The sequence below is a fragment of the Scomber scombrus genome, chromosome 15 (assembly GCF_963691925.1).
Source record: "Scomber scombrus chromosome 15, fScoSco1.1, whole genome shotgun sequence".
Taxonomy (NCBI): domain Eukaryota; kingdom Metazoa; phylum Chordata; class Actinopteri; order Scombriformes; family Scombridae; genus Scomber; species Scomber scombrus.
Window position 1 is genome coordinate 23,881,442 of NC_084984.1, and position 65,426 is coordinate 23,946,867.

The window sequence follows — 65,426 nt, forward strand, 5'->3', positions numbered from 1 at the left end:
CCTAAATTTCCCAAATAAACATCATACTGCATTGAAGAAGGCTTTAAACTAGCGATTGAGACCATAAACACATTTTGAAAACGTTTACTGAGGTTAGAAATCAAGTGAGAAGTTGGTGAATTCTCCATTGACTTGTATAGAGACGGAAGTCCTTTTGACACCAAAACGGTTGCCCCCTGGTGGCCTTTTGATAGAATGCAGTTTTAAGTTACTTCCGCGTTGGCCTCATTTCAGAGGACCGGAACTCCCCGCCTGGTTTCCACTTTACAACACCGCTCACTGTTTTGACAAGCATGCATACACTAACATTACTGATTTACTGACTGCCACACCTCATACAATTCCCTGATATGTTGGTTTTGGATTAGTTAAAATAAATTATGATTTCCTTGCTTCTTGTGTCATCTCCCATTATTTGTTGTGGTTTTGAGCCGGCCATGACAAATTGGGGGGCTCGTCGAAGTTTGGGTTAGATGTTTTGTTTGTGAGCATTTAATCAGCTGTTTTCTTTTGTGTTGAAGGCCTCCAGGTGCAATTGATTGTTGGGGTTTCCCAGGCCGTTTGCAGGGCTTGAGAGGTAACACCTGAGTGAGTTTGTCTTTGTCTCTTTGAACATGCAGAAGAGCAATCATTTATTTTTACTATCATTTTTCCTTTCCTTTATTTCCAGTACTATAATTTGTATTAACACAGGTACACAATATACTGACTTTTTTCGATGTTTGGTTTTGTAAATTCTTTATGATAAAACATCTAAAACTCTTATGAGATGCGGGTCTGTGTCAGTTTATCCATGATATGAAAAAGTTTGAGAACTTCTAAAACATCAGATTTTTTTATCTCATAACATCAAAACAGGTTCAAGGTTGAGAATGAAACAGAAAACTGAGTGAAGGTTTAAGAGAAAAAAACATGTAGAAATCTTTATTTTATTTGATTTTATTGCTAAATAAATCCAACATTATTGAAGTCATGACTGCAGCCTTGCTCATGTGTACACATATTTTTTCTGCTCATGGTTTGGTTGTAACTTCATGGTCAAGATTTGAATTGTTTGTTTTTAAGTATCCAGTTACAGAGAGGTGTGTTGAAGCCTAATGTGCTCAGCTTCCCAATCAGCTGTTGTGGAATGATGAAAGCTGAAGTCAATGAATGTCAATGTCCTTTTATCCAGGTATGTTAATGCTGGGTGCAGGGCGGTAGATACAGCATCCTCTGTGGATCGGTTCAATATGCATATTGGTGGAGGTCCATGGTGGGGGGCAGAATGCTGCTGAATGCATGTCTCTCAAAACACTTCATTATGACGTTGATTAGATGGAGCCGGGCATCGGTACTCGATACCTTTAAGGTATCGACTGATGTAAATTGATAACAAGTAGTATAGAAACGTCTCCTGTCAAACGATACGTGCAATCGATCCTTTTTTCACCTACAGCGAGAACAGAGTGGGCTCATTGGGAGTTTGTTTGGGTTTCATCAAGAGCAGATAGAATATGCTACATATAGACAAAGACAAAATGCATTTGTGTAAAAATCAAATCATTTAGATGTGGAGGAGTGGTGACATTTCGTTCAGTTTAATGCTTCTAATCACATGATGGGTATCTAATGAAGTAATCAGTTGGTATCAGTGTCACTTTTAGGGTACATGGATTAGTGATGAATGATACAGGAGATTTCTTTGGCACAGATATGAAGGTGGCAGACTTGTGGCACTTTCGATTGACTGTTGCCTTTTGCAGAGAAATGTTAAAGATGTCTCTGAAGACATTTTTCAGCTGCTCTGCACAGTCCCTAAGCACCCGTCCAGGTATATCTGGCCCTGCAGCTTTATGGGGGTTGATCTGGGACAGAACTCTCTTCACACTGGTTGGGGTGAGACATAGCCCATAGTGTTTGTGGCCTCAAACCATCAAACAGCTGGTTGGGGAGGAAAGCTGTGCATCCTCCAATATTTCACTGCTAAATTCCTCTTCATTCTTCTTTCTGTGGCAAACGACTGCAATGATAATGATGATAATAATGACCACAAACACGCTGACAGCTGCTGCTACTGTATGTATCTGTAGTTCATGGTCAGTGGTGATGTGAAGTATAAGCTCACATTTCTCTACACTAACAAGACCACAATCATTCTCTGTGGTCTCATCTAAATACAAGTCACCTCCTATAGTGTAACCAAATGCATTACGAGGCACCATCTGGTTTCCTCTTGTCTTTGACCATCTGTAATCCAAAGAAAGGAGGAGGGACCTTATGAGGATCTACATATCAGCCTCAGATCTTTTCCTGCCAAAGCTTCACCTCCGATCTAACATACTGGTTTGCTTGGTCTCTCCATTACTGACAGGATAATGTTTTAGATCCTGAGTTGAGGCAAAGTTTTTCACCTTGCATTGGTGATCCAGTATCTGTAAGCTTCAGGTCAGTGATACTTACTGAAGCAATGCCATTTTTGGGGATCATGAGATGCACACTGGACCCTACCCTTTAAAGGGTCATAAATGATGGTGCATCATGCCTCCAGTGGACCAGATAATGAGCTTGTCATCCTGCTCTTGTTTAATTTTGAGGCACGATGTTCCACTCGTTCTCTGCCACTCATCAGAAGCAGGAACAAACTCACATCTAAGGGTCACACTTCAATCTCTAACCACATCATAGTTACTTTATATGTGAGATTATTTCTAGAGCGCAAAATGGTCCTGTGGTGAAAAGGTGAAATATTTGCCATGATGAGAAAAAAGCCACAGCCCAAACTTTGTTGTTTGATATCTTGAGCTCATGGGGGTATGCAGGAGACAGAGTTGTTGTTTCACATCATAGTGAGGTACTTGGATTATTGGGGATGGGCTGCAGTATCACTGTCTGGGCTGCTCTGTAAAATAAAAGCCCAACATCATCAGGTTTGGGTATAGCAAATAACAAAATGTTTAAAAAATGAACTCTGTTTAACAGGGTTTGTTGAAGCTCATTGGTTGCGTCAGCTTAACTCGTGTACATTTAGTTACTTTAGAAATGTAAAAGGTTACAGATTACTATTTACTCTATTTAAAATGTAATAAATTATGCAACTATTTCAATGACTTCATCAAAGTAATGTAACTAATTACTTTTTGATGACTTTTCTAATGTTTTCAGCTGTTAGGGTAAACGTTCCCTCCATCTGTCCTTCCTTCCTTCCTTCCTTCCTTCCTAAGATCTAAGATCAGCTGTTAGGGTAAATGTTCCCATTAAGCACCAAAATCTAAATTAAGATGTTTTTCATGGATACTGACATGATTTATAAGGGAGATCATTTCTTATAAAGCAACATTTATCTCTCATTAACTTGAGTTCTGTCTTCTCTGTTACTGCAGTGAGAAGACTATTGTTGATGGTGTTAGACTGACATCTGGTGGCCGTGGCTGGAATAACATGTAACCTGTAAAATCTGAACATAACCATAACTGATTCCAGACGCTTCGGGCAAAACATTTGCTCTTTTTGACCTTTGACCCAGAGATTCATGTAGAAATATGAATCATGCAGGGACATAATTATTTCAGTTAATCAGAGGATGAGTGTTGAGATCTCCTGTATTTTATTATTATTATTATTATTATTATTATTAATAATAAGTCCCATTAAAAGACAAAAAAACAACATTGATTAACTGGTAAATTTTATGTGTGTATCAAAGTCTGATTTATCTTATTGCGTTGTGGCTTTTTTGGTTTGTTTTAGAATTAATGGAAATTTAGAACAACTTTTAAACAATAATGATTTAAATGTTATTTACAATGTTTACAGGATATGTTCATGCATTGTGTATTATTGTGTGTTAAAATGAATTGCCAAAAGGTAAATGTTATCAACTTAAATGTGTAACACAAAGTGTACAAAAAGTGAAGCGGCCTGAATACAAACTGAAACCTCTGTAGTCTGAAAAACAGTCCAACACACACACACACACACAAAAGTTTGTTTTTATATCCTTATGGGGACCCTCATTGATATATGGGTCAGTAACAAATAAGGGTTGGCAAGATGAGCAATTCAAAAATATGTTAAAACTAGTTTTAAAAGTCCCTTTATCCTACCCTCATAACTAAATGTAACTATAACTTTCACCTTAAAACTAAGTCTTAAACCTGAAATTGCCCTTTAAAGTAATGAGGATTGACCAAAATGTCCTCACAAAAACCGGTCCTCTTGAAGATAGAAATTAAACAATTTATAGTCATAATATAGAACAACTTGACTCATTATATGACGTTATTTCATTTTTATACCATTTTTTACAATATGTTTAGAATGTGGTTTGTTATAAATTTTAATATATTTTTAATTAACTAATGTATATGATGTGGAAAAAAGTGAAGCAGCTGATAAATCAGAGACGAGACATCCGAGCAGCAGCCATTAACTTATTTATTATATTGAATTTTACGAAAAAGTAAAAGCAAACACTTGAATAAACAGTATTGTACATTTTTAGTCTGTTATCCTATGGTTTCTGGTTCTGTGGTGTTGGTTTTTGAAAAGCATCCCACTGTACACAAGGCTGATGACATTTTACAACCTTTTTTTTTCTTTCCTTTTTTGTTTTTTTAAACCTTTTTTTCTTCCACTTTTTAAAAACACCCAAAAGCAGACGACGTGGACGCTCCGGCGCTTGGAAACGCTCTGGAGTAAGGCAGACACAGGAAGTGTGGACACGACCCCTTCACTTGCCTTTGCTGATGCAGGGAAATCATAAGACCCAGACTTTTTGTTTTTTTTACTAGTACGCAGAGATGGAGGGATAAAGGGGAAGGGAGAAGGGAGAGAGAGGAGAAGAAGGAGAAGAAGAAGAAGAAGAAGAAGAAGAAGAAGAATACAAAAACTGATCATCAGCCATGTTTGCTTTCTGTGGATTCTCAGTGTTTCACCGTCCAGACTCCAGAGCCTGGCGTCGTGTCTCTGAATTCATCTGTACACTATTAAACCGACATGCAACTCAGTAAAGCAAAGAGCTTCGAACAGACAGGAGGGCTAACTCGGACAGCTATTTTGAACTTTTATCGTATCTGCTGAATTTTACACCTGAAAGAAAGAAAGGGAAAAAAAAACCTATTAAGGAGGAAATTCTGGTATTTTTCTCATAATCGAGTCCCATTCTGTCGTGCCGATTTTTACACTTGTCAGCTCTGTTTGGGAAATTCGTGAAAATGTGACGTTAGCATACAGCTTTCGGAATAAACTTCAGCTTGACAGAAATCCTTTTAAACGCTTGTGTCCGATGCCTCGTTCACATCTCGCGGGATGGACCGCCATGTTTACGACTTTTATTTAACGTCACATAACAACTCAAGACGTTTGTACGAAGTTTAAAATACTGTAGTGTTTAACGTGTTCAGTAAATGTGGGTTTAATCCACGTAAATGACATTTTCGGTTAACATTAGTTGTCAACTTTTGCTTTTTTCCCCCAGACACTTACGAATGTTGTACGAACTGACAAACGCTAGGATTTGGATGTTAATGCAAATTTTAAGTCAGAATGTCGTAATTATGACCAGACACAAACTTGCCGGCTAACTCAACGAACCTCACACTGTTTTCTTTTTTTTTTTTTACGTTATTGTCTTAAAAGTGCAGCGGCTGATTATCCGCAGAATTAAATACGAGGATGATTGTGAATTATTTCACTTTGATGGTCAACGTATGAATTCTAACTGTAGCTCACTGATAAGTTAAATTAAGCATCAGCCAGAACTTTTATAAACCGAGTGGAAGAAGAAAAGACAGTTTTGGTCCAAAAGTAACAACATTAACCATCTCTACAAAGCTGTCGCAGCCTTTTACGACATTTCTGTAATAATTGTTGAATCATGTTATAAGCGAGATAATTGATATTTACTTCGGTTAGCCGGCAGGTTTTTACATTTATTTAGATTTTAAGACAAAAGTTCTCAATAGTTTCTGTAAAATTAAAGTTTATTAGTGCTGTTCGTCTTTTAAATAATGCTTTACCTTAAGTCACGTTTCCCAAATCTACCAAATCTAGACTTCAAGTGTAAAAATCGGCCACTTTATAAATGAGACATATAGAAAAATCCCAGATTCCTCCTTTAACTGTGCATCTCGGCCGCTTGTAAATGTGGAAACCAAGTCGATTGGATTTTCTTAAAAATCAAGGCATCTCCTAAACTTTTTGTTTTAATCCCGTCAGCTGAGACAAAAAAAAAGCCGACGGCGACACAAATGTGATGTAAAAACATTTAATCGATAATAATAATAATGACGACAGATTAAATGAGGTGATTGGAGAGAGACAGATTTTAGTTTTTTAAACCGCTTTAACTTTGCACCAAAAGATGAAACCTGTGCAGTTTTAGGCCAGATATCATAAATATAATACAGTGGTTATCTTTAACCTTCACTGACACTAGCACTACATATTATTATTATAATTATAGTACTTGAAAACCTTTGTTCTGGATGAACTAATCCATGTCAGCAAAAACTTCAAAAGAAAAAAGTAGAAGCCTACAAAATGGACATCAAATAAAAATCTATATCTTCGGTTTTGGAATGGAAATTTCAACAGTAGCAAAGAAAAAAAAAACATTCACGTTTATTGACATTTCATGATATTCTACACCTTGCAGGGTTCTTGTTTGTACGCAAGAGAGCAAATATCAATACTTCAATGTGGACTAAATGATAGAATAGCATGAACTGTAATAAGTGAGGAGTCCACAGTGCTAATCATCACCCTCTGAGATACCCTGACGGCCCTCTGTATGTATGTATGTATGTGTGTGTGTATGAGTAGGAGTGAATGGAAGATGGAGAGGGGAGGAAGAGGAAGAGGAGCAGGAAGGGGGGAGGAAGTATGGAAAAGGAGGGAAATACGGAGACGACCACACATGAACGTTTGTGTGCGTCGGGTAAAGCGGGAGGCCGACAGTGGTTTTAAAGAAGCGGCTGGGTTTGATAAAGGATGATGCAGAGATGCCTGCAGGTGACTGGTGCAGGAGAAGGGAGGTGGGAGGAGGAGGAAGGGGGAGGTTTGAGGGCAGTTCTTGGGTTTGAGGGGGAGATTTGGAGGAAGAGGAGGAGGAGGGGAAATCGCAAGATGTTTTGGATCCCTCTCTCCCAAAATTAGAAGGTCTTCCTGTGGATGGCACGTGCTCTGTCTTCTTCATATTCACGCTTCGACACCCACATCTTTTTAAAGGTGTCCAACGACGCCAAGATGGAGCCGCTGTTGGGAGGGAAGGAAGGTTCAGATTTACAGGTTTTTATTTTATTAAAAAAAGGTCACACAGAGACGGAGAGAAATTAGTTTCAGTTGTATTGAAAAACACTTTTTTTGATGATATTAAAAAATGTACAAATGTGATTTTCCTGTCAACAAATACCACAAAGCTTGATTAATAAGTGTTGGTATTCTACAAAGATACTGCATATGTCTAAAATGAAAAGAAGCTTTATTTATATAAGGCTAAATTTGACTTTGTGTTTTATCTCTTATAGGTGAGGTTTTATAATAAGCCCATAGTGGGTTTCTACCTCACCTGCATGTGTATTATTTTGTTATTTTACTATTTTTCTGACTTATTTTACAAATGTGCAAATAAACCAATAAATGCAATACATTTCTATATTATATATTTTAGATATTTTATATATATATTTTAGTAAATGTGATGCATGTACTCAAATGTCTTGCAAACCTGGACTGTGAATGATTTCTCTAATAAAAATAAATCAAAACAATATATGTGTCAATCTTCATATAAGATTTGCTTTTGAAATACTTCCTGTTCATTTAAATGTCTAAAAATATTTGGCATGTTTAATTAAAGGTTTCATATCACATCATGTACATTAAGTTATAATTCTGAGGCCCTTTTAATGCCCTTAAATCTGAGGTGCATTCAGGTGCTGGTGAAAAACCCTTTAAGCACATTCATGAGGGAAAGTATTTCATCAGCATCTGGTCAGACACACATATGTTTAACATGTTAAAGTCTGGATCAATATTAATAATTTTGGTAAATTCAGCTTTAGCACATCCTGGAGCTTCTGATTTCCTACATCACTTAAATGCAACACCTAAATCTCTTGAATAAGCTCAACAACACTCCACAAATAAATTCTGACATTTAAATACACAGGAAGCATTTCGAAAGCAGATGTAATTAATTAGAAATATATATCTATATGTAGAAAACAGACATTTTAATTGACAATTATTAAAGTTGGGTGGTATTTATATGCAAAGGATGCATTTATGAGCAGCAAAAAACATCATAAGCTACATATTAACAAACTTTTCCAATAAAAAGCAACTTAATATTTGTTTGCATCCTCTCCTGTTTGTGTGAATATCAGCAGATAAACTAATTCTCCAGTCAGCGTTATTAAACCATCGCAGAAGAAGAAACATAACGAGATGACGTCATTAGCAGAGCGTCAGTCGAAGCTCAAACGATGGAAAAAAACATGATGGAAATATGACTTTTCTGTTACTTTGATGTGTTGATGTGAGGAAGGTTACAGTCTCCTCATCATCACTCCAACCACTGAGACTCATTTCTCTCGATTCATAAATATCTGAACATTAAACAGAGTCAATATTAAACTCTGAACTCTGGAAACTGAATTCTTACCCGATCCATGTTGAGTACAGCCTTTCCTGTGGAGCAGAGATCTGAAAAGAAACAAACCATTGGTCACAAAAAACAAGAAAAACACACATAACAGTGATCAGAGTTTAACAGCAGAGTAAAACTGAATAAAGTCTAAACTCACCTTGATCTTCACGTCTTTGGGTGCGAGCTTCTTGACTTCAGTTAGTAGTCTTTCTCCAAAACCTGAGAGGAGGAAGAAAGAGGATTCAGTGAGTATGTTGGGTTGTTTCTGATAGTCGGTCACATTTTAGATCTAGTTTCAGGTTTGTAATACAATAAAAGCTCAATATAAATAGATAAGGGATTCAATATTGTGTTCAGACTCAATACAATTATATCAAACCACAAACCTGCTCATCTTTTCACTGTCTGATTTGTTTTTAGTGAAGCTCTGATTCGATTCAAAAAGTCCAGGACTTAAATATAAATATGAATATTTCTTTACAAGCTTCTCAAATCAACCTGGACAATTTATTCTACACTAAAAAACTGAGCAACACTGAATGTAAAGCTGTAAAGTTTGAAGATGGAGATAAACTATGTTATGTAATGTTTGAAAGGCTTTGCAAAGAACTTAATATGCATTAAAGGCTGAATTATAAAAACACTTTTCTTGGTTATAAAACAGCTGAAAAAAGGCTGAAACCTACATGTGAGAAACAGTTCAGAAGAAAAGACCTGCATCACCTTCATCATTATTCATATATAAAAGAAAATAAATAGAAACAGAAACTAAAAAAGTCTGCTCAATAATTCATCTGCACTGTTTGTATCTATGTCAGTTTAATATTTGTGCAAAGCTATTAGCTGCAGAGTATGTAGAGACGCTGTTCAGTCGATTTCCACGGGTTCAACTCTCGTAAACAGCGATAATTTATCGTTAATAAACAGAGAAACAGAAACAAATCAGTCTTTTTTTAGTTGAGTCAGAACGGTCGGCTAAACTGCGGAGAATCCACAAACTGAAAATATTCATGTTTCTGTTTACAGGACTCAAAACGGCAGAGCAAATATAATTTACGTCACTTAACTTATTTAAAATAAACCGTTTGTAGCTGATAGCGTAATAAGTTCTTTCATTATTGGCCTGGTAAAAAAAAAAGTCCTTTATAAATGTAACAACTGGAGCCGATAACGTAATAATATACTATATATATATATATATATATATCTCACTTTTAAGTTTTATTTATTGGATATGAAGTTTCACACTTCCATTATTATTATTATCATTATGTTATCGGCTTATTACATTAAAAAAAGGCAAAATTATTACGTTATTGGCTGCTCACACTGAGAAAAGCTGAAATATATAGATGTCTTCATATATTCCAATTTTCCAGCCCCGGTAGTTCCAGTAAACAACCTCAGTGTAGTACGGACATTAGTTCTTCCATGAACACCAACCTTTGATCAGTGTCGACCCTCCACACAGCACTATAGTGGAGAAAAGCGTGCGTCGCAGGTCCATGTCAGACTTCTGGATAGCGTAGGCCAAAACCTCGTGGATCCCCGAGCTCTCGTCTCCGATCAGGTCGGGTCTGAACAGCAGCTCTGGAGCGCGGAACCTCGCCGGACCGATCTGTAAAAAACAAAGACGAGGAGGCGGATTTAACGGAGGAACATGAGGAAAGATTTAACCTGGTTTAAAATTACATTGTTTTTCTGGACTCACATTCAAAGCGCTTCCATCGGGGAGAACATACTGAGCCTTCTCTGTTTCTAAAGTCTCATCTTTTTGGGGGTTGAGGGAGAGATAACAAGCTCTCTGCGGAGATAGAAACACATTTGATTAGATAAAAGTTATTAAAAAGGTTCACGTAGGGCTGGGCGATATAGACAAAATCAAATATCACAATATTTTAGACCAAATACTTCGAAATCAATATTGCAACAATATTGTAGAGATGACTGTTGATGCTTTCACAAAATATTTACACTATAAAATCTCTGATAAATAATCAGTATTTTGGATATAATGACAAAGTGGGTAAAAGGTAAATAACAGAACAGCTACAAAAGTTTGGTAGGTTTAGAAAATATGTATTTAACTGTATTGCAGCCTTTAAAACCAGGAAAAGACAACTCTGATGACATATCGCAATATTACGATATCTTGTCTCATATCACAATATCGATATAATATCAATATATTGCCCAGTCCTAGGTTCACATCTTAAACTCATTCCCGCTCATCCTCTCACCTCTTTGATGGTGCGAACCACCTCGAACTCTGCGGAGGTGTTGAAGTTGTAGCCTTCCTTGCGTAGCAGCAGCCGAAGGTACCGCGAGACATCTCTACCGGCGATGTCCACCCGCATGATGGAGTGAGGGATGGCGAAGCCTTCGTAGATCGGCACCACGTGGGTTACGCCATCTCCGGAGTCCAACACGACACCGGTGGTACGACCTGTAGCGTACCTGTGAGAAACAAGATCAGATTTACAGAACGTAGAAACAGATTCATGAAGTTGCAGGTTCGAGCGATTAAAGAGACTTTTCTTGTTAAAACCAGGCGGGGAGTTCCGGTCCTCTGAAATGAGGCCAACACGGAAGTAACTTAGAACTGCATTCTATCAAAAGGCCACCAGGGGACGGCCGTTTTGGTGTCAAAAGGACTTCCGTCTCTATACAAGTCAATGGAGAATTCACCAACTTCTCACTTGATTTCTAACCTCAGTAAACGTTTTCAAAATGTGTTTATGGTTTCAATCGCTAGTTTAAGGCCTTCTTCAATGCAGTATGATGTTCATTTGTGAAATTTTGGCCTCCCTGATTTTATATTTGACGATAAAGCAGGGTATGCATTAGGGCGTGGCTACGTCGTGATTGACAGGTTGATTGGTTCACAGGTTCAGGAGGGCGCCTCATGCCCCTCCTGATGCCCATATAAGTAGAATCCGTGTTTTTATTTTTCCCGGCATGCACCTGAAATTTTCAAGATGGCGCTGCTCAGATCCAAAACTATTGGCCTCCGAGCAGCAGTCCACAAACCAATGGGTGACGTCACGGATGTTACGTCCATTTCTTATATACAGTCTATGGTTAGAATGAAGAGTTTTTCAAAGTGATGAGTTTCATGTCAATCGCAGTAGTCCAACATCTCTCTCTTAGGCCCGGTCCCCATTCCCTTCCCTTGGTCCACCTACTTGTTTTTGACTACCCTCCATTGGTTGTGGTCCATCAAAACGGAGACACAAGGGGTTGAAATCTTTAACTAGGAAATGAGACGCCACTCGTTTCATCATCAGTAGCCGACAATTGAAGATACGCAACACACCAGCGATGAGGATGTACCTGACAAAGGATTCCGGTATTTCCCAACATATTCCAACAGATGTTCAAGTTTTTAGATGATTATTTATGAAGATATACTGACATTTAAGGCCCAGTTGCCTCGTACATATTGTGTGGACTCAGTTTGCAATGGTTTGTAGGAAAGTCCGTCTACCACTGTGTTTGGAGGGCCGTCTGAAGGGTTGGATGCCCACTACCCCTCGATCCACACAGGTATGGGACACCCTTGCCTACAGGGACGCTTGCAAAAATGTAGGTGTAAGCCTAAGTGAGTGAATTGGGACTGGACCTTAATCATGGAGCACTTTGTTTCAAAGAGACAATTTAAACGTTTAACTTCATATCACAGTACAGCTTCTCTACGGCTGTTTTTTGAATCTTCTGTTCACTCTAGAAACATGTTGTGAATAAAACTTGTTCACAAACTGAGAGAAACAGGAACAGGTCGCCATATATGGACATTTTGTTGCTAAGGCTGAAATCTTGATTGATTTACCTTAAGTTTGGGACATAAAGCATCGATTATCCACTGAGTCACGTACATTCGCTAACACTTTGAACACTTGTCTTGTATCTGTGACCACTATCTGTTTGACAAAGGCCACGCTGCAGTCTTTAAGTGATGCAAAAGGTCAAGATCAATGTTTAGTTTCTCTTGAGTCCACAGATTTTTACTCAGGAACATTTTGTGCCACCTTAAACAGGCACCGACAACACCGAGCAGGACAGATGTTTGAGTTTCTGCTGTTTGTAGTAACAGCAACACCATCAGCTGATTCATCTTGTACTTTCACAGATTGGTTTGTGTGTCTTGTATCTTTGTTCTCTTGTTGTTCTTCTGCTGTTTCACTGTTTGCTTTATTCTCCTCTGATCTGGCTGACTGGATGATTTTTTGTTTACAATTCTCATTAAAATCTGGACTTGGTAGCAAACTCTCAGAGAGAAGCCAGCAGCGGGTGAGTCTGCCAGCTGCTGGGTGTCAGGGTAGTGAAGGAGCGAATAACAGCTGGAGGAATACATACATAAATAAATAAATAAATAAACCATGCAGTGATGTGAGAACACTGCTGAGGCAAAAGAAACTTCTATTCTGACCCCAATATGTCCTGACTGTGTTCAAGAAGTCAGAAAACCAGTTCTAGCCAGGTCAGCCGTTGATATCAATACCAGCACATCCACAAACAGAAGTTGGACAGTGTTGTGTGTACGACTGATATAATGAGACACAAATAAGACGGGTTCAGGAAGTCCTTTGTACCTGCAGCCATCAGGCTTAACAACAATAACATACTACAATACTGGACAATGTAGTAATGTCCTCTTTACTGTCTCACATCGTAATTTTCTTACATATTTATTGAGTTTATAGGTTGCTTTTTAATCTGCTCTAACCTTTGTTTTCAACTTTGACTCTTTATATGTATGTTTGAGGTTGGGGCTGGTGAGGTTCTTCCGATCTTTCTCAAGTCAGAAATCCAACTTCAGGGGGACGGGAACTGAGAAGTCCGACTCCCGAGTAAAAATGGGACGCAACATAACTTACATTTAGGAAGTCTATTTTTATCTATCTGTGAATTGATTCAGAATCGTAGGAGGTAAAAAAAGTACGATTTTTTCCACCCACCTCCTGTCACAACTTACTGTTTTCTGAAGTCAAACCACTAAAAAAAGATGCAAAATTTTAACATTATAACCATTAAAGAGTCTTAAAAGTTCTTACAAACTGAGTACAGCCTGCATGGAAATGAAGAGAGCGGGAACGTTGAAGGTCTCAAAGAAAACCTCTGCGGCCTTCTCTCTGTTCTTGCTGGGGTTGAGAGGAGCCTCGGTCAGCAGAACAGGATGCTGCAAAAAAAACAACACACAACAGATGTTAAAGATTCTCTGATATCAGACGTGCCGAACAAACATGTGACTTTATCATCATGTGAGCAGGTAGAGAGCAGGCGGGGAGTTCCGGTCTTTGAAATGAGGCCAACGCGGAAGTAACTTAAAACTGCATTCTATCAAAAGGCCACCAGGGGGCGACCGTCTATACAAGTCAATGGAGAATTCGCCAACTTCTCACTTGATTTCTAACCTCAGTAAACTTTTTCAAAAAGAGTTTATGGTCTCAATCACTAGTTTAAAGCTTTTTTCAATGCAGTATGATGTTCATTTGTGAAATTTTGGCCTCCCTGATTTTATATTTGACAATAAATCAGGGTATGCATTAGGGCGTGGCTACGTCGTGATTGACAGGTTGATTGGTTCACAGGTTCAGGGCGCCTCATGCCCCTCCTGATGCCCATATAAGTAGAATCTGTGTTTTTATTTTTCCCGGCATGCACCTGAAATTTTCAAGATGGCACTGCTCAGATCCGAAACTATTGGCTTCTGAGCAGCAGTCCACAAACCAATGGGTGACGTCACGGATGTTACGTCCATTTCTTATATACAGCCTATGGTAGAGAGAAGCGAGCTCACCTCTTCAGAGAAAGTCTGCAGCTGCTCTTTGGAGTAAACGTACTGCCAGATCCTCTCCATGTCGTTCCAGTCCTTCACGATGCCGTGCTCCATCGGATACCTCACCGACAACAAGCCCCGGTGCTCCTGATCAACACAGAGGAAGAAAAATCAACTCTACAAACAGTTAAAGACCGTGTAAAGTGAATTCAGACATTTTCTTCTAAACACATTAAATAGGTCATAAATGTATTTCTTAAAAATGTGTAAAAAGCATTTCAACCATTTAGATTTGAATTGTGGAGCTAGGCTTCACAAACTGTTTTTCAAGATTTCTGTGTCTGGATTTAATGGGCGGGTCTGAAAATCACCACCGCGTTACGTAACCCGCCCCTGCTGCTGTAGAGGTATAAATACATTCAGCGCACACTACTACTACAGTCTACAGTTAGCCAGTTAGCAGAGTTAGCCGTCGAGCTAGCAGTTGAGTTTGCAGCAGAAAGCTCTCAAACCTAGCGTCCATGTTTCTGGTAGAGGTGGTGACTTTGATTGACAGGTGACACTTGGTAGGGGGCGGGGTTTCACCGTTTGGGAGAAGAGAAATATGCTGACTTTTACACAACTTTGAAGCCTAATTTCATATATTTGGCGATTTTTTTAATAATTCAAATTTGGCAGGGCGGTTAACAACACACTTTTCTGTGGTATATCAAACTCAGAACACATATTTATTCTTACTTTACACAGACTTTAAATAGACAGAAATTAAAGTTAGGAGTGGGGTTTTTTTTGTACATTAGGGCCTCGCAGTGATCTGAGGATGAACTACTGAGAAAAAAAGTTTGAGTCACATGCTTCAAAAGACACTTTACATCCAGCAGCTGTTTGATTTGAACGGCAGAGCTGCAGAGAGAGAAAGCCTCTGTGGAAAAACACTCACATGACATCCAGGCTGGTGTTAGCTTAGAGGCATGTGAGACACTCTGAGTCCTCTGTGGTCTGATGACGTTATCATTTCTCTTTATTTAGGACATCATTTGAAATAACGTTTCTCTTCTAGAGCTGGATTCACCTGTTTGAGTGTCTCACAATCCAGAAACAGCTCTTAATGCAATAAACAGACAGTGTGTTTATATTTAGGTCCTTTAATTTGGGGGGAGCAATACGGCAAAATATAGCAGGGAGTTTTTTTTCAGGCCAATCTACTCTTCCTCCCTCCCTCCTTCTCTTTCTTTCCTCTCTTCCTTCTGTCCTTCCTCTTTTCCTTTCTCCCTCCCTCCCTCCTTCCTCCTTCCTTCTTCCCTCCCTCCTTCCTTCCTCCCTTCCTCTTTTCCTTTCTCCCTCCCTCCTTCCTTCTTTCCTCTGTCCTTCCTTCCTTCCTTTCCTTCTTTCCTCTCTCCTTACCTTCCTTCTTTCCTCTTTTTGGTTAACATCCATGCCAACGTAAAGGACGCATGGAAGTCTGTGAGCAGTGATGGTAACATCGTTTGAAAAGGACGTATACATTTTCGTACGTATGTTGAGCATAAGTGGGACTTTAGTGCTACCAGTTAGCCGGCGAGCTAACAGCTAAACAGTTTAAGGTGACGTGCAGATGAAACAAAAACGCCACCAAGCATCAAATCTGTTGAGCTGCTGATGTGACGATGTTCAACATTTACTGTTAGAAACAAACTGTTTCAGCACTGTGCTTTAAAGCTGCTCTTTTTATGTTTTTATGACTTTAAAAGGTGTTAAATGTGTCTTTAGTTGTCCTTTTTTTAAATGTGTAAACTCTGATCAGTGGAGGCATTTCTGTCCGATGTCTACTGACTGTTTATTTATGGAAGTGACAATAAATCTGATCGTGATTCTGCTGTTTTTAACCCAGAAATCCTTCTAGAAATCCTTCTGTTTCTGCATTAGACTGGAGATGTGACACTTCGCTCTGCTAGCAGACTGATCTCCGTCACACAGCTGAACTGATACGATACCAACAGTTTCTCTATAATTGCAGATCCTAGAGATGTTTTAAATAGAAACGAACGAACAGCTCTGCCTTCAACTGTAATGAAACGTAAGTGAGAGTGAAGCTCGTCGGTGTCGATGAAGATCACAGTGAGAGTAAGAAAGTGGAAGCAGCATTAACCCTCCTGTTGTCCTTGAGTCAAGGAAGGATGGGAGGAAGAAGGAAGGAGGAAGGAACAGAGGAAGAAGGAAGGAAGGAGGGAGGAAGGAAGAGACGAAAGGAAAGAAGGAAGAGAAGAAGAGTTTTTCCCCTTCATCACCTTTGACTTTTGGACATAATATCGACCATTTTTCACTATTTACTGACATTTTATTGAGGAACTAATTCATCAAGAAAATAACTGGCTGATTAATCAAACATGGAAGACACTGAAATCTATGATAACCATATTTTTGGCTGCATACTTTTAATGATATTGATAATATAACAATAATTCAGGTTATGACGCGAATATAAACAGTTTAATGCAGCAGAGTATCAGTGTGGCTTTAAAGCTTTAAGTTTAGTTTTTAATGAGTTTAAGTAAATCTTTAAATTTACTGAAGAAAAAACTATAAAATGTTAAAACTCTGATGTTAATAAAGTCGTTTTGTGTCTGAATTAAAAGTACACATTGTTCCTTTCAGCATGAAGCGGATTCATTCTTACAGCAGTTTGATTCGTATAAATCAACAGCTGTGAATGTGTGTGTGTTACCTCTGCCTTGGGTCCGATGAACATATCTCCCTCCAGGGCTCCTGCCATCACGCGGACATGCTTGGGACGCCCAACACTGATCGCACAAACACACACACACACACACACACACACACACACACACACACACACACACACACACACACACACACACACACACACACAGACACAGACACAGACACAGACACAGACACGCTGTAATTTTAATTGTTGGAGTCACTTTTCAAACATTTTCTGCCTCCAGCTTCTTAAGTTAAATATCTTTCATATTTGGAGCTAAACAAACAAGCTGAGTTTGATGTTCATGTGTATTTTTCACTACTTTCTGCCACTTTAAAGAGAAAACTACACATGTACTCTGTGTTTGTGCTTTAAAGAAGGAACACTTACTAGTTGGGGAAACAGTATTTGGGGATCTGGTCTCCTGCAAAACCAGCCTTGATCACCCCTGAACCCTGAAAGAAAGAAAGAAAAACATGACATTTAAGTCTGAGCTGTAATGTTTTAATCTGCGAGCAGAGAGACGGCGGTCATGAGACACAGCCGGAGGCCGCCGGCAGTCACACACCAGCAGATCCACCATGACTCTACAGAGACTTTGTCCTAGACCAGCGAGAAGACGCTGAATTATAACAGTCGGTGTTACACTGAAGTCTGTGAATGTGTTAATATGTGTCTTTTCACTTTAACCTGAGTCAAACTCATATTTCTTTAAAGCTGAAATATAAAATCTAGAGGAGAAACTGTTAAAAGAAAGGAACAAACATCAACACAACACCGGTGTTACACTAAAGTCTGTTTCTGTGTTAATTTGTGTCTTTCCTCACTTTAAACTGAGCCAAACTGGTATTTCTTTAAAGCTGAAACATGAACTCTAACCAGGAGGAAAACTATTAAAAGAAAGGAACAAACATCACCACAACACAGGTGTTACACTAAAGTCTGTTTCCATGTTCATTTGTGTTTCTTCTCACTTTATCCTGAGTTAAAGTTAACCTCTAAAGCCAAACTGCAGAAACATAAAGTCTACAGAAGAAACTGTTAAAAGAAAGGAACAAACTTCAACACGACACCGATGTTACACTAAAGTTGGTTTCCATGTTAATTTGAGTGTCTTCCCACTTTAACTTGAGCCAAACTCATATTTATTTAAAGCTGAAACATCAACTCTAACCAGAGGGGAAACTATTAAAAGAAAGGAACAAACTTCAACATAACACCGGTGTTACGTTAAAGTTTGTTTCCATGTTAATGTGTCTTTCTTCACTTTAACTTGAGCTAAACTGGTATTTCTTTAAAGCTGAAACATAAACACTACAGAAGAAACTGTTAAAAGAAAGGAACAAACTTCAACACAACACCGGTGTTAATGTGTGTGTCTTCTCACTTTAAACTGAGCCAAAGCTAACCTCTAAAGCCAAACTGCAGAAACATAAAATCTATGGAGGAGAAACTATTAAAAGAAAGGAACAAATGTCAACACAACACCGCTGGGTGTTACATTAAAGTCTGTCCAAATTTTATTTAATAAGTCAAACAGGAAGTTTCTCTACATGTCTTAAGCGTTTCCACCTGATATTAACGCTGCGCTCCATTTAACATATTATGGGAAGTTAGAAGCCGGAGCTGGGAATGACGAGTCCCAGTTAAAGAAGTCAGAAACCAGTTTGAGCCATTGAAAGTAAAACCAGTTGAGTTGACACATAAGTTGGTTAATTTAATGCTAATAAAACAGAATATTACTACATATTTCTCATTTTCTCTCTGGTGATGAGCAGCAGTAAACAGACATCTTTTATTTCTACATGAGGATTTGTGAGGAAGACTTCCTGCTGCTGACAGGAAGTAGCGGAGCCAGGAAGGAGACTTTCAAATTAATGGGACGAGCCGTTTTTTTATAAATGTCACAATGTTCAGATTTAATTAAAACAATGTGAGTCAGATTTCCTCCTCTGGCTCATTTACATCATCAGTTCTGCTTTAACCGGACACAGGTCATATTCTACTACCAGGTGCAAATGGAGACGCATTTTACTTTATGTTTTATATTCTTTTACAGTATTTAGACAGAATGAACAATTAATCAGTAGCTGTTTTAATAAACTAATAATCATTTTAGTTTTAAGATTTGTTGATTTCAGCTCCTGAAATTAGAGAATTTGATGTTTTGCTTTGTCATAAACAAGGGTAACTTAATATGTTTGAGTTTTGGATTTTTGACAAGATAAAAAAAGACATTTAAATATAATTAAACGACCAATTTTTATATTTATGCAGCAGATTAAATCAATGATGGAAACAAGTCTTAGTTACAGCCCTAAGAGGAAGATACTGAAATGTAATATCAAGATGTTTTTGACTCAATATAGATTAAATTATATTGATTATGTCACTGTAATTCAGGTTATGACTCAGACTTTGAGGGTTTGCTGTGAACATCTTACAGTTTAAGAGCTTCAAACTGATTTAAAGCTGATAAAGATTGTAAGGGTTTGGTTAAAATCAGTCTCAGCCCAAAGAGTAAAATGTACATCGTTTCAGTCGTGACATAAAAATGTGGGACAATATTTTTTTTTTACATGAATCACAAATTGAATGTAAAATAAATGTTTGTTTTTTTTAAACTTTACTTAACTAGATCTATTGAGAAACAACAATGAAAAAATGTGCAAAAATGATTTCAGTATCATTTTCATTAGTTGAAATCTAAGGGTCAGAGTCGGAGGCAGCCACCTCTTAATAGAAAACACCCTTAAAATGATGATTTATATATATTAATCATAAGATGTATACACTTAAATGCATTTTTAAATTAGTTTTTTAGGTTGGAGGCCAGCAGCACCAATTCAGTAGAACGGCCCATATATCTGATATAATGTGTAATATTATATATTATTTAGACAGGACCATACATTATGTTAATAGCTGTGATTTCAATTCAACAGATTCTGTAATATTCAGACACACCTGTACATAAAGGTTAATGTTATCATACCGATCAATACATGTGTCTCCTTCTGTATCTAATATCTTGATTAGTATAGGGTCAATTTATGGACATATACCGGTGTTATGTAGAAAACTGTCCCCTTCTTAAATAATGTCAACCCTCCTGTTGATATAGTGAGATGGTTAGATGGTTAAGATAAGGTGCATTGAAATAACAGCTATGAAAATAATGTGTGATCCTGTCTAAATACTATTAAAAAAATTCAAAATCGTGATATATCGTAATAATCAGATATCTACATAACACCGGTGTTATGTAGAAAACTGTCACCCCTTCTCGATTAATGTTAATATTGTGTGTTTCATAGATAGGTTATGGTTAGCTGGTTTTGGGGGTTTAATATAAGATGGGTTATATAGAGAGAAGGAGGAACATGTATCTACATAACACCGGTGTTATGTCAATATGGGTTCCTTCTTCCTCCTTCTCCATAAACCCAACCAATTATCTGCTTCATCTTACATCCAAAGCTTATCTTCAACTTTTAATTTTATTTATGTCTCCAAGGGGCAATTAGTTTTTGCAGCAAAACAGAAATGAAAATAGACACATAAAAAACAACACAGTAATAATACAGTGGTCAACCACACAGGGAGACACAACCTGAAAATCAATGGCAATGGCAGGACAATAAATAACAATAAATATATAAAGTGCCACATGCTTAATACATAAGTTAAAAAAGCTGAGGCCAAAGTAAAAACTATAAAACTCTGCCAGGTCAGGTCTTAACCCCAACCATCTAACCATCTAACCATAACACTATATTAACAGGAGAGGATGGACATATTTGGAAAGGGTGACAGTTTTCAATGTAACACCGGTGTTATATCAATATGTGTCCCTCCTTCTCTATAAACACCAACTAATCATCTTCTGAGGTGCTTAATCTTACATCCCAAGCTTATCTTAGCCCCCCCAACCATCTAACAATAACAAAATATTAACAGGAGAGGGTGGACATTATTAAAGAAGGGGTGAAAGTTTTCTACATAACACCAGTATTATGTAGATATCTGATTATTAGAGGGCCATCCATGAATATCTTACAGTCTAAGAGCTTCAAACTGTTTTAAATGTGTTTATATATAGATGAGATAAGATTTTATTTGTCAGATTATACACTATACAGTGCACATCCAAATGAAGTTTCATAGCAATGGCTCAAAAATAGTGCAGAATAATGCAGAATAATGCACAATTTTGATTTTTTTTTTTTTTTTTTTTTAAATAGTATTTAGACAGGATCACACATTATATAATAGCTGTTATTTCAATGCACCAACCTTATCTTAACCATCTAACCATAACACTATATTAACAGGAGGGTTGACATTATTCAAGAAGGGGTGACAGTTTTCTACATAACACCGGTATATGTCCATAAATTGACCTTCTAATAATCAAGATATTAAATACAGAAGGAGACACATGTATTGATCAGTATAATAACATTAACCTTTATGTACAGGTGTGTCTGTGAGGATCACACCTGTCTATTTATTTGGTCTTTTTCATGTAGTTCTTCCTCTAATTTCACAGAATCTGGTGCATTGAAATCACAGCTTTGAAAATAATGTGTGATAGTCTAAATAAAAAACAAACAAATAAAAATAGTGCATTATTCTGCACTCCTAGTCATCTTCTAAGGTGCTTAATCTTACATCCCAAGCTTATCTTGACCCCAAACTATCTAACAATAACACAATATTAACAGGAGAGGGTGGACATTATTTAAGAAGGGGTGACAGTTTTCTACATAACACTGGTGCATCCATTATTCCGCTGCTGTCTGCTTATATTAAACTCGTATAAGAAGAGCTGCTTACTCAGGATGACCTCTTCAATCTCAGCTTAATTAACTAACACACTGATTTACTTATTAATGCAATAACCATAACACTATTTTAAACAGGAGAGAGTGGGCATTGGAGAAGGGGTGACACTTTTCTACAAAACACCAGTACAAAAAAAAACCCTGAGTCTGCACAGTTTGTATATATTATTCTGCTGCTGTCTGCTTATATTAAACTCATATATATATCCTGTAGAGCATGCATACTCTAATTAATGCACATTGACACACACTCAGACAGACTGCTAACGTTTATTAGCCTGACATGACACAGCCACAGCTAGCCGGTTAGCTTTTAGAAAGGAGGAGGAGGAAGCAAAAAGCAACAACAACATCATTATAAGGTATTTAGCTGCAGCAGAGCAACACTATGAGGTTCATTACTGCACATTTAAGCAGCTGACTGAGCTCTGACCCTCTCTCCTGTTTATTATTAGCTGCAGCACAATACTAATGCAAAGCTAAAAGGCTGAAGCAGAGGCCTCAGGTTTTTTGGGTGTGGATGAATGACATCATCATACTCACATTATCGATCACCACCGGCTGGTTGGCTAAAATGTCATAGGACTCCATGACGGACTGTGTGTTTCTGATATGTGTCTATTGATCCGTGAGCGTGTTCCTCCTCCTGTAGTGTTTTAATCATGTAAAATAAAACGATATCGCTCCGTCACTCCGCTCCCTCTCTTTCTTTCTTTCTGTCTGTCTCTTTTCTCCGCTGTCGCTACTCATCGGTGTGTTACTGCAGTCGTAACTCCCGCCTCATATATGACTGACAGGTGGAGGAAGCCAATCAGCGTGCGGGATTCTATGATTGACAGGAGCGATGACTAATCACAGCGTTCGAAAAGGGAAAAGCCACGCTGTCATCAGCAGGAGCCGAGCATATAAAGCAGGGAGGTCAAACATGAGGCCCGCGGGCCAGAACCGGTCCACTTTCCTTCATGTCTCCTTTTCCTTCCATCTTTCCATCCACCCTTTCTTCCTTCCTTATATCCTTTCTTTCTTTCTTTCTTTCTTTCTTTCTTTCTTTCTTTCTTTCTTTCTTTCTTTCTTTCTTTCTTTCTTTCTTTCTTTCAATTAAATCAGGACATAACTGAGGTAATTGTTTTTGGCAATAAAGAAAAGAGGACTGCTGTCAGTAAACATCTCAAATCACTCTCTCTAAAAACTAGCGACCAAGTCCGAAACCTTGGCGTGCTGATAGACTCAGATCTGACCTTCAGCAGTCATATCAAATCAATCACCAAAACAGCCTTCTATCAGCTTAAGAACATATCCAGAGTGAAGGGTTTTATGTCTCAAACAGACCAGGAGAAGTTGATTCATGCTTTCATCTCCAGTAGACTCGACTACTGTAACGGTCTTCCGACTGGACTCCCACAAAAAAGTATTAAACAACTGCAGCTCATTCAGAACGCTGCAGCTCGAGTTTTGACCAGAACAAAGAGATCAGAGCACATTACTCCAGTTCTAAAGTCTTTACACTGGCTCCCAGTCAGCTATAGAATAGATTTTAAAGTTATGCTACTGGTCTACAAATCACTGAACGGTTTAGGTCCAGAATACATGAATGTTAGTAGAATATAAACCCAGTAGGGCTCTGAGATCTACTGACTCAGGTCAGATAGTGGAGCCCAGAGTTCAGACTAAACATGGTGAAGCAGCTTTTAGCTGTTATGCTGCACACAACTGGAACAAACTACCAGCAGAACTGAAATCAGCCCCAACTGTGAATATTTTTAAATCCAGGTTAAAAACACTTCACTTCTCTTGTGCTTATGATTGAGCTCTTTCAAAGCACTTTAAATGTTAATCTTTAATTTGCACTCTATGTCCTTTTAATGATTTTAAAGCAAATCATTATTTTATGCTGCAACCTTATATTTAATGCTCTATTATAGTATTTTATTTCTCTCTCTTTCTATGTTTCTGTACTTTGTTTTTATTATTAGTGTGTGTGTGTGTGTGTGTGTGTGTGTGTGTGTGTGTGTGTGTGTGTGTGTGTGGGGGGGGGGGGGGGGGGGGTATGTATGTGTTTACTATAATTGGGTTTTATTTTTATTTCTCAAAATTGTTTTTTTTTTTCAAAAAAAAAAATTCTGTTAAATGCTTGTTTTATGTAAAGCACATTGAGTTGCCACTGTGTATGAAATTCGCTATATAAATGAAACTGCCTTGCCTTGCCTAAAGCTGTCAAATAAATGTAGTGGAGAAGAAAGTACAATATTTCCCTCTGAGATGTAGAAAGTAGCATCACATGGAAATACTACAGTAAAGTGCAAGTACCTCAAACTGCACTACAGTAAAGTACAATTACCTCTAACTGTACTACAGCAAAGTACAAGCACTTCAAACTGTACTGCAGTAATGTACAAGTACTTCAAACTGTACTTCATTGAAATACAAGTACCTCAAACTGTACTGTAGTAAGGTACAAGTACCTCAAACTGTACTACAGTAAAGTACAAGTACCTCAGACTGTACTGCAGTGAAGTACAAGTACCTCAAACTGTACTACAGTAAAGTATAAGTACCTCAAACTGTACTGCAGTGAATTACAAGTACCTCAAACTGTATTACAGTAACGTATAAGTACCTAAACTGTACTGCAGTAAAGGACATTATAATGATACTAAACTACAGTAATCTTCATCTGACAGTAACAGGAAGAGGATTTAGGATTTTCTGATTTTCCCACATCTCCTGAATGCAACACAACCGCTGACCAATTAGAAAGCTTCTTAAAGCCGAAGGGGCGGGTCTTACAGCACAGAAAGTCAGCAGTACAACAACCGCAAAACACAACGAATACCCTAAAAAACACTTTATACCTGGATATATTCTCATATTTAAGGTAGGTGCTGGTTATATATTAATGTCACGAAGCTGTTTTGTTCACTGACAGGTAAGCAGGTCGGTTATATTAATGATTAAACTAGTTAAGCTGCCGTTGACTCGTTAAATCTGATATCAGTGAAGTTAGTAGTGTGTTAGCTTCAGTTAGCATCACACATGTTAGTGTCTAAAGGTCACACACACACATACACACACACACACACAAACTAAACTCACTAAACTCACATACACCATACACACACACACACACACACATACATACACAAAATAAACACACACACACACACACACACACAAACACACACAAACTAAACTCACACACACACACACACACACATCAGATAGATTTAACTACATCACTCATAATACTGCAGTACTTTTACTGTATGAGGGTTTATTTCTTACAGGACTTTTAAAGGATTTCAGTACTTCCTCCATCACTAGTTTCAGTTCATTATGTTTATCTGAGTGACTGTTGTGTCAAACAAGAAAAAAATTGGTTGGGGAAAAAAAATAGTTTCACAGACAGTTTTAGTTTCTGTTTGGTTTCTTGTGTCAGGGAGTAAATGTAAGTAAAGTTTATTTAACGAAGCAAAGTCATAAAGGGCTTCACAAATAGACATAAAGACCATAGAGACACAGGATTACAAGCGAGACAAAGGCCAGTTTAACTAAGTGAGTCTTCAGTTTCCTTTTTTAAAGGCGTCAACAGAGACAGGAGATCGTATGTCAAGTGTGGGAACGTCCCAAACTGTCTGAGCCTCAACCTCAAAGGAAAGGAGACAGAGCGAAGGACGAGCAGTCAGAAGATATAAAGATAGAGCAGCTCAGAGAGGTACACTGGTGCCATACAGGGCTGAACCTTAAAATGAGTCCTAAACGTGATAAGATGGGTGTGATGTGTCGCAGTCGTCCAGCAGAGAGATGATTTAAAAGTGTTGAATTATTGTCTTTAACCCATACATGCTGTTCAGCGTCAAATTTGACCCATTTTAACATGTGAGAGCTGTAAAAACACTCTTTTAGTTGGACTTTTCCCACAGTTTACAAAAATGGAAATACAATGCATCGTTTTTAAACTTTTGTGCAGCTGGTACTCATTTTTAAATATGCAAATGCACAAGTTTGACCTGTGTTTATTAAACAAATTCAAAAATCAGCATTCAAGCATGTCGTTATATTCATTATATTCTATAAAATATTCCCCTGGATCATAAAATAGTAATGATCCATCAGACATTTATTAATGACTGATGGGGAATTTATGAATGTGAAATGGTTTAGAGACTAATTATGCATCAGAAAATGAACAATATGTAAAGGGTTAAATCAGATTGTGATTAAAAACAGGTCTGAGTTTTAAATCTGACATTAAAACCATCTGAGACAATGTCCTTAGAAAGTGTAAAAAAAGCAGAAACTGTCAGAAGATTCATGGCAGGTGATTGGACGAACCACCTGTCAATCGCCTTGTATCGCGTCTCGCTTTTATTAAACCACAACTGTAGCTGTCAGCAGTTGAAAGACACCGATTTGATCTCACTAATCCAGCTGAGTGAAACTATCCTGAGTTTAGAAATCTTTCTTAACCCTCCCGTTGTCCTCGAGTCAAGAAAGGAAGGGAGGAAGGAAGGATGGAAGGGAGGAAGGAAGGGAGAAAGAAGGAAGGAAAGGAGGGAGGGAGGAAGGAAGGAAGGACGGAGGAAATAAGGAAGGAGGGAGGGAGGGAGGGAGAAAGGAAAAGAGGAAGGGAGGAGAGAAAGAAAGAAGGACAGAGGAAAGAAGGAAGGGAGGAAGGAAAGAGAGAAAAGGAGGAAGGGAGGAATGAAAGGAATGAAGGAAGGAACAGTAAAAAAAAAAAACAGGAAGGACAGTCAAAACAGACGGGGTGAATTTGACCCGAGAGGACGACACGAAAGTTAAATAGAAGAAACATGAACAGATCAAAGTTTTGGCGTGTAGATCGAAGTGCAAAGCCTCATCAATATATCACACTGAGATGTCTTAGATTAGACTTTACAGCTGAAGGAAAGGACCCAACACACTGAGTTACCTTTGGAGCTGAATGATATCTGAAGCAATGATAAGAATCTCAGTCTCACCTGTACTGTTTGTAAATTTAAACAGCTGTCAGCCATCCGGTCCCTACTTATCTTTACTGTGTGTAGCGACTACTCTTCACAAAAAAAGGTCAGTGGAGAGACTTAGTAGACTCTTATCTGTGACTCGTCCATACAAATCCATACTGAAGTCCACATGCAGTTTTATGATGTTTATCGAAAAATCGAAAACACTGACAAGCAGCCGTTACACAAAAATATGACGATGGTGACGGTCAACAGAAAATATCAAAGGTCAAAGGTCTACTGCTGTAACTCCCTTTGTCCAAAACTCCCGCCGCAACCCAAGTGAACAGGTAAAATAAGAGGAAACTCACATGTCAATCAATGCAAGTGATGCAATACGTGCAGCCCAAGCAAATATAAACACAAGCAAAAACATATTTTGGCTATAAGTCTGTCAGTCTTATCAGAGAGATACAGCTGATAATATGACTTAGGAATAAAAGCAAATAATATACGAAGGTATCAGGACTGTAACTAACTGTGTGTGTGTGTGTGTGTGTGTGTGTGTGTGTGTGTGTGTGTGTGTGTGTGTGTGTGTGTGTGTGTGTGTTTTTTGTGTGGATCAGTGAGTAAAGGTTTGTTTCTTGCTGCAGGTCCTGGCTGCAGTCTGATGGGTTCATGATAACATCACAGCGTCTTCAGTACCATGGCCCTTGTTGAGGAGCAGCCGGAGAAGTAAGACCACATGGCGACATTTTAATGATGGAAACTCTCATATTATATTATAAACACTTCCTGCCCCTTATTAACCTTTGTGTCGTCCTCCCGGGTCAAATTGACCCCATCTGTTTTGACTGTTCCTTCTTTCATCCCGTCCTTCCTTCCGTCTGTCCTTCCTTTCCTTCCTCCTTTCCTTCCTCCCTCCTTCTCTCTTTCGTTCCTTCCTCTGTCTTTCCTCCTTCCCTCCTTCTTTCCTTCCCTCCTTCCTTCCTTCCTTTCCTTCCTCCCTTCCTTCTTTCCTTCCTTCCTCTTTTCCTTTCTCCCTCCCTCCCTCCTTCCTTGTTTCCTCCCTCCCTCCTACCTTCCTTTATTCCTTCTTTCCTCTGTCCTTCCTTCCTCCCTTCCTTCCTTCCTTCTTCTTCCCTTCCATCCTTCCTCCCTCCTTTCCTTCCTTCTTCCTCTCTTCCTTCCTCCTTTCCTTCCTTCTTCCTCCCTTCCATCCTTCCTCCCTTCTTCCCTTCATTCCTTCTTCTTCCCTTCCTTCCTTGACTCGAGGACAACAGGAGGGTTAAATAACCAACAACTTGTTAGTTAGGTGAAATGTTTCTTCTCTAATATGAAGAAAAATAAACAAATAAACTCAAATTCAAACGGCCGATGAGACACTTCAGGAATGAATCTTATGCAAGGTAAAAATAAAAAAAATTGCATTGTCCAGGCAAGCATGACGTTTTATTTTGGTTTATTTTAATATTTTTACAAGCAAACAGACAAGAACAATCGTGTCTTGCCCTGGTTAAAAAAAAAACCTAAACCGTTCCTGTAGCTTTCTGGTCCTATACCTGCCTGCCTACCTGATTGATTGATTGATTGATTGATTGATCTTTATTGTCTCTCAAGAAAAATTCATCTTGGGCATATGAAAAAAAGTACTGGCATCTCACATCAACACACAGATTACAGTCACACTTGGCTTTTTACATAAACATAAAACACAGAATACACATTATGCATAAAATATCTAGCAGAAGAAGAAGCTATAGAAATAACTTTGTGTGTGTGTGTGTGTGTGTGTGTGTGTGTGTGTGTGTGTGTGTGTGTGTGTGTGTGTGTGTGTGTGTGTGTGTGTGTGTGTGTGTGTGTTGCCGTCCAGACACTGCTGGGTGTGTTTTGCCACAGAGAAAGACGACTACAGTGCAGAGTGGGTGAGCCCCTGCAGGTGTAAAGGCTGCACAAAATGGATCCACCAGTCGTGTCTGCAGCGCTGGCTGGACGAGAAGCAGAAAGGAAACAGCGGAGGAGCCGTCAGCTGTCCTCAGTGTGGCACCGAATACCACATCGTCTTCCCCAAGATGGGTGAGGGAAAGTTTAAAGGGGATATTCCACCAGTTTTAACACTCGAGGGCTCAGTCAGATGAACAGCGTCTTGAGAAAGTACTTTTGATGATGTTGTTAGAGATATCTCAGCTCGGCTTTGGAGACTTAAAATGTTAAACACAACTCACCTTTTGCTAGGGCTGGGCAATATATTGAAATTATATCGATATCGTGTAATCGAGTTGTCTTTTCCTGATTTTAAATGCTGCATTACAGTAAAATTATGTAATTATCTGAATTTAACAGACTGTTCTAGCTCTTCTGTTATTTACCTTTTACCCACTTTGTCATTATATCCACATTACTGATGATTATTTATCAAACATTTCACAGTGTAAATATTTTGTGAAAGCATCGACAGCCATCTCTATAATATTATTGTGATATCGATATCAAGGTATTTTGTGTAAAATATTGTGATATTTGTTATTGTCCATATTGCCCAGACCTATTATTTACCCTCTATTGCTGCACAGCACTCTCTACCAGGGGGAAGGTGGGAGGCTTAGTGCATTCAGGATCCTGACTGCCGGTGGGTAAGAAGCTGTTGCAGAGTCTGGAGGAGTTGATTCAGATGCTCTGGTACAGATACAGTCGACATACTAAGTGAGGCAATCAGGCAGAAATATAAACAAGCGGTACACTCAATCAATATAATACCTGACAGTGTTAATCACTCAGGAATTAAACTAAACTACAATATAACGAAGAGGACTCAGAAAGATATAACAAAGTGAACTGTAGTTTGAGAAAGGAGGTGGTGAAAATAAAGGTGCTGGACTATTTTCAGCGGCGGATGAATCCACATTTAGTACTCTACTGTAGCCGACATAGCATCAGTAAGCTCAGAACATCATCTGGTCAGAGTCACCTTTGACCCTCAGATGAGTGAATTGGACCAGGTTTGATATAGAGACTGAAACGGTCTCTCTCTCTTAGAGAAACAAAAAGCCCATTAACATTCGTCAGAACTTATCCAGAGACTTCGCTCCCTTAGTCGACCATCAGATTGGAGTCATACAGACCACCGTCATAAATTAAAAGACACTACACAAGCCATAAAGTATAGAGACATTGCACATTACTGAGTTCCCCCTCTGTGTGTCTTGAAACTACACCAGTTGAAAGAGAAAATTAGGGTTTTAAAACTTATACATAGATACCATGGTCAATAGTATGGTTTTAAACACAATATCAACATCCAAAATTGCTACACTAGTGAGTATTTGTGGCAGCAGGACTGTGTGTGTGTGTGTGTGTGTGTGTGTGTGTGTGTGTGTGTGTGTGTGTGTGTGTGTGTGTGTGTGTGTGTGTGTGTGTGTGTGTGTGTGTATGTGTATGTGTGTGTGAGTGTGTGTGAGAGAGTCTAAATAAATTACAGTGTGTATGTTCATGATGATAAAGGAATATGTCACCCAGTGCAGCGCTGTGACTCTGACATGTTTTTACTAGTTTTTATCATAGACTGTATATAAGAAACGGACGTAACATCCGTGACGTCACCCATTGGTTTGTGGACTGCTGCTCGGAGGCCAATAGTTTCGGATCTGAGCAGCGCCATCTCGAAGATTTCAGGTGCATGCCGGGAAAAATAAAAACACGGATTCTACTTATATGGGCATCAGGAGGAGCATGAGGCGCCCTCCTGAACCTGTGAACCAATCAACCTGTCAATCATGACGTAGCCACGCCCTAATGCATACCCTGCTTTATCATCAAATATAAAATCAGGGAGGCCAAAATTTCACAAATGAACATCATACTGCATTGAAGAAGGCTTTAAACTATAGATTGAGACCATAAACATATTTTGAAAACGTTTACTGAGGTTAGAAATCTAGTGAGAAGTTGGTGAATTCTTCATTGACTTGTATAGAGACGGAAGTCCTTTTGACACCAAAACGGTTGCCCCCTGGTGGCCTTTTGATAGAATGCAGTTTTAAGTTACTTCCACGTTGGCCTCATTTCAGAGGACCGGAACTCCCCGCCTTGTTTTTATACAACAACAGAGGAATAAGATGTATCAGACTTTGATACACACAAAAAACCTGTTAGTAGATCAGTTCAATGATGGGATATTGTTGACGATAAATAAAATGAAGACCATCATCAGACTTGTTTCTTGTGTCTCCTCAGGTCCGTTGGTGTATTTCCTCCAGCAGATCGACAGAGCTCTGTCTAAGGCGAGTCCCTTCGCCGCCGTCGGGGTCGTGATCGGGACCGTGTACTGGTCCGCCGTCACATACGGAGCTGTGACCGTCATGCAGGTGAGAGCCGTACAAATAACATTATAATACACAGATATAATGAGAGAGTCTGTGTGATCGTTACCTCTTTGTGTTTTCACCTGCAGGTTGTTGGACATAAGAAGGGTCTGTACGTGATGGAGCGAGCCGACCCTCTGTTCCTGTTGATGGGTTTGCCGACCATCCCTGTGCTGCTGGTTCTGGGCAAGATGGTCCGCTGGGAGGATTATCTTGTGAGGCTGTGGCAGAGATACTCCTACAAGCGCAAACTCCCACCAGGTAAATATTAACACACACCTGTAGCGCTGCATACCAGTACTAGATAACTTAAGGTATTGACCGAAATAAATCGATACCAAGTAGTATTTAAACGTCTCCCGTCAAACGATACCTGCAATCGATCCTTTTTGCACCCAGAGCTAGAAAATATGACTATTTGTACAGACTTGCTCACAGCCAATCAACAGCAAGCGTTCTTGGATTTAATGCGACATGTGATTGGCTCACTGCCACAGCAGCTACTACCCGTCTGTGGTGGTGAGGTCGTGGTGAATTTGAGTTATCGCGCTTAGCAGTTCAGCAGCCAAGATGCCACCTAAACGCTCTAAAGTGTGTCTACACTACACGCCTGTTACACCGGATAAAAGAATGATGGGTATCTAATAGGGGTGTCACGATTCTCCAAATCCTCAATTCGATTTTATTTCGATTTTAAGGTCACGATTCGATTCGATTCTCAATCCCTTTTTTAAAAAAATCCTTTTAGCACAGATGCCTATGCCATTTTTAGACTTATCATGAGTGATATAATCTCCATCAGTTGTTTGCAATGTACCACACCAAGGCCCTACTGTCAAAATGAAATTATTTATGAGCAATATAATGTAACAATAACTTGTTTCAGCAGTCAATTGGAAACTTACTGTAAACAAAAGAATCACGTAGTGACCCTTTTGTAACTGCAGTGTGCACTCTTAATATTAGATGATATTCAAGTTCACAATAAAACAAAAACTAAATTAAAACAGCCTAATGTCCATAAACATCACACAAAAACTAAATTAAAACAGCCTAATGTCCATAAACATCACTGAACAATTAAGTGTGTTAACTGTCCTAACAGTGTCTTAACTGTATCCTAACAATAGCATCTCTGGTGCTACAAATTCTCCTATAGCGCTAGTTATTGCTTTAGTGCAGACATCCCAACTCTCCTGGAGTGTCCTGCATATTGATAGCGGTTCCCTGACGCCTGCAAACTACAATCTCCCGGAATCTGCAGCGAGCGAGCAAGCGCGCGCTAGAGAGTGTCAGCGTGCGTGCGTGTGTTTGTGTGACTATCAATGCAGCGCGTGTGAGAGCGCAGCGTCCTGATAGCTCTGTGTTGCTGCATATTACACCAATCCCCCCCACCGGACCGACAACCAGTTCGAGTTTGGTTGATCTGTCCTCTATCAGCAGTTGCCATGGTGTGTTTTTACCGGCTGCAGGTTCAGGTTAGAGGACGTAATGTTGATTCGCCACATTTCAACACGTGTGTGTTTTTTTCCCTCTTGACTCGCCTGCGGGACATGACTACATGACTACGTGGCTACATCCTCGATTCCTCCTTTGATTTCGAAGGTCGAAATCGTGAGGTAATTTCGATCGATACTCGATTTACAATCGTGATCGTGACACCCCTAGTATATAATGAAGTACTCAGCTGGTATCAGTATCACTTTAAGGGGACTGGGTTGGTGCTGGTATCGTCATTTTTTAAAAACTATACCCAGCTCTAGTACAGTGGGATTTCTGTCTTTAACAAATCATCCTTGGAAAACTGTAATTTTAAGTAATCCTACAGTAAGCTTGGAGTCAAACATACAAACCTGACAATGATTGGTTGATGGAAACAGCTTTAAGTAACCCTTAAATTCTTTGTGTTTTAATCTTAGGTACGAGTCGCTACCTGCCCCGCGTCCCTGCTGACGGACTGACCTCAGGAGATCACCTCTCTGTGTCACGGACTCTGTGTGGAGCTCTGGTCTTTCCCTCCATCGCCAGTCTGGTGGGACGGCTGCTGTTTGGACGAGTGTCTTCTAATCTGCAGCAAACCGTACTGGTTAGTATAACTTCTGTACTGTCTGTGCAAACATGCCGGTGGAGCCTCCCAATAATGGCTATACCCTATCTGACAAGGGTGGTATCATGATTAGGGCTGCAAATAATCAATATTTTAATTATTTTATGGTGACTCTGCTTCTTCTCGGCTTTACGGAGCTTTATCGTGAGTTTCAGCTCATTGTTTAGCTGTCCGGCTTCAACTTTACTGTTTTAGTTCACTCTCAGCGCTCTTATAGCGTCAATTTTAGAGAGAAAACTGTTTAAAAAAGAGCCCTACTGTACACTACCTGCTCAGCACCAAACAGCAAACACACACAGTTATCTGTAGACTAGCTGGTGAACATAGTGGAGCATTTAGATATTTCCCTCAGGAGTTGGTAGAGAGTAAAAAGCTAACAGAGAGAGAATATTGGACTTTACATTCAGCAGGTGGACAGAAACACGATGAACTAATGAATGATAATGTTGATCAGTAACTGCTGGATGTGGAAATAAGTTCAACATTTCAAACTTAAAACATGATGATATGTGAGAGTTTTGTGTTGACTGCTTGTTTCTGCTGAAGAAGGAAGGAAGGAAAGGAGGGAGGAAGGAAGGGAGGAAAGAAAGGACAGAGGGAGGGAGAAAGGAAGACAGGAAGGAAGGAAAGAAGGACAGAGGAAAGAAGGAAGGTAGGGGGAGGAAAGAAGGAGGGAGGGAGGAAGGAAAGGAAGGAGGAGGGAGGGAGGGAGGAAGGAAGGAAGGACAGAAGGAAGGAAGAAAGGGGGATGGAGGAAAGGGAGGAAGGAAGGAAGGACAGAAGGAAGGAAGAAAGGGGGATGGAGGAAGGAAAGGAAGAAAGAAAGAAGGAGGGAGGAAGGACAGATGGAAGGAAGGAAGCGAGGATAGAAGGAACAGTCAAAACAGACAGGGTCAATTTGACCCGGGAGGACAACAGGAAGGTTAATTAATCATTATCAAACAAGTAGATGTGTTTAATTCAGCAGTAGTTAAGGCAGGAACATCCTTACATCGGTCTGCATTAAATGAACATGTAATTCTCATACTATCTGCTGCTTTGAACTGTAATGAGTCGGTTGATTAAATATCTGCAGCATCTCAGGGTAACACAACAGATTATTATATGTTGATACATCTTCATTCATAAGTCAAAGTAATGTGATTACACGCTAGTTTAATTTAATCACCACACACACCTCCGCACACACCAGGCCTGGTCTGTTATAACTCATGAGTTATGAGTCATGAACTTTTTTTCTACCTAAGTTTCTCCTCCTTAAAAAAATGTTTCATGTTTTAGTATTGAATTGCATTACAGTGCAAACACTGCTGTTACACATAAAGTAATATATATAATAATATAATTATATTTTACCTTTGTGTCGTCCTCCCGGGTCAAATTGACCTCGTCGGTTTTGACTGTTCCTTCTTTCCTCCCTTCCTTCCTTCCGTCTGTCCTTCCTTCCTCCCTCCCTCCTTCTCTCTTTCTTTCCTTCCTCTCTCTTTCCTCCCTTCCTTCTTTCCTTCCTCCATCCCCCTTTCGTCCTTCCTTCTGTCCTTCCTTCCTCCCTCCCTACTTCTTTCCTTCCCTCCTTCCTTCCTCCTCTCCTTCCTTCTTTCCTCTGTCCTTTTTTCCTCCCTTCCTCTTTTCCTTTCTCCTTCCTTCCTCCCTCCTTCCTTCCATTCTTCCTTCCTCCCTCCCTTCCTTCCTTCCTTCCTTCTTCCCTCCCTTGACTCCAGGAGGGTTAAATGGATGTGGCTCAGACAGACTGTCTTTGTGTGTCTGTGTTGAACCGTCTGATTTCTTGACGAGTCGTCTTTACATTCGTTGAGCGGATGATTTTTTGCATGATTCACTGTGATTGCTCAGCTACAGATGGTGTATTTATTACTCACCACACCCTCATATCTACATCCTCCTCCACCCTCACATGTGGACTTTAGACTGCTGCACATACATGAAGCTGAACAGCAGCTGGAGACACCCACAGAGTCTGTGCACGAGGCTTCGATTAACCCTTAAATACTGACTCATAATTAGTCTCTGCACCAATTCATATTATTTAGCCATTAATAAATGTTTGATTAATCTTATGGAAAAAAAGACATTCAGACATACTTTTTATATAATAATAATAAATAATAATGCATTATATTTAAAGGCGCCTTTCAAAGCACTCAAGCACACCTTACAAGGCACATAAAACACGACAACAGTACATCAAACAATAAAAATCAGGTAACATTTAGTGCAAAGATAAAGAGAGAAATATGAATGTGACTATAAAGTGCATCAGTGCAACAAATAAACAAGAACGTGATTGCATAGTGTAGTGTGAGACAGAGTATGCAACTCTGAAAAGGTGCGTTTTCAGGCGGGATTTAAAGGGTGGAACAGAGTCCGAAGTGCAAATGTCTGGTGGGAGAGAGTTCCAAAGGCAGGGGGCAGATCGGCTGAAAGCTCTTGACCCCATGGTAGTTAAGTTGGCAGATGGGGCAAAGAGCTGGTTGGCGGAGGAGGATCGGAGAGTTCGGGAGGGTGTGTAGATGTGAATCAGTTCCGAGAGATATGATGGTGCAAGGTTGTGAAGGATCTTGTAAGTGAGGAGTAGAATCTTAAAGTCAATGCGGGATTTGATAGGGAGCCAATGAAGATGCTGCAGGGCAGGAGTGATGTGTTCAATAGAGGGGGTTCTGGTTATGATACGGGTGGCTATTATTATGTGACAATTATTATTTATTATGATGTTTTAAGGCAATTATTTATTTTAGTACACTTTAATACAATTTTTGCTGGTATTTTTGGAATGCTGCTGAACTAAGTTTCGTTGTATTATCAGTGCAATGACAATAAAGTATCTATCTATCTATTTATAGAATATGATGAATACAACATGTTTTTAATGCAGATTTTTAATTATTTGTTTTTAATAAACAGGTCAAATTTTAATCATTTACATATATAAACATGTGTATCAGCTGCACAAAAAAAATTTCAACATACAGCATAGTATCACGATATTTTGCGTGGCAAATATTATATCGATACACGGAAGCCAAGTATCAATCTTTTATTATATACATTTTTGGTACTAGAATAATAAAATCAATTGCTTTTTCAGTCCACTAGGTGGCTGTGGTTTGTTTTCTGGTGAGGTCAACAGAGGTGACAGTCAGTGTGCAGGAGGAAGTTTCCTTTGGGGACATAATTTGCAGTATATCACAATATATTTATAATCCCAATAATATCGTATCGTGACAATATCATATCGTAGAGCCTATGTTGATTCCCACCCCTACTGAATAGTATGTAAAGGATTAAGCAGCTCTGCAGCATTTATGTGTCACTCACTTTAATTTTTCTTCTTCTTCTTTCTTCTTCTTCTTCATCTTCTTCTTCTTCTTCTTCTTCTTCTTCTTCTTCTTCTTCTTCTTCTTCTTCTCTTCTTCTTCTTCTTCTTCTTCTTTCTTCTTCTTCTTCTTCTTCTTCTTCTTCTTCTTCTTCTTCTTCTTCTTCTTCTTCTTCTCTTCTTCTCTTTCTTTCTCTTCTTCTTCTTCTTCCCACAGGGAGGCATCGCCTTTGTGGTGATGAAGGGGGTGATGAAGGTGTATTTCAAGCAGCAGCAGTACATCATTCAGGCCAACGGCAGATCTCATACTACCCGAGAGGAACGGAGACGGACAGAACGAAGCTGGAGACGAGGACACCGAGGACAGCGGCAACGAATGAATGAATGAATGATTTCACCGAGAAATAAAAACATCTGTGAGAGGGAAGGAAGGAAGGAAGGAAGGAAGCCGGAGTGGAGGGTACAAAACCATATCTTTCATGATAAAACTCTGCAAGAACATTTAAATATGAAACTACTGTAAGATGAGTGATTGTGTAGGCGAAGAGAAGGATAAGAGAGTGTGTGGAGTGATGTGACATTACTGTTAAAGGGTTCAGACCCCAAACTATCAGATATAACTGTGTACCACTGTATCACTGATAATACTAACCACTAACACAGCAGGAGATATATTAGTCTACAAAATATCAACTTTCAATCCTCTTTAAACTCTCAGTCACCAAGATACTTGAAGATGTTTATAAAAGATGATTTATTGCCTTATTTTCTCACAAAGTCAGAAGTCAGTCCAGGTGTGAGCAGGTATTTATTTACTCATAACAAGTTAATGGTTGTTTAATATTTACACCACTTTTTAAGCCTTAAATCCAGTTTATATGAAGCTCCTTTCAGACATGCATGTTCTAAAATACGTCGGTCTCAAGTCTGAATAAAGGCTTGAGTCACATTTATTTAAGTTGCAATCTTACAAACTCAGACTGTATATATTTTTCTTTAAAGGATTTTTTTTTGTGCCATTTTCTGTAAATGCACATACAACATCAGCATGGAAAATCACCCGTTTTTATCAGCAGCAGAAGATGAAACATGCAGAAAATTAACACACGCTTGTTCTTCTTATTTAAAAGCATAATAATAATTCACTCATTCACCATCTTTTATGCACAGAAAGAAAAGAAATGAGTGCAATTAGTCAGTACACACTTTAAATGACCCAATTTTAAGATTCTATTAAAATGATTATTTCCTTCTGTGTTGAGGGGAATATACAACAATCTACATGAAGTAGTTAGTTATTATTAAAACAGTTAAATTCATTGAGTTAATTAATGGTTTATGCATCCATGAGTCTTACACACAGTACTCTGAGCACACCTGGATTATAGTAAGTATAGAAGTGTGTCTACTGTCCTGATTATGACAAAGATGACGGGGAAAAAAGTGCCACATCAAACTCTAAAAGGATCCCAATAAGTGAGATATACATATTTTAACTTGGATAAAAAAGGAGAGCATTAAGCAGCATCTACATTACATGGCCACATGAGCCTCAGAGGCTGACAGTAACAGTAACAGATGGGTGAAGGCAGCAGTGTCTCATATTCATGTCTGAAAGGAGCTTTAAATGTCTTCCTTTAATGTGCCTTATTTAAAGAAAGTATATAAAACAACTCAACAGTATCATTTAACTGCTAGACTAACTTCTTCTCCTCTGTGCTGCTCTGATTGTTTCTGTCTCAGTAAATGTTCCTGGATATTTTCCTGATATTTTAATATTTCCCACTGACCTTTAGCACAGTTTTTCCCTCCCTGCTGTTCATTTAGGCTCCTGACTGTTCATTTAAGGCTTGTGAACTCGTCTTTTCTGCTGTACTTTCATCTGTCTGATCCTTCTGTTTTCGATGCAACCGACTCACCTTAAATAACTTTTTAATGGTCGACACATCGCCGCTCCTCTGTGTGATATCGTTTTAATAGTTTGACCTGATGAATCATAGTCGCTTTTTGCAGATTTATGTTGTAGTTGCCAATCTGGGTAGAAAGTAAAAACTCCTAGAACTTAAAAAGAGAGAGACTTAAAAAACAGTAAAATCATTTCAGAGTTTTATTGCACAGGTTGAGTTTGTGGTTATTTGGTGGTTGTTGGGTTTTTTTTTTTAATGCACTTCGTCTTGTGGCAAAGCTGAAGCAGAGTTGTTTAACCTAGAGGTCCATGTGGTCAATGGACATTTATTAAAAGCGCTGATATGTTAATATTTATTTGGAATATGTGAAGTAAAAGAATAAAGTTTAAGATTTTGCTCTTGAAAATTGAGAAATAAATTGATGCCCTGCTTAAATTTACCTCCGATTACACAAAAATGTCCCATAATCCTGCCCTCTTTGGATAATTAAACATACTCTGAAACGTTAATTGCACACTTTCCCTCCAGTCATGTATGTGTATGTTTAAAAGGAGCTCTTATTTTATGTCGTAGTGATTGAATTGTTTAATAAAGCTCTTTGTAAAACTCAAATGTGTTGTCTTTTATTACTTTGTGCCACTAACTGGATTATAAATCAGCCGAAGCAGATAAACTCCAGGTATTAAAACCTTTTTAATGCCACATAGTCTGCAATTTAATACGTTTATCACAATTATAGCATCTATTTCAGAGGGGTCAAACTAATTTTCATTCAAGGGCCACATACAGAACAAGTTGATCTCATGTGGGCTGGATCATTAAAAAGATGGAAGGAAGGAGGGAAAAGAAGACAGGAAGGAAGGACAAATGGAAGGAAAGATGGAAGGAAGAGGAAAAGAAGACGAAGGAAAGATGGAAGCACAGATGGAAGGAAGAAAAGAAGGAAGATGGAAGGAAGAAAGGAAAGATGGAAGGAAGAAAGTAAAAGAAGACGAAGGAAAGATGGAAGGAAGAAAAGAAGGAAAGATGGAAGAAATGAAAAGAAGATGGAAGGAAGAAAAGAAGGCAAGATGGAAAGAAGAAAGGAAAAATGTGTTTGCAGTTCTATCTTTTGGCCACCAGATGGCGGTGAAGCTCAGTTTTCTAAACGGTGTTAAAGTCCCGCCCACCTCCTTCACTGATTGGCTATTTCTTCTAACCTAAGTGTGTGATTGGCTGGTTCTGCTACACTGGGCGTTTATGAGCAGCAGAGTGAAAGAAAGAGGAAGAGAAGAGAAGAGAAGAAAAACAAAAAAGATTGTCGTTAAGATAATGTATTAAATGGAGGAAATTAAGACTAGTTGACAGTGAATTTGATGTTTATCCACCATGAGGAGAGTCACACTGTTTGTCAACGGCACGTCCTCAAATGGAAAGGTAAACAGAGAGATAAAAGAGGGGGAATAGGTGTTCAAAATGGCTAGCTGTAGTAGATGTCGGACATTTTGGGTGATTAACAGTCGTGTAATGTGTATTTTAACGTGTGTTTTTACCGGTTACCGTGCAGGTGGTGGCTGTGTATGGATCCATGGAGGATTTACTGTCTGTGGCGAGTTCAAAGCTGAAGATCAGAGCCTCTAGTGTTTATAACGGGAACGGCGGCCTGATAGACGACGTGACGCTCATCAGGTAAAGTATTACGGTAAAAGTGTTATAGGTGATGTAGTACTATGCAGTATTACGGTAAAAGTACTGCAGTATTACAGTAAAAGTACTGCAGTATTATGAGTGATGTAGTATGCAGTATTACAGTAAAAGTAGTGGTTTGGTCCCTCTGACTGATATATTATTATATATGACATCATTAGATTATTAATAGTGAAGCATCAGTGTTAGAGCAGCATGTTACTGTTGTAGCTGCTGGAGGTGGAGCTAGTTTACACTACTTTATATACAGTTAGCTAGTTTAGTCCAGTGGTTCCCAACCTAGGGGTGGGGCCCCTCCAAAGGGTCAGCAGATAAATGTGAGGGGTGGTGAGATGATTAATGGGAGAGGAAAGAAGGAAATAAGAAAAAACTAAGTTCTGATACACAAATGTGTTTTCAGTTTGTGGACTTTTTCTCTAATCTTTGATTTTTGCTGAAATATTGGATCATTTGAACATTTATTGAAATGAAAGCATGTGAGAAGTTTAGAGGGAAAAATCACTATTTGGTGGCGCTGTTAACAACTCATAGACATCTCAAGATGTAGAAAGTAGTATCATATGGAAATACTACAGTAAAGTACAAGTACCTCTACCGGTACTACAGTAAAATCACTTTCTTTTCATCACTGTGTGTAAAATATTTAAACTTGTGTGTATCTGTCTGCAGAGATGATGATGTGTTGTACATATCAGAAGGAGATACATTTGAAGGTAAGTTTATTAAGTTCAGATTTTAGATTTTATAAAATAGATATTTTTAGAAGAAAATCAGTAATAAAATTCATAATATTGTGTAATCACTTGAGAATAAAGGAGAAAAAACTTTTAAAGCTGCATTGATTATTTGATCTTTAGCTGCAGCTCTGTAAAAACACTTTAAATCATCCCAAACATGAAGTAAGATCATGATGAGTTAAAGTCTTTAACAGCAGCACTAACACCCTAGAGATGAGAAGCATCAGCAGACTGACAGTAACTCACTGAGCTGTGTGCAGATCACCATGACGACGACGAAGGTCCCGAACACTGTCAGACTCACACTGATTGGTTGACGCTCAACGTTGGTGGACGCTGCTTCACCACCACCAGGTAAATATGACGACTTCAGTTTGGATTTAAACAACAATATAAGCGTATATGAATTTATATATTTGGTAGGGCTGCATATCGGCACTTGATACCTTTTAAGATATCGACCAAAATAAAAATAGATACCAAGTCGTATTGAAGCGTCTCCCATCAATCGATACCTGCAATCAATCCTTTTTGCACCCAGAGCTGGAAAATATGACTATTTGTATGAACTTGCTCACAGCCAATCAACAGCAAGCGTTCTTTGATTAATAAATAAACATTTGAAGACTTTCTGTTGTGGGAATTTCTGGAAAACAGAGAACTGACAACAAGAGAGTCGTCCTTCTAGTTTATTCACTTGTTTCTAATCACATGATGGGTATCTAATGAAGTACTCCGTTGGTATCAGTGTCACTTTAAGGATACTTGGATTGGTGCTGGAATCACCCAGCCCTAATATTTGACCTATTATTCCTGTTATTGCAGACTGAAATCATTGTTAAATTAAAATAATATTTGAACAGAATTATATGGTTTTATTGTGTGTGTGTGTGTGTGTGTGTGTGTCTGCAGGAGCACACTGGTCAGTAAAGAGCCTGAGAGCATGCTGGCCCACATGTTCAGAGAGAAAGGTAACGACCTTCTATAAAAAACCTTATTAAAGTGTTTCTGTTTGTCTCTTCAGTTGAAAACAAATCGTCGTTCACATTCTCTCCTTTCTTTTCTCTCTCTCTCTCTTTTTTTAAAAAATTTCAGACGTTTGGGGGAACAAGCGTGACTCCCAGGGAGCGTACCTGATCGATCGCAGCCCGGACTACTTTGAACCGATCCTGAACTTCCTGAGACATGGACAGCTGATCATCAACGACGGGATCAATCCTCTCGGTAGATTAAATATATAAAAAAACTCATCAGATCCACAAACTTGTGACATGTGACATCACAGGTTTCTAATCAGCTGACTGTCTGCTGCAGGTGTGCTGGAGGAGGCTCGCTTCTTTGGGATCGAACAGCTGGCCGAACAGCTGGAGACCCTCATAAAGGTGTGTGTGTGTGTGTGTGTGTGTGTGTGTGTGTGTGTGAGTGTGTATATGTGTGTCTCTGTGTGTCTGTATCTGTGTGTATGTGTGTGTGTATCTCTGTGTGTGTGTCTGTGTCTTTGTTTGTGTGTATGTGTGTGTGTATCTCTGCGTGTGTGTCTGTCTGTGTGTATCTGTGTGTGTGTGTGTGTGTGTGTGTGTAGTGAATATATATATTCAGATCTTTATACATCTGTCTCTTGTGTTTCAGGCCAATCAGCCTCCTGAAGATCATTCTCCTCTGACCCGGAAAGAGTTTATTAGATTCCTGTTGGCCACGACGACCAAAGCAGAGCTGCGATGTCAGGTACACACAAACACACATCCGTTGCAACTTTAAACAGCTGTTCTTTTATTTATAAATCATCATATGGTACAAACCAGGGTTACCTCCAGGAAACGGATTATATTTTAAAATAAATGCAAATATAAAAATGTTGATTGAAAACAGAGTTAAGGTGAGAGGTTTAGAGACATTTTATCAGTTGAATCCATAGACTGTATATAAGAAATGGACGTAACAGCCGTGACGTCACCCATTGGTTTGTGGACTGCTGCTCGGAGGCCAATAGTATCGGATCTGAGCAGCGCCATTTTGAAAATTTCAGGTACATGCTGGGAAAAATAAAAACATGGATTCTACTTATATGGGCATCAGGAGGGGCAAGAGGCGCCCTCCTGAACCTGTGAATCAATCAACCTGTCAATCACGACGTAGCCACGCCCTAATGCATACCCTGCTTTATCGTCAAATATAAAATCAGGGAGGCCAAAATTTCACAAATGAACATCATACTGCATTGAAGAAGGCTTTAAACTAGTGATTGGGACCATAAACACATTTTGAAAACGTTTACTGAGGTTAGAAATCAAGTGAGAAGTTGGTGAATTCTCCATTGACTTGTATAGAGACGGAAGTCCTTTTGACACCAAAATGGTCGCCCCCTGGTGGCCTTTTGATAGAATGCAGTTTTAAGTTACTTCCGCATTGGCCTCATTTCAGAGGACCGGAACTCCCCGCCTGGTTGAATCCAACAAAGAGGTAAAATATTAGGAGATAAACTTTTACTGATTCTTGTCTCTAAATGACCAATTTATAAATAAAATACTCTCATGCTCTCTGCTGCTGCTAAGATTATCAGTTTTTCCCTGAATTTGTATTTATTTTATAATTTCTTCTGATGTCAGAGGAGAAAACAAACCTCACACAAACACTCAGTCCTTCAGTCCTTCGTCTGTTTCTGGTTTTTCAGGGTCTGAACTTCATGGGCGCCGATCTGTCTCGTCTGGATCTGCGTTACATCAACTTTAAGATGGCAAACCTGAGAGGAACCAACCTGACTCACGCCAACCTGAGCGGGGCAAACCTGGAGAGGGCTGACCTGTCCATGGCTTCACTGGATGTATGTAACACGTGTTCAAATCCTATCAGACAGGTTTAGATTAGTTTAATTCAGAAGATTAACGGCTGGACTGGTTATCGAAAACACAATAAAGCTGACTGCAGTTATCAAATCACAGGAGGAGCAATATTATTTAAATATGAAATTTGTGTCAAAATATGATTTTAAATTAAATTGTTTATTTTAGACTGTGTGCTGTGTACACAGGTTCTTTTTTATGTGTTAATGTTTTAGATATATTTTAGATACTGCACTTTTACTGGCACTTTTTGCACACAGTATTGCACACATAGAGTATTTTCATTATTATTTATTACAGATATATATTTGTTTTATGAATACAACTTTTAGATATTTTTAGTAATAAGTTTTTTGTTTTTTCCATTAGTTTGTTAGAGAGGTGTTTCTATGTGATGGTACATCCATCTATCTATCTACCTATCTATCTTCCACAGACTTAAAACATATTTTTTAGTACAGATTACTTTAAAAATCTCACCATAATCATTTTAATATGTTTTTCAATTTCAATTACATGTGTTTAATTTAATCCATATTGGTATATAGTAATATTAGGCACATATTGATGATTGTGTGTGTGTGTTTGTGTGTGTGTTTGTGTGTGTGTTTGTGTGCGTGTGTGTGTTTCAGGGAGCTAATCTGCAGGGTGTGAAGATGCTGTGCACCAATGCTGAAGGAGCCTCACTGAGAGGATGTAACTTTGAGGATCCTGCTGGAATCAAAGCCAACCTGGAGGGTGAAGCAGCCAATTACACGTCTCCTTCACACACACACACACACACACACACACACACACACACACACACACACACACACACACACACACAGAGTGATGTTTTTATTGATCTTACTGATGTGTGTGTGTGTGTGTGTTTGGTGTTTTTTTTAGGAGCCAACCTGAAGGGCGTGGACATGGAGGGAAGTCAGATGACGGGGATCAATCTGAGAGTCGCCACACTGAAAAACGCCAAACTGAAGAACTGCAATCTGAGAGGAGCCACGCTGGCTGGGACGGACCTGGAGGTGAGAGCACACACACACACACACACACACACAGTCACATACACACGGTCACTCACACACACACAGTCACATACACACGGTCACACACACACACACACACACACACATACATACAGTCACACACACACACACACACTCACACTCACATACAGTCTCACATACACACTCACACACATTCACACATACACAGTCACACACACACACTCACAGACACAGTCACACACACACACACACACACACACACACACACAGTCACACACAGTCACACACAGTCACACACAGAGTCACACACATATTTCCATTTCCATCAGAGAACATAGCATTGACTTTGTCTGTACCTCTAAATTAAGCCGGCTAAATTCTTAACTGCTGTTTATATTCAAAACTCAAACATTTGTTCGAACCTCAGGGCGAAAAGTTAATATCTGAGCTGTAATATGAAATGTTGGAAATGTAGGCTGCAGTCTGTGCATCAGACCAGCAGATGGCGCTCTAACTTCACTAGCTCGACCTGTTGACCTGTCAGTAAACTAAGCTCACATTAATGTGTGTGAGCGGAGCCGTCCTGAGTGGACAATCACACCAAAAAAAGCTTTGTTTTCAGGGGAGAAAAATGCTGTTTTAGTCTGAACGGAGGGAAGAGAGAAGATGATTTATTTTCCTGGAGACTCAACCTTAAACAAAGTCTTCACCCTGAGATGTAATTTAGATTTACATTATGGGGACTTTCTTTTGAGGCGAGTCCCCACATATGACTAAACAGACACATGTCCCCACAACATCAGTAAAACAAGAACACACACACACACACACTTGAGATGTAGATATTTCACTTTTTTTTCAAATTTCCAGTGTTTCCAATCAAAGTTTGATGCAAAGTTTTAAGCTACTGGATGAAAACACACTTAAATACATACAGATTTTTATTTATTTTTATATTTTGGTCAATGTTACGTGTTAATTAAGCATCCTGAGAGTCCTCGGACAATCACAGACACTGAACTTTAAAGTTTGTGATTGGACTTAAACAACTGTGTGTGTGTGTTTTTGCAGAACTGTGATTTATCAGGATGTGACCTACAGGAGGCGAATCTGAGAGGCTCCAATGTGAAGGGAGCGATCTTTGAGGAGATGCTGACTCCTCTGCACATGTCTCAGAGTGTTCGTTAAACAGTCGTCCACACAGAGCTTTAAAATCACGGCACACACACACACTCCTCTTCCTCCTCTCTAATGAATACCAAACTTTGTATTTTTACTCTGAACCAAAACCGTTTAGTGTCTCTACATCATGAGTAACGTCCTCGCTCTGTTACAGTTAATAATGTTAGTTTTTTTCTTTTTTTTTTTAAAAATCATGTCTTCTCTGAGGAAAACCTTTGTACAGTGATGATAGTTTCAAGAAATAATTCCACTGGGTTTTGTGAATGTAGTTATTGATCACTTATGAAAGAAAATAAATGTTGAACACAAACTGATGATATTCATAAGCCTTCAAAATTAGTTTAAAAGTAGTTTTTAATAAGTGTGCTGGCTACTGTTCAGTGCCTCTTCAGCTTCAGGCTAAAAAATAATAATAATTGTTTTATTTTAGTTTATTTTATTAGCTATTATAAATGGTAATATACAACAACAATATGCAGACCGACTCATACAAATAAAAATACATGGTGAAGTTATAGCAATAAAGAAAAAAAAAACTAAATACAAAATGATATTATAATATAATATGAAACACCTATGTATCAATAATATATATTTAAATACCTGCAGTGACAAATAAGTTAGAAAAATATACTTTTTTACAACTGTACAGGGATATAATAATAATAAAAATAATAATAATAAACTTTATTAATAGAGAACCTTTTATGCAAGGGATGTAACTCAAAGTGCTTTACCAAGAAAATTAAAAAAAAAAAAAACTACAATAAAATAAAACAACAGCAAATAAACAAAAATAATAAAATTAGACATTTAATAAAAACAAGTTCAAATGATACTAATTAAAAGCCAGATTAAATAACACAGAGCTCACATCTCTTCTAGCTTTAGGCAGAGTAGTTTATACATTTGGAGCATAATTAAAGAAAGATGCACATCAGGTTTTCTCGTACATTTAAACACATTTAAAAAACCTCAGCAGTAGATGATATAGTTTGATATGAGTTAAAAGGAGCAAATACTAAAAAGTTAAGAGACTTAACCTTCGTGTCGTCCTCCCGGGTCAAATTGACCCCGTCTGTTTTGACTGTTCCTTCGTTCCTCCCTTCCTTCCTTCCGTCTGTCCTTCTTCCCTCCCTCCTTCTCTCTTTCTTTCCTTCCTTCCTCTTTTCCTTTCTCCCTCCCTCCAACCTTTTTTCCTCCCTCCGTCCTTCCTTTCCTCCCTTCCTTCCCTCCTCCCTCCCTTCCTTCCTCCTTTCCTTCCTTCCTTCACTCGAAGACAACAGGAGGGTTAAATGAGAAAAGTTTTTTAATTCCATTTTTTTTACAGCTCCTTTTTAAATTCCAAATAAATACGGATGTTTGAACAGCTGATATTACCTCTGAATGCCGGTGAGGGAAAACGACATATTAGTATTTTAGATTTAATTTTAGCCATTATGTGGAAAAATTCAATCTTCACGTGTGACCTCCGACATAAAGACCGGTGCTTACGGAAACATTTTGGTCCTGCCTGATTTATACTTATTTTTTTATTAAATTCGTCGCCTTGCATATCAGCATCAGTGTAAAAATAATAGTGTTTACATTTATATCAACCTGTAAAACTATAATTAAGTGTAGAAATGTTTAAAACAAGCAAAAACATTTACTGTATTAAAAGCTCTGCTCGTTAAACTGCTGTTTGTTTGTTTTTACACATGATGTTCGGTTATTACTGTGGTAACAGGAGAATGTATATTTGAGTCAATCTGCTGACTGTTGGTGTATTTATGTGTTTTTTTTGGTCTTCATTCGTCAGAAACTGTAAACTGAGGTGCTAAAAACCTGAACCGTCTGTTTCTCCTGCTGTTTTCAATGTTTTTACACTCTTATGTTTAATAAATGTTTTTATTAAAGTCCCTCCATTAAAAATAAAAATAAAAAATAATAATGTGTTTCTTCGTTGTTTTCACCTTAAATCTCAGTTTAAACCAGGCGGGGGGCTCCGGTCCTCTGCAATGAGGCCAACGCCGAAGTAACTTAAACCTGCATTCTATCAAAAGGCCACCAGGGGGGCAACCGTTTTGGTGTCAAAAGGACTTCCGTCTCTATACAAGTCAATGGAGAATTCACCAACTTCTCACTTGATTTCTAACACTCAGTAAACTTTTTCAAAATGTGTTTATGATCTCAATCGCCAGTTTAAAGCCTTCTTCAATGCAGTATGATGTCCATTTGTGAAATTTTGGCCTCCCTGATTTTATATTTGACGATAAAGCAGGGTATGCATTAGGGCGTGGCTACGCCGTGATTGACAGGTTGATTGGTTCACAGGTTCAGGAGGGCGCCTCATACTCCTCCTGATGCCCATATAAGTAGAATCCGTGTTTTTATTTTTCCCGGCATGCACCTGAAATTTTCAAGATAGCGCTGCTCAGATCCGAAACTATTGGCCTCCGAGCAGCAGTCCACAAACCAATGGGTGACGTCAAGGATGTTACGTCCATTTCTTATATACAGTCTATGGTTTAAACAATGTGAAGTTTGCTTTATACACACATATTCTTCATTATATGTTATAGACTTAATGTTATTATGATTAGAAATGTTAAAATAATTCAAACACTCACTGGAAAGCTGCTGGATGTTTAATTTAATTACACAAACTGCCATGAATCTAAATGATCTGGTTTTGGAATGGGCATATCAGCTGCGTTGCATGTCTGCTAGTTTGAACCAGAAAATCAATAGAGATTGATTGACACTCATGTAATCACTTAGGCTTAAGTGTGATTATGAAGCAGGGGCAAAATTTACAAAACCCAGATGATTTTTTATGTTTCATCCATAAAGCTCTGATGGAGGCCTGTACTGTGGGGAAGGAAGTGGCTACTGCAAAACAAAACGCTTTCTGGTAACTGAATGTTTTCACTTAAAGATAACATGTACAGCTCTTCTCAGCACACTGAGTCACCATGCTTCTAAATTGTTTTGGTGATGAGTGGAAATTAATCTTTAACATTAAACCAATTCACGTTGTGTGTTAGAGAGTTGGAATTTGGACCAACAAACAAACATTGCTGACTCTACAAGACCTTGTTTGATAAAAGAAACACACTTCTTCTTGGAACTCCCACTGTAGGCGTGTTTTTATTTTTCCCGGCATGCACCTGAAATTTTCAAGATAGCGCTGCTCAGATCCGAAACTATTGGCCTCCGAGCAGCAGTCCACAAACCAATGGGTGACGTCAAGGATGTTACGTCCATTTCTTATATACAGTCTATGGTTTAAACAATGTGAAGTTTGCTTTATACACACATATTCTTCATTATATGTTATAGACTTAATGTTATTATGATTAGAAATGTTAAAATAATTCAAACACTCACTGGAAAGCTGCTGGATGTTTAATTTAATTACACAAACTGCCATGAATCTAAATGATCTGGTTTTGGAATGGGCATATCAGCTGCGTTGCATGTCTGCTAGTTTGAACCAGAAAATCAATAGAGATTGATTGACACTCATGTAATCACTTAGGCTTAAGTGTGATTATGAAGCAGGGGCAAAATTTACAAAACCCAGATGATTTTTTATGTTTCATCCATAAAGCTCTGATGGAGGCCTGTACTGTGGGGAAGGAAGTGGCTACTGCAAAACAAAACGCTTTCTGGTAACTGAATGTTTTCACTTAAAGATAACATGTACAGCTCTTCTCAGCACACTGAGTCACCATGCTTCTAAATTGTTTTGGTGATGAGTGGAAATTAATCTTTAACATTAAACCAATTCACGTTGTGTGTTAGAGAGTTGGAATTTGGACCAACAAACAAACATTGCTGACTCTACAAGACCTTGTTTGATAAAAGAAACACACTTCTTCTTGGAACTCCCACTGTAGGCGTGTCTTCTCTGCGGGTGTACATTGAGACAATATACCGAGGCCACACACAGAAAAGTTGTATTCAGTAAGTGGTTTTTAAATCCAGGTGTTGTCATTCAGCACCGCAGAAACATCTGGATTTACGGATCCAACATCTGGAGCCACAGACAGGTACAGCTGCATGATCTTTAAAATCGTTACCTTTCTTTAGTTTAGATGTTGTAAATGTCCAGTTTCAGCCTGATGATTCACACCTGTCAGTCACCTGTCAGGCAGCAAGAGAGAATATTTTTTTCAATTAATCGATTAGTCGACAGGAAATGGTGAAAAATGTCAATCAGCGTTTCCAAAAAAATCTCAATCTGACGTTCTCAAATGTCAAAAATATTCAGTTTACTGTCATAGAGAGAACATATTCACTTTTAAGAAGCTGTAATCAGTTTTTCTTTCCTCTTCCGCTGAGGCCAACATGTTGCACCACCATGTTTCTCCAGAACGGACAAATCAAACATATTCTATAGTGAAGGACTTTTGCATTTTTTGTGACCATTGTGAGTTCTACACTAATGGGGACGATGTGGTATTGAATTGGTTGCAATCTACAACCTCACCACTAGATGTCACTAAATTCTACACACTAGTCCCTAAAAGAAAACTAGCATCAAGCAACTATTGAGTTAACTATTTAGTGTCTATCATACAGGGACAAGAGAATGAGTGAGTAAAGGAGTGATTTTGGACACAGCTCATGTCTAACAGTACATCTGGGTCAATGATGTTTTTTGTGTCCATGTGGTTTAGTCAAATTTAAAGGGGTTCAAATGTGAAAATAAAAGTATGAATAACTTGCACAAATTGTTTTTTGGTACCAAATAATTCAACTTGCTTGAAAACACTAAATTCTCAATAAAACACCATATCAACTAGTTTGGCATGATCTTACAACTTTTTATATTGATTAAATACTATCAATCAATCAATCAATCTTTATTTGTATAGCGCCAAATCACAACAAAGTTATCTCAAGGCACTTTACACATAGAGCAGGTTCTAAACCGTACTCTTCAAGTTTTAATTTATAAAGAGACCCAACATTCCCACATGAGCAAGCATTTAGCGACAATGGCAAGAAAAAAACTCCCTTTTAACAGGAAGAAACCTCAGGCAGAACCAGGCTCAAAGTGGGCGGCCATCTGCCTCGACCGGTTGGGGTAGAGGGGAGAGAGAGGAAGAATAGGAGAGAGAGAGAGTAGCACATTGAAAATAAACATTGAAGCTAGAAGGTCCGGGACTGGAATCTGTCATCCGGACGTCTACAGGCCCAGATTGCCTGTGAGATGAGAAAGCACAGACAACTCCGGGGAAGAAGTGTAGGTTACTGAATGCATTAATAGTACATGAATGTTATTGGATATAGATGGATGGATAGAGAGAGAGAGAGAGGAGGAAAGAGGAGCTCAGTGCATCATGGAGGTAGGAGTCCCCCGGCAGTCTAAGCCTATAGCAGCATAAACTAGGAGCTTGCTAACTATAAGCTCTATCAAAAAGGAAAGTTTTAAGCCTACTCTTAAAAGTAGAGAGGGTGTCTGCCCTCCGGACCGAATCTGGGAGATGGTTCCACAGGAGAGGAGCCTGATAACTGAAGGCTCTGCCTCCCATTCTACTTTTAGAGATACTAGGTACCACAAGTAGGCCTGCGTTCTGGGAGCGCAGTGTTCTGGTAGGTACATAAGGTACTATGAGCTCTTTAAGGTATGATGGAGCCTGACCAGTAAGAGCTTTAAAAGTGAGGAGAAGGATTTTAAATTCTATTCTTGATTTTATGGGAAGCCAATGCAGTGAAGCTAAAATAGGAGTAATGTGATCTCTCTTTCTAGTTTTTGTCAGAACGCGTGCAGCTGCATTCTGGACCAGTTGGAGAGTCTTTAGAGACTTGTTAGGGCAGCCTGATAATAATGAATTACAATAATCCAGCCTAGAAGTAACAAATGCATGGATTAGTTTTTCAGCATCATTTTGAGACAGAATATGTCTGATTTTTGAAATGTTACGCAGATGAAAATAGGCAGACCTTGAAATTTGTTTTATGTGGGAATTAAAGGACAGATCCTGGTCAAATATAACTCCTAGGTTCCTTACAGTAGTACTGGAGGCCAAAGTAATGCCATCCAGAGTGGTTATATCATTGGATAATGTGTTTCTAAGGTGTTTAGGGCCAAGCACAATAACTTCAGTTTTTTCTGAGTTTAACAGCAGGAAGTTACAGGTCATCCAGGCCTTTATGTCCTTGATGCATGTTTGTAGTTTAGTTAACTGGTTGATTTCATTAGGCTTTATTGATAGATATAATTGAGTATCATCTGCATAACAATGAAAATTTGTTCTGTTCTGTTCTTTGTACGTTGATGTATTAGCTGTTGAGGACGAGATGTCTTTTTCTCTTCGCCACCGCCGCCTCCTGCTGCTGCTCTTCTGGATCCTGCTGGTTCAGTTTCCTCAGGCTCAGTCCAGACCGGCCACCGAGGACACCGACACTGGTAAGATACTTCTTCACACACTTCCCTTTTGGCTGTTTGAGACATGTGAGGACATCATCTTGGATTTTGGGAAATGGTTACATATTATAGACCAAACAACTCAAATCAATGACAATAGAGAAAATGATCACCCAACTCTGTGATAGACCTTTTTAGCCAGCTTCATTCCAACTTATTACCACAAGTTTTACACATATTTGTTGGAAATGATAGTCAATAAGCCTCATTTAAATGAAACTTTACCTCATTTTTCAGTACTCTCTCTCCTTGCTTCAGTTTGTAGTTCATTGGTTTGTTGAAAGCACAAAGACAAATGATTGTAATCACGATGTTTACCTCGTTAGCGTTGGCGCCTCAGTGGGTAACGCCGGAGAAGATGGAGAAGCGGTCGCTTGTCGTGCATTATGCTGCCATGGAATAACTGATCACATTGTACAGTTGTGTTTAGCAATAAGTAAATACTTTTTTATCTTAGCCCAGAATCTTCAGATCACCCTAAGCATCCAGACTTTGAAAAGACATTGGATGTATGATAATACGCAAGTTTTCCTTCTCGCAAATTTATGTCAGAGAATAGAGTTTTGTTTTTAAATTTACGACTTTAATCTCAGAAATTCAGAGTTTTTTCTCGAAATATCACCCCTCCCCCCTCCTCCAGTATTTGTTTTTCTTTCACATATATGGCCCTAATACGCCGTCGTAGCTTCTCTCTTATCTGTTTAAATGAAACCTTTCATGTTTCAGAGCACTCTCCTCACAGACCCATCCTGCAGGCGGGTCTGCCGGCCAACCAGACGGCCGTGGTTGGCAGCAACGTGGAGCGGGATGTCCTAGGTAAAAAAAACACAAAAACACACATATCTGCATTTTAGACACATTAAGCTGTTTAATACTATTTTACACTAAAATTGCTAAAAAATGAGCTGAAACTCAATGTAAGTCTCTTTTAGCTCTGTTTTTACTCTACCAACTCCTGGGGGAATATCTAAATGCTCCACTATGTTCACCAGCTAGTCTACAGATAACTGTCTGTTTGGTGCTGAGCAGGTAGTGTACAGTGGCTTTTTTTTTTTTTTTACAGCTTTTTCTTTGAAACCAACGCTTTAAGAGCACTGAGAGTGAACTAAAACAGTAAAGTTGCAGCTGGACAGTTAAACAATGAGCTGAAACTCTCTGTAAAGCTCTGTGTAACGAAGAGCTCTTCGTTACTAGTGACTGATGGCTTTGGCCTTGTAAATATGGCACAACTGGGTCTGTGTATTAATGTCACTTTTAAACAAACAACTTAATTAGGCACTTTAATAATGGCACATGGCACTTTCATTGTGATAGTTGCACTTCATTAGCAGTTTGCACATTGCATATTTGCACATTGATTTTTATTGAATGTGTGAAGCATGTGGATGAACAGTTTAAACCATTGGGGAAATGAGTTGTGATTGATGTGTGTTGTCTTCTGCCAGGTGCAGTTGTGGATAATCGGTTTCACCTGAGGGAGAGAGGGAGTTAGATTAGACAATACTGAGTGTGCACCTCCAGTGGTTATAATTGATAGACAACAGTGAAAATTAAGTACTGTTGAGCTTTGTTTAATCAGACACAACATAAATGTGCTTTAATATTGCAATGCGAAAGTGTTTATTAGTGTGTTAAAGTTGCGGCCTGTGTTTGAGTTGTTTGTGTAGATTCTTACCTGTCTTTTTGGTGTCTCCTCCAGAGTGTTTGGCCAAAAGAGTCCCCGGGCGTATGAACACCAATTTAAAGGTTCCAGGAGAGACCAAGTGATAGGATAGGAAGAGGGGGGTTTGGTAGTTGGTGTGTGTATATATGTATATTTATTGTAGTGGGTTTGTTTTTATTCTGGGGAGGGGTAAATAGCAGTACAGCAGTAGGGATAAATATTATGTAAGGGTAGGCTGGTTATATTGTCTGTGGGGATTAGCCGTGAGATAATATATTTTGTTAAAAGAAACCTGTGAGTGGAAGCATCCAATTAAATAGACCAGTGATGGGGTATAAAAGGCGCCAGTTTCCAGTCATCCTTGTTGCTGGTCAGGTCTTCCATTGGGTAATGCTTGCATGCCTGTACCGCTGTATGTGTTTGTTATATTGGTTTGGTGAAGAAACACCCATGATTTGGTGCATCGTACCATTGCCTTTTTACTCCTCTTTACTGCATCATCCAGCCGCTTATGGTCAATCTAACACTCCGTAAAGGCAAGAGGAGCTGCAGAGTCTCTGATAATTCTCTGTAGGTTCAAACACATCACACACTGACAGATCAGACATTATAATGATAAAGATACTGAAAAAATAACCACTTTAAAAAGTGTGTAAAAGAAGCAAGTCTTCAGTAGCCAGAAACTCAACACTTTAAAAGATCCATTCTTACAGTCTCATTAACTCGTTTTGACCTGTTATAATGAATTAAATATACGTAACATCTCAAACATTTTAACTAGCACAGTATTAACATGAGCACTGAACATCTGGAGAAAGAAAAGGATTTATACCAAGCTCAGTTTCTGGTGATGAAAATGCTGACTCAGTGTGGACACACGGCCAAAACAAGGAAATAAAATGTCTTACTTTTATTAGATTTATACGTGTTGCTGCTTCGCTATGACAGTGTATAAGGGCCATATAGGCAATAATCAATTTAAAAAACCTGGGGTGGGGGGGTAACATTTCGAGAAAAAACTCGACTTACTATTAAAGTAATAAATCTGCGAGAAAAAAACAGGTGTTTTGTTCTGCCGAGCAGTCACATAACCTCACATTGCAACACTGGAGAGACGTCGCTTGTCGTGCATTATGCTGCCATGGAATAACTGATCACATTGTACAGTTGTGTTTAGTCACAAGTCAAGTTTTTTGCTTGTAAATTTACGACTTTAATCTCAGAAATTCTGAAATTCTCGAAATATAACCCCCCTCCTCCAGTAATTTTTCCCCCCACATGTATGGCCCTATTATGCCGTCGTAGCTTCTCTGTTTAGATGAAACCTTTCATGTTTCAGAGCACTCTCCTCACAGACCCATCCTGCAGGCGGGTCTGCCGGCCAACCAGACATCCGTGGTCGGCAGTAACGTGGAGCGTTGGTTTGTTGAAAGCACAAAGATGAATGACTGTAATCACGTTGTTTACCTCGTTAGCGTTGGCGCCTCAGTGGGTAACGCCAGAGAAGATGAAGAAGCGTTCCGTCGTCGTTCCTACCAGGAAAACCATAAAGTTTCGGTGCCAAGCGTCAGGAAACCCCGTCCCCTCCCTGCGCTGGTACAAGAACGGCAAAGAGTTCAGGAAGGATCAGAGGATCGGAGGGTTCAAGGTGAGTGATTGACGTTTCTCTGTTAGAGACATGACATGAGAGGAGAGAAGAGTGTGTCTCATTGGTGGATGATCTCTGTTGAATCCTTCAGATCAGAGACCACGTGTGGACTCTGATCATGGAGTCAGTGGTCCCGTCTGATGAAGGCAACTACACCTGTGTGGTGGATAATGAATACGGGAGCCTGAAACACACCTATCAGCTGTATGTCGTAGGTAAGAAAAACACAAAAACACATATATCTGCATTTTAGACAAATTAAGCTGTTTAATTTTACTCTAAAGTTACTAAAAAATTAGCTGAAACTCAATGTCAGAGTATTCACTCTCTTTTAGCTCTTGTGTTTACTCTCTACCAACTCCTGAGGGAAATATCTAAATGCTCCACTATGTTCACCTTGTTTCTGATATTAAAGTCATAAATCTGCGAGAAAAAAACAGCAACAAAAAAAAAAGGTGTTTTGTTCTGCCGAGCAGTCACATAGCCTCACTTTGCAACACTGCAGAGACGTCGCTTGTCATGCATTATGCTGCCATGGAATAACTGATCACATTGTACAGTTGTTTTTAGCAATAAGTAGATACTTTTTATCTTAGCCCAGAATCTTCAGATCACCCTAAGCATCCAGACTTTGAAAAGACATTGGATGTATGATAATACTAATACGCAAGTTTTCCTTCTTGCAAATGTGCAAATTTATAATGTCAGAGAATATCAGAGTTTTTTGCTTATAAATTTCCGATTTTAATCTCAGAAATTCAGAGTTTATTCTCGAAATATCACCCCTCCCCCCTCCTCCAGTATTTGGTTTTTTCTCTCACACATATGGCCCTAATACGCAGTCGTAGCTTCTCTCTTATCTCTGTTTAAATGAAACCTTTCATGTTTCAGAGCAATGTCCTTACAGACCCGTCCTGCAGGCGGGTCTGCCGGCCAACCAGACGGCCGTGGTCGGCAGTAATGTGGAGTTTGTGTGTCGAGTGTTCAGCCACCCGCAGCCTCACATCCAGTGGCTCAAACACATCACCGTCAACGGCAGCTGGGTCCGACCGGACGGACACCCGTACGTCCGCGTGCTGAAGGTATTTCACTTGTTTGAGTATAATTAACTGGTTTGTTTCTATAGATGTTTAAAGTTCATCTGCAACTGACTGGTTACTGCCAAAGTCAATAAAGATTCATTTTAAGCTGCAACTAATGATTATTTTTTATTATCAATTAATCAGTTGATTGTTTCCTCGACCAGAACACATTATTTCTTGCTCCTGTTTGTCAGACTTCAGGTTTGAACACGATGGATAAAGAAACAGACGTTTTGACTCTGAGGAACGTGATGCTGGAGGATTCAGGAAAGTACACCTGCCTGGCCGCAAACTCCATCGGGTTTTCGTATCACTCGGCCTGGCTCACCGTGATCGACAGTACGTTCAAGATCCTAATATAAACCCAGTAGAGCTCTGGGATCTACTGACTCAGGTCAGATAGTGGAGCCCAGAGTTCAGACTGAACATGGTGAAGCAGCTTTTACACAACTGGAACAAACTACCAGCAGAACTGAAATCATTTTAAAATCCAGGTTAAATGATTGAGCTCTTTCAAAGCCCTTTACATTTTAATCTTTCATTTGCACTGTATGTCCTTTTAATGATTAATGATTTAATGATCATTATTTTATGCTGCACTCTCATATTTTATGCTCTAATTATCAATTTTTCTGTGCTTTGTTTTATTTTTTTATTATAATCGGGTTAATTTTAATGTTTCCAATTTTTACTATAATTGTTTTGTTTTTTTAATTGTGTGTTTTTATGCTTCCAATTCTTACTGTTAAATGTTTGTTTTTATGTAAAGCACATTGAATTTCCCCTGGGTATTAACCCTCCTGTTGTCCTCCTGGGTCAAATTGACCCCATCTCTTTTGACTGTTCCTTCCTCCCTCTTTCTTTAATTTTTCCTTCATTCTTCCCCTCCTTCCCTCTTTCTTTGCTCCTTCCCCCTTCCATACTTTTTTCCTCACTTCCTTCTTCCTTCCTTCCTTACTTCCTTCCTCTTTTCCTCCCTCCCTCCCTCCTTACTCCTTTCCTTCCTTCCTCCCTCCCTCCTTCCTTCCCTCCTTCCTTACTCCTTTCTTTCCTTTCTTCCTTCCTTCCTCCCTCCTTACTCCTTTCCTTACTTCCGTCCTCCCTCCTTCCTTACTCCTTTACTTCCTTCCTCCCTCCTTCCTTCCTTCCTTCCTTTCTCCCAACCTCCTTACTCATTTCCTTCCTTCCTTCCTTCTTTCCTTCTTTCCTCCCTTCCTCCTGTCCTTCCTTGACCTGAGGACAACAGGAGGGTTAAATGCTCTATATAAATAAAGCTGCCTTGCCTAAAACCTGAACCGTCTGTTTCTCCTGCTGTTCTGAATGTTTTTATCACTCTGATGTTTAATAAATGTTTTTATTAAAGTCCCTCCATTTAAAAAAAAAAAAAAAAAAAAAATCACGTGTTTCTTTTTTATTCCTTTAGTTGGATGTCTAATCTTCTTCTTTGTGCAGAGTTTGTTTCCAGACACCTTGAATCTCAGTTTAACGTGGTCCAAAGTGTTGATGTGGAAACTTGGAAACACTGAGAAGGAGGAAAACTTTCAGAAAATAACAATCAGGAGGTTGGGTCTTACATACATTGCATCTGGTGCTGCTCTTTGATATATTTAGATTTTTAGGGATTTTTTTGTGCTTAACCTTTGTGTCGGCCTCCCGGGTCAAATTGACCCCATCTGTTTTGACTGTTCCTTCTTTCCTCCTTTCCTTCCTTCCTCTCTTCCTTCTGTCTTTCTTTCCTCCCTTCCTTCCTTCCTACCTACCTACCTTCCTTCCTTTCCATCCTTCCTCCCTGCCTTCTGTCCTTCTTTCCTTCCTTCCTTCCTACATTCCTTCTTTCCCTCCCTCCCTCCTTCCTTCCTTCCTCCTTTCCTTCCTTCCGTCATTCCTCCCTCCTTTCCTTCCTTCTTCCTCCCTTTCTTCCTTCCTCGCTCCTTTCCTTCCTTCCTTCCTCCCTCCCTCCTTTCCTTCCTTCCTTCCTTCCTCCCTTCCTTCTGTCTTTCTTTCCTCCCTTCCTTCCTTCCTACATTCCTTCCTTCCCTCCTTCCTTTTTTCCCTCCCTCCCTCCTACCTTCCTTCCTCCCTTCCTTCTGTCTTTCTTTCCTCCCTCCCTTCCTTCCTTCCTACCTACCTTCCTTCCTTTCTTTCCTTCCTCTCTGCCTTCTGTCCTTCTTTCCTCCCTTCCTTCCTTCCTTCCCTCCTTCCTTCCGTCCTTCCTCCCTCCCTCCTTTCCTTCCTTCTTTCTCCCTCCTTTCCTTTCTTCTTCCTCCCTTCCATCCTTCCGTCATTCCTCCCTCCTTTCCTTCCTTCTTCCTCCCTTTCTTCCTTCCTCGCTCCTTTCCTTCCTTCCTTCCTCCCTCCCTCCTTTCCTTCCTTCCTTCCTTCCTCCCTTCCTTCTGTCTTTCTTTCCTCCCTTCCTTCCTTCCTACATTCCTTCCTTCCCTCCTTCCTTTTTTCCCTCCCTCCCTCCTACCTTCCTTCCTCCCTTCCTTCTGTCTTTCTTTCCTCCCTCCCTTCCTTCCTTCCTACCTACCTTCCTTCCTTTCTTTCCTTCCTCTCTGCCTTCTGTCCTTCTTTCCTCCCTTCCTTCCTTCCTTCCCTCCTTCCTTCCGTCCTTCCTCCCTCCCTCCTTTCCTTCCTTCTTTCTCCCTCCTTTCCTTTCTTCTTCCTCCCTTCCATCCTTCCTTCCTTTTTCCTCCCTCCTTTCCTTCCTTCTTCCTCCCTGTCTTCCTTCCTCCCTCTCTCCGTCCCTTCCTTTCTTCCTTCTTCCTCCCTTCCTTCCTTGACTCGAGGACAACAGGAGGGTTAAAATCATTCAAACACTCACTGGACAGCTGCTGGTTGTTGTATCTTGGATGAAACAGCAGAGGGAAGTGTTGTCTGAGTGTTTCCACCCAACTCACTCTCCACTTTATTTATCTACGCAGGCTCATGTAATGTGCAGGCAGCCACACCACCAAATAATTAACATTTAACCATTGATACCACACAGTTTGTTTGATTTGGAATTAGTTTATGTACTTTGAGCACACAATTTAATAATGTAGGGTTTCTGCACTATTTTCTGTTATATTAATAGTTTCTTTCTTTGTCTTTGAGTTACTTTGGGAGAGGACTCTCAAATCCATTGCTGTGTCTCAAATCTCTTCTGTACTTACACTTCTTAATATTTTTAAGTCATAAGTGTGTTCACACCAGGGTTATTATAGTTTTGAAATGTTCATTAGTTTTTATTTTTATTTAGTTTTTCAGTTTGCTTTTTTATTTCAGTTTAGTTTTAGTGAGTTTAACAAGTGATGAAGTAGTTTTAGTTTAGTTTTTATTTAGTTTTTCATGTATTAGGAGGAAAGCCTTGATTAGTAAAAGCTGTAAAGGATGAAATAATGCTGACACTAAAAACTAAAACTAAGCTGATTTTATCTGCAGTTCAGTTTAGTTTTAGTTAGTTTTTTTAGTGTAGTTTTTATTTATTTTTCGTTTTTTTAAACTGACTTAAACAAAAAATTTCAGTTAACTAAATAATGTGTTCACTTTTAGTTTTAGTCTAAGTTTTAGTTAACTATAATAACCCTGGTTCACACTGAGAAGAATGGAAGTATGCAGTACTATGAGAACCTGGATGGTTTCACCCAGAATGGTCTAAAAGTTGAGTTTGTAACTATGGACCCTTCTCATCCTCAACGGTCACCCTTTTGGCTACATAGCAGAAGGGGAGGCACCACTTTTCTATGAATAAAGTTGTTCTATACTACAGTTGTTGCTGGAGCTTTCACTTTTTTTAGACTTTTTTTCCCCTTCTCCGTGCACCTGGGCAGTAGGTGAAGTTGTGCAAGAAACCTCTACTCTGCTGCTACAGTGGAAAACAACAGTGACATCATTTACCGTCAGATTTGTTTGTATTACCAACTATAACACAAACCCATATCAGGTGTTTACATATTCAACACATAACCAGGATACTCTAAATCACGTAAACCACCTTCAGGGACAGTTATTCTACATGAAATCATTTTTCTGTGAATGATGAAGAAAATGTGAGCTTGATAAAATCAGTTTGCTCAGAGTGTCTTCACTGGATCATCAGCTGCTTTCTGAGTCTGTTGAAGCTTCTGCTGAACTTTGTCCATTAAATGTCTGTTTGACTTTATTCTGATCAGCAAGTCTGACAGAGACTCAAAGAAAACACAGCTCACAGCATCATAATGAACATATACTCAAGAATATTACATCCACTCTGGATAATGATGTTTTGTGTAGTGACCACTAGATGGAGCCACAGCTGATGTGGACTGAAGGAAACTTGAACATGCTGAAGTACATACTGTATATGTGTTATTCTTGCTGTAATGATTCCTCCTGTTCATACTGACCATTAGAAGATCTCTTCATAATGTTTACAATGGAAGTGATGGAGGACTAAATCCACAGTCCTCTTTCTGTGGAAACATGGATTTAAAAGTTGATCTGAAGCTAATATGAAGCTTCAGTGTCCAAATGAGTCAAATCTTCATCTTCTATGTTTCAACGTTCACTGTTTTTAGTGCCAAAGTATTTTTGTTACTATACTTCCACCACAGCTCAACAGGGAAACACTAAGAGGGAATCTGATGCTAAAAAGACTGTAAATGTGTCAGATATCACTTGATATGACTAACTCAGACTGATGAAGCTGAATAGAAGCTGATCAGCTACTTTAAATGACTGTGTGGACACACTGTGGATTTAGTCCTCCATCACTTTACATTGAAAGCACCTTTTAAAGGAGATTTTTTAATAGTCAGTATGAACAGGAGGAATGATTACAGCGAGGAAAACCTCTTTCCCTGCTCATATGGACACCTGACTGCTGTTCAAAGACACTCTTAATAAATTATGAACCTGTCCTTTAACTTAGAAGTTCAATTGCTCTCGGAAAACGAGGCAAAGAAAGTTGTTGGATAAAAGTGGTAGATGTACTAAAGGTTCTTGTACTTTTACCCTCTGCGGGGCTTCCTCTATGACGGGCTCCAGGCCAAACCTCCAGATCCGGGCTCTAACAAGACCTGACCCCAACCCCAGCTTCAGTTATTTTCTGACACTGTAGACGGTGATTAGACTGCCGTTACATGTTTTCTGTTTACATCTGTGGTTCATTCATGTCCTCATGCATTCAGTCTGTAAACACAGGAACATGTAAACAGGTGACCCAAAGAAATCAGAACCTGGACTCTTAAAACCTCTGGTGTAAACTGTCCTCAACATGAATGTATCTCTGGAACCTGATGGAGCTGTCTGTGGTCAGTTATCTAACTACTACAGCGTAATGTGGCGGTGTGTTTACCCGGGCAAGCAATGCTGTGGGTGGAAAGGCCTGATTGGTGGTTTGCGGTCAAGAAACATGTCCAGTGGGCCAATCATAGTGCGATACACAGTCTGTAAGCCACAATCACATTTACGAAACACAAAACGACAAAGTGTGAAATAAGTTACTTAAAGCTGCAGTTAATTATTATCTATTTTTGGCCACTTTTGGGCAGCAGAATGAGAGAACAACACAACAGCAAAGGAGAGGATTGTGTTACAGACGGACAGCCAAGAGCATGGATGTATTATAAGAGCTGGATACGGCGCCACCACACAACCTTGCAGACAAGTGTCCCCAGTGGTCACTCGCAGAGTTGCAGCTAAAAAAAAACCCCTTCGCCCCAAAAAGCATTTTCTCCATAGACCACCATTGTAAAATAGACGCCTGTAAAACTGTTGACAGGACATCTCAAACTGCAGGCAACGTCAATTATGACTCTTTGTATCATGAATTTTTAACCCTCCTGTTGTCCTTGAGTCAAGGAAGGAAGGGAGGAAGAAGGACGGAAGGGAGGAAGGAAGGGAGGAAGAAGGAAGGAAAGGAGGGAGGGAGGAAGGAAGGGAGGAAGAAGGACGGAAAGGAGGGAGGAAGGAAGGATGGAAGGGAGGAAGGAGGGGGGAAGAAGGAAGGAAAGGAGGGAGGAAGGAAGGATGGAATGGAGGAAGAAGGAAGGATGGAAGGGAGGAAGAAGGAAGGAAAGGAGGGACGAAGAAGGAAGGAAAGGAGGGAGGAAGAAGGAATGAAAGGAGGGAGGAAGGAAGGAAGGGAGGAGGAAGGAAGGAAGGGAGGGAGGAAGAAGGAAGAAAGGAGGGAGGAAGGAAGGATGGAAGGGAGGAAGAAGGAAGGGAGGAAGGAGAGAGGAAGAAGGAAGGAAAGGAAGGAGGAAGAAGGAAGGAAGTAAGGAAAGGAAGGGAGGAAGGAAAGGAGGGAGGAAGGAAGGAAGGAAAGAAGGAAGGGAGGAAGGAAAGGAGGGAGGAAAGAAGGAAGGAAGGAAGGAAGGAAGGAAGGAAGGAAGGGAGAAAGGAAAAGAGGAAGGAAGGAAGGGAGGAAAGAAGGAACAGTCAAAACAGACGGGGTCAATTTGACCCAGGACGACACCAAGGTTAATCCATGGAGGTTTTATATTTGTTAAACTTTCCTCGAGTCAAGAAAAGCAATTTAAAAATCTGTGACGTTATCACAATGTAAAGTCTGTGGGCCGATCGGGAAACACTACTGCACTACATACTTTACACTGAAATAAACCCAGAAGCCAGAAACTTTTTTTGGTGAATGTGCCAGTATCCTTGCAAGCTTGTCCACTTGTACTGTAGAAGAGGACAGAGGCGTACGGCCCACTCAACTTGAGTCTCAAATATTTAAGATTGGATGGTTTAATCCCTCACATACTGTTCATATTCTGCACCCTCACAGTATGTTCTGGGTCAGTTTTGACCTGGTCTAAGAATCTTCTCATTAAAAGTGTCTATACCAAATGTTGAAGCACAGATGTGTTTAGAAAGCATCAATAGTCGATCTGACTGATCAATAAATGTGATTAAACCTTGATTCATGTTTCAGAGAGCAGAGAGAGTGTATTTTTTTTTAGCTTTTACACCACTAAACAGCTCCTATCACACAATATCATGTCCTATTTTACCTAGGAAATGAAAATATAACATAGCAATATTGACTGAAATGTATTTTATGTACAGTGAAAATGAGCAGAACTTTATGGAACCGTGGGGTTTATTGTATAACCATTAGAGCCATCAGTCTTCACTGCTACATCATAAAAAGAAATCCTCATAACTACTATCTTATTAAAACGATTAACTATTAATTTCACTAAAACACATGGCAATAGATACGGAGATAATCTGACCCAGAACAGCTTCAATGGACAAACATTTGTAGCATCTATACAAAAGTATAACATTTTAAAATGAATGACATATTAACACTATATTGCATCTTGTTGAAGGGAAAACGTGTGTTACCCCATTTTTTTGGATACATGGTGCCTCCTTGTTTTCCCCTCCGGTTTACAGTGTTTTTCTTACTCTACCTGATTAACTACCTGTAGTCATTTCTGTTTGCTCAGATTTATTCAGTTTTGTTTTATTCTGTCTGTTTTGTTACTGATTTACTGTAATAAGCAGTCTTGTGTTTCATTATAAAAACTGTAATTACTTAAAGTGTACTGAGACACTGTGATTTCATGCTCCAAATGAACATACTTACTGACTGAAAATAGCTGCCTGCCTTCTGCTGCTGGAAACAAGGTTGATTTGAGCAAAGTTTGCAGGCTCTAAAACCAAAACAATGAGCCAAAAGAGGTTAAGTGCTCCGTAGAGCTGAGGGGAACTTCAGAGTTGGTGATAATTATCAGTGGATTCATCACATTTAAACACTTAAATGATGACTTGTGCAGTTTGAAAGACAAATATCACCTGCAAAAGGAGGCGTACAGTGACTGGTTACTCAGACATTCTCACTGATGTCACGTTTTGCAGCTTGGATCCAACTTATGTCATGCTTTTAATTTAACCAAAATCAGCTGAGTCAAGGCCTGGCACTAAACATCCTGATAGCTGCCAAACACAACACTCCCCCGTGCTTCACTCACTGCGTGTTATAGGAAACTGGTGGATGTATTTTCGGTACAGGGATGTAAATCATGAGCCCAAAAAGCTCAACTCTCTGTTGCTTCACCGTATGTTTGGGAAGGATATACTGAACACTGCAGGACTGTGGGCTGCAAGTGTTTATGTTGAAGTGGCTGATTTCTGCACACCTGAGTGTTTGTTTGCAGTTTGGTCAGCAACACATTATGGACAGGTCTGTTTTCAGTGGAGGAAACTAAATACATTTACTCAAATACTGTACTTAAGTTAAGTTTTGAGGTACTTATACTTTACTGTAGTACAGTTTGAGGTACTTGTACTTTACTGTAGTATTTCCATGTGATGCTACTTTCTACATCTCAGAGGGAAATATTGTACTTTCTACTCCACTACATTTATTTGACAGCTTTAGTTACTTTTCAGATGAAGATTTGACACAATGGATAATATAACAAGCTTTTAAAATACAACACATTGTTAAAGATGAAACCAAAAAGCAGTGTGTAGTCGGCTCACATTTCAGATGTCTATTAGTTGTTAACAGCTCCACCGAATAATGATTTTTCCCTCTAAACTTCTCACATGGTTTCATTTCAATAAAT

General features: G+C 39.2%; 4 protein-coding genes across 6 annotated transcripts; 3 read left to right on the plus strand and 1 right to left on the minus strand.

Annotated features, from left to right (window-relative positions):
• Positions 1 to 4,398: 4,398 nt before the first annotated feature.
• Positions 4,399 to 22,695, minus strand: actr1b (actin related protein 1B). Its single transcript, XM_062434960.1, has 11 exons — positions 22,506 to 22,695; positions 17,506 to 17,570; positions 17,116 to 17,191; positions 14,433 to 14,558; positions 13,687 to 13,811; positions 10,873 to 11,089; positions 10,344 to 10,436; positions 10,076 to 10,250; positions 8,790 to 8,851; positions 8,648 to 8,688; positions 4,399 to 7,236 (listed from the first exon to the last, which is right to left on the minus strand). The coding sequence occupies exons 1-11, from the start codon at positions 22,551 to 22,553 to the stop codon at positions 7,134 to 7,136; spliced, it is 1,131 nt and encodes a 376-aa protein (XP_062290944.1). The 5' UTR covers positions 22,554 to 22,695; the 3' UTR covers positions 4,399 to 7,133.
• A 2,042-nt stretch (positions 22,696 to 24,737) lies between these two features.
• On the plus strand, positions 24,738 to 39,223 carry marchf5l (membrane-associated ring finger (C3HC4) 5, like). Its single transcript, XM_062434975.1, is given in 8 exon segments — positions 24,738 to 24,837; positions 27,559 to 27,640; positions 28,779 to 28,981; positions 31,139 to 31,269; positions 31,356 to 31,527; positions 33,186 to 33,352; positions 36,922 to 37,004; positions 37,006 to 39,223. Coding segments are annotated over 7 exon segments (864 nt in total). The 5' UTR covers positions 24,738 to 24,837; positions 27,559 to 27,611; the 3' UTR covers positions 37,085 to 39,223.
• Positions 39,224 to 39,883: 660 nt separating this feature from the next.
• kctd9b (potassium channel tetramerization domain containing 9b) lies at positions 39,884 to 47,688 on the plus strand. 2 transcript variants are annotated; one of them, XM_062434959.1, is made up of 12 exons: positions 39,884 to 40,027; positions 40,158 to 40,279; positions 40,967 to 41,010; positions 41,295 to 41,388; positions 41,947 to 42,005; positions 42,130 to 42,258; positions 42,349 to 42,416; positions 42,664 to 42,759; positions 43,706 to 43,855; positions 44,507 to 44,612; positions 44,766 to 44,899; positions 45,953 to 46,721. In XM_062434959.1, exons 1-12 carry the CDS (start codon positions 39,980 to 39,982, stop codon positions 46,067 to 46,069), a joined length of 1,167 nt encoding a protein of 388 aa, XP_062290943.1. In that variant the 5' UTR covers positions 39,884 to 39,979; the 3' UTR covers positions 46,070 to 46,721. The 2 variants fall into 2 exon arrangements, with proteins under 2 accessions (XP_062290943.1, XP_062290942.1); XM_062434958.1 differs by having other exon boundaries at positions 44,507 to 44,899; positions 45,953 to 47,688.
• Positions 47,689 to 49,940: 2,252 nt separating this feature from the next.
• Positions 49,941 to 58,172, plus strand: LOC133995533 (fibroblast growth factor receptor 1-A-like). Of its 2 annotated transcripts, none has more exons than XM_062434973.1 (7): positions 49,941 to 50,100; positions 52,344 to 52,466; positions 53,211 to 53,300; positions 55,623 to 55,795; positions 55,887 to 56,010; positions 56,687 to 56,877; positions 57,042 to 58,172. In XM_062434973.1, exons 2-7 carry the CDS (start codon positions 52,358 to 52,360, stop codon positions 57,237 to 57,239), a joined length of 885 nt encoding a protein of 294 aa, XP_062290957.1. In that variant the 5' UTR covers positions 49,941 to 50,100; positions 52,344 to 52,357; the 3' UTR covers positions 57,240 to 58,172. The 2 variants fall into 2 exon arrangements, with proteins under 2 accessions (XP_062290957.1, XP_062290958.1); XM_062434974.1 differs by having other exon boundaries at positions 57,072 to 58,172.
• Positions 58,173 to 65,426: the final 7,254 nt, after the last annotated feature.

Excerpts from the sequence above, each read along its gene's own strand:
- kctd9b (XM_062434958.1), top strand. The coding sequence starts at position 39,980 with ATGAGGAGAGTCACACTGTTTGTCAACGGCACGTCCTCAAATGGAAAG. Across the intron at positions 41,011-41,294 it reads AGAAGGAGATACATTTGAAG|ATCACCATGACGACGACGAA; the intron begins GTAAGTTTATTA and ends AGCTGTGTGCAG. Across the intron at positions 42,417-42,663 it reads AGCTGGAGACCCTCATAAAG|GCCAATCAGCCTCCTGAAGA; the intron begins GTGTGTGTGTGT and ends CTTGTGTTTCAG.
- actr1b (XM_062434960.1), bottom strand. The coding sequence starts at position 22,553 with ATGGAGTCCTATGACATTTTAGCCAACCAGCCGGTGGTGATCGATAAT. Across the intron at positions 13,812-14,432 it reads TGCAGACTTTCTCTGAAGAG|CATCCTGTTCTGCTGACCGA; the intron begins GTGAGCTCGCTT and ends TTTTTTTTGCAG. Across the intron at positions 8,852-10,075 it reads AGGGTCGACACTGATCAAAG|GTTTTGGAGAAAGACTACTA; the intron begins GTTGGTGTTCAT and ends TCCTCCTCTCAG.
- LOC133995533 (XM_062434973.1), top strand. The coding sequence starts at position 52,358 with ATGTCTTTTTCTCTTCGCCACCGCCGCCTCCTGCTGCTGCTCTTCTGG. Across the intron at positions 53,301-55,622 it reads CGTGGAGCGGGATGTCCTAG|CGTTGGCGCCTCAGTGGGTA; the intron begins GTAAAAAAAACA and ends TTACCTCGTTAG. Across the intron at positions 56,011-56,686 it reads CTATCAGCTGTATGTCGTAG|AGCAATGTCCTTACAGACCC; the intron begins GTAAGAAAAACA and ends TTCATGTTTCAG.